General features: G+C 46.1%; 3 protein-coding genes across 3 annotated transcripts; 1 reads left to right on the top strand and 2 right to left on the bottom strand.

Annotated features, from left to right (window-relative positions):
- The first annotated feature begins 22,832 nt into the window (after window positions 1-22,832).
- LOC144100588 (uncharacterized) lies at window positions 22,833-26,587 on the top strand. The gene is made up of 3 exons (XM_077633485.1): window positions 22,833-23,091; window positions 23,166-23,366; window positions 25,611-26,587. Exons 2-3 carry the CDS (start codon window positions 23,191-23,193, stop codon window positions 25,768-25,770), a joined length of 336 nt encoding a protein of 111 aa, XP_077489611.1. The 5' UTR covers window positions 22,833-23,091; window positions 23,166-23,190; the 3' UTR covers window positions 25,771-26,587.
- A 173-nt stretch (window positions 26,588-26,760) lies between these two features.
- Window positions 26,761-30,924, bottom strand: LOC144102023 (uncharacterized). Its single transcript, XM_077635286.1, has 3 exons — window positions 29,447-30,924; window positions 29,226-29,374; window positions 26,761-27,217 (listed from the first exon to the last, which is right to left on the bottom strand). Exons 1-3 carry the CDS (start codon window positions 29,455-29,457, stop codon window positions 27,024-27,026), a joined length of 354 nt encoding a protein of 117 aa, XP_077491412.1. The 5' UTR covers window positions 29,458-30,924; the 3' UTR covers window positions 26,761-27,023.
- Window positions 30,925-30,970: 46 nt separating this feature from the next.
- On the bottom strand, window positions 30,971-32,319 carry LOC144100589 (uncharacterized). Its single transcript, XM_077633486.1, has 3 exons — window positions 31,988-32,319; window positions 31,757-31,904; window positions 30,971-31,350 (listed from the first exon to the last, which is right to left on the bottom strand). Exons 1-3 carry the CDS (start codon window positions 32,291-32,293, stop codon window positions 31,019-31,021), a joined length of 786 nt encoding a protein of 261 aa, XP_077489612.1. The 5' UTR covers window positions 32,294-32,319; the 3' UTR covers window positions 30,971-31,018.
- Window positions 32,320-71,742: the final 39,423 nt, after the last annotated feature.

The raw sequence follows: 71,742 nt of genomic DNA on the forward strand, positions 1-71,742 counted from the left end.
ATCGAGTCATTGACACTGCAGGCTTCCTTCGTAGCAACATAACATAGTGGACGAGTTGGTATTGCATCTTAAGGAACGAAAGACCGCAAATAAAACGAAGCAAAACATGTATCTCCGTTTCTGGTTCTTCGTTTTTGTTACGCTGTTTCGTTCATAATATGCTTCCTTTGTGTTTGTACAGTCTATAAGGCTTCATGTTTCGACGTAATTGGGAGCTTTCAATTTGAAATACAAGGCGTAAAAATTACAGCATGCTCCAAAGTGTGCCTCATGAAATAAAGGCTGGGAATGAATGCCGTCTTAATGCTATATGATAACATGTTCCAGAAACTAAAGATGTAAGAAGAAAATACAGCACCAACGTTTCCCTATGGTTTTAGGCGATTTTGCGCAGCTCGCTTGATTTAAAACAAAAACTCATGGAGGGAACCTTACTTCAGGTCTGAAAGGGAATGCACGTTCAATCTTCCCTCCCGATATTCCATTTCGCGGGCATTCGGTAGTCATTTCAATCTGAACGTGCAGTGTACCTCGTGGTTAACAAAGGTAATCCTGCATGTTATGGTGGATAATAGTCCCAGTGATAGCCATGTATTATGTGGCAAAGATATCATGGTCATAATAAAGAAATATGCGCTTTTACCGCGAAGTGCTCATTTGTACTATTATGGGTTTACAATTTAAAAGCAATTCTTGATATGCGCAGAACAAGGAAAGGCTGAGAATCGGCAATGGCGGTGTGCAACCGCTCTTCATGATTGCTAAACACCAATGCCAGCTTTCATCAGAGCTCAACCGAGGGCGCACTCGCCACTCGCCACGATCGTCAAGAAACAATCTTCGTTAGTCACTGTGTTTGTCACTGTGTCTGCCGACAAGGTTTCATATCATGTTTTAAGACATCAACAAGATGCTGGCGCTTTCAGAAAAAAACAATGTCTGCTATAAAAAAAAATATTCAACCAAGAACAATGCGGCGGCTGCGTTTTTATGGAGGAAAAACGCTAAGGCGCCCGTGTGCTGTGCGATGTCAGTGCACGTTAAAGATCTCCAGGTGGTCGAAATTATTCCGGAGCCCTCCACTACGGCACCTATTCTTCCTTTCTTCTTTCACTCCCTCCTTTATCCCTTCCCTTACGGCGCGGTTCAGGTGTCCAAAGATATATGAGACAGATACTGCGCCATTTCCTTTCCAAAAAAAAACCAATTATTATTAACAATGTGCTCTTCCAATCCCAGTCTCTGCAACATATTTCTAGGCAGGGGGAAGAGAAGGCGTTTACTTCGCAGCTGGAAAAATAGAATGCTGAAATAAGCCTAAAAGAAAGAATACGCTATTCTACAAACGAAGCAGCATTTGAAATCCTGGAATTTCTATGAGCAAGAGCCTTTTTATGGCGAAAACATTTTCTTTCCTGAATACTGAACTCAAGTTGCGTGATATTAAGAGGTGAATAAGTCCTTCTTAGAAATGAAAAATGAAAACTTGGGAGCCGCCTAAACTCCACTTTAAAGATATGAAGTGAAAAGTCCTTTGAGTTACCGTGGATCATCTTTGAGTATAACTTCCCAGACACGCTCATTGTCTACATTTATAAATCGCTTGATTCCTCACACTACTACTGGCGCAGTGGTACAGAGGTTGGTGGTCTGGCTGTTCCAGGTGAAGTAGGCTTTTCAAACACAGCATCCGGTGGGGCAAGATGAGAACTAGGTCGCTCGCCGGAAGCAACCCCTCGCCACGAATCATTATTTCAGCTGCCATCAGTCACGGTAGGCCGTTTGCTCACTATAGAAAGGTAAATTTTGACCACATCGCAAGGTCACGTGACCTGAGTGGCAGGTGCGAAGCCTGCAGAATACTGAGGCCAGATTTTCGGCGCAACTGAAGCTTTAACGCTCTCACGTGAAAAGTAAAACATAAAGAGCGTAATTTTATTTAAGAAACATAAGTGATCATTACTAACTTTATTGTTCTAATGCAGTTTCAAGCTCTCGTTATTCTCGAAGTTCCTCGCTAAGCGACTGTGACAGGAAATAACTGGGATAGAAAAGCGCTTTTCCGAAGAATCTGCAATTTCTAAAGTTAGGCTTTTCGAGGTAATTAAATGGTAATTAAAGTTCACATCAATTTTTACAGTCTATAACTCGCTTTCACTCTCGCCTCCTTGGTTCGACAAGCTTTTGGCATTTCTCGCAATTCACGCGCTTGCCGAGAACCTACAAAAACGTCTGATAAATCCCGTCACCCTGTGGCGCACATGCAACGTGACAATCCATGCTCAACCCGCGTTGTAGTGATCCCCTTCCTCGGTGCACCACTGCACCTTCGCGGGCAGCGCCAACGTTGATACGTGGCACGTGCGCCAAGTACTGACGCCATTTGATCGAAATCACTGTTCGCTCTCAGCATGCGCGCTCTCGTAGAATGTCGCTGGAAATGGCCCTAATTTTCTGATCCGTGGCACCGAAAGTAGACGCTTTTTCGAAATTCAAGAAACTGACACGAATATTGCATACGGTGGGCTACTCAGCTTTCAAAAAATAAAGAGCCTCATATTAGTTGGTGAAAACGCAGCCTATTTAATATTCAGTCTACCAGACTGCTACTTAGCACGTCTTAATTGAATTCTGATGTAATTAATCGCCGGAAGTGCTGTGGCGAAAAAAGATCCCTATAAATTAAATAGCACATTCTTAGAATTGTACAAAATCTTATATATTTTATTTCTGAGATATATCTAGTCACCGCAGTGGCAAAGTGGCCTTGTCGTTTAGTGCTGACCCCAAGGTATCGGTGATGTCTCGGTCGCGACGGCAGTGTTTCGATGTAGGGGAAAAACAAAAAATTGTCCGTGTGCTGGGTGGCGTCAGCACACGTTGCGGAACTCCAGGTCGTACAAATGTTATCAGTGCCCTCCACTACGGCCCCCATACAACCTACGTATCAGTACGGGACATTAATGCGAAATATTTATATTCGCTCATTTTTTTGCATTTTCGGAGACACATCGCCTGATCATCTCCATATTCGACCTACTTTGCTTAGATATGGGTACTACTTCCACTACACATCGTACCGCTGCATATCGTATATATATATATATATATTAATAAGGAACGTCTTGCAAAGCACAGCGTCGCCAACCACCAGCGGTACAGTCCAGGCATAGACCAGCGGCAGCCGTCAGTGCAGAGCACGGACGAGGGACGGAGCGTTCGGCGCTTCTCATCGTCTTCTTCGTTTAGCGCCAGTCTCTGAGGATTCCAAAGCCGAAGGCCAGTCTAACAATTCACCCCGGACGAAAGGGCGCCATCCTGGCGGCCTAGGGCGATGTGACGACGGCGGGGTCGTAGTATGGTTTGAGGCTGGTCGTGTGGACAATGGCGCTGCCTCGGCGACGATGATCAGGGGGTGGCGTAAGGGGTTCGATGAGGTAATTGACGAGGAATATCTGCTGAAGAATACGGTAGGGTCTCTGGTACTTGCTAACAAGTTTGGAGGAAAGAACCGGACCTGAAGATGGTACCCAGGGCCAGACCAAAGAGGCAGGACGGTAAGCGGGAGGAAGTGCAGGGGGATCACGGCTGCTTTTCCGCGTGCTGCTTGGCGTGAGAAGTGAAGGACAGGGCAAGCTGCTGGCATTCTTCGGCATAAGTTGCGGCTTGAGTAAGATTTGTAAATTCGGAAGCATCAGGGCGGTAAGGTAGAATGGCGTCCATTGTGAAAGAATGCTCACGGCCGTACAGGAGAAAGCACGGAGAGAATTCGGTGGGGCTTGAGCAGCGGAGTTATAAGCGTATGTGACAAAAGGGAAAACGCGGTCCCAGTTACAATGGTCGGAAGCAACATACATGGCCAGCATGTCGCCAAGGGTGCGGTTAAAACGCTCCACCATGCCATTTGTCTGGGGATTGTAGGTGGAGCTGGTGCGGTGAACGATGTGGCATTCCCGAAGGAGAGCTTCTACAACTTCGGAGAGGAAGGCCGGACCTCTATCACTGAGCAGCTCTTTGGGCGCACCATGGCGAAGAATGATGCGATAGAGAATGAAGGATGCAATGCTGTGGGCTGTAGCGGATGGTAATGGGGACGTTTCAGCGTAGCGTGTAAGGTGGTCGATGGCAACGATGATCCAGCGGTTCCCGGTTGATGTGCTGGGAAGAGGGCCGTAGACGTCGATGCCCACACGCTCGAAGGGCTGTGCTGGGCAAGGCAGCGGCTGCATAGGAGCGGCGGCTCGGCGAGGTGGATGTTTGCGTCGCTAGCATGCGGTGCAGGACTGAAAACTGGCGGACATAACGGGCCATCCCACGCCAGTAGTACCGCTGTCGTAGACGGGTGAAAATCTTCAAGAATCCGGCATATGAACACTGGGGATCATCGTGGCAGGAAGAGCAAATGGAGGAGTGCAGATGTGTCGGAATGACGAGAAGCCAATTGCGACCATCCGGGAGGTAGTTGCCGCGGTAAAGAAGCTCGTCTCGGATGGCGAAATGGTGGGACTGACGACGGAGAGCACGGGAAGGAGGCCGAGACGATTAGCCAGATAAGAGATCTAAGAGGCAAGTGATCCATGTGTTTTTGCGTTGCTCGAAAGCCATATCAGCGGACTCAAACGTCATAGAAGGCAGGGCGGATATACAAGGCAATGCCTCAGACGGTACAGGGGAATGCGACAGGGCATCAGCATCGGCATGTTCGCGCCCGGAACGATTGATAACGCGAGTGCCGTACTCTTGGAGTCGCAGAGCCCATCGCGCCAGTCGACCAGAGGGATATTTCAAAGAGGACAACCACCAGAGGGCGTTGTGATCGGTGACAACGTCAAAAGGACGTCCGTACAGGTAGGAGCGAAATATGACGATCGCCCAAAGGATGACTTAATACTCCTTCTCGGTGACAGAATAGTTGTCCTCAGCTTTTGTGAGTGACCGGCTAGCGTAAGCCACAACGTATTCGTCAAAGAAAGGACAGTGAAACTTAGCTTTGGACTACGTTCTCGCGTTTTAAATTTATGGCACTCTGATGGCCACATTGCTCTCACGCGATCATTGGTGCTGGGAAGCAGAAAATAATTATAATGCTACTGAAAAACACTGGTAAAAACGACAAGCGCTGGCGAGCGAAAACAAACGGTATATGTTGCGAAAATGCCTGAGCTGGTATTATTGTTTTTAGGGGCTTTTTCTGTTCGAGGACTGGCAGAGGAGGAAAACAAACGCAGCATGTTTTCTGTGGAACAGAAAACAGAAATGACTTCATCAACTGAAAGTATGTCATAAAAAGCGGAAGAAACACGTAGATCATGGAAACAAAAAGAAAATCGAATTAAGGGACGCTCACGGTTTGGAAGCAGGAAAAGAAAGTCAGTGTGAGAACTTTTATGGCACGCTGCTTCCTGAAACTTATTCTTCGGCATCGATGGAGAAAGAGCTTCCGCTGTCGGGCTTAACCTCGGGGAACGTCAAGCATAACTATGCGTAAAACTTATTCTACTCCCTGCTCTTGAGCTGAGTTAGCTACACATTACGAGATTTTTGTCTTATTCAAATTCAACCTTTATTGGTGGGCTCGGTAGCTGTGCTTCAGCGCAGGCTAAAAATCCGCTACTTTTCACAATGCAGGTTAGTAATAAGTTTTTCGTATTTGCTAAAAAAAACCAATAACTACTTTTTAATGCAGCTGCCGAGCCGTCAGTGCTGCTGTGTATAGCTTCCGAGTGTTCACGTGTCCTTCATTTTCTTTTACAATTCTCAGGCGATGTTGAAACTAACCCAGGCCCCGACCGTTGCGACAGCATACTTTCCGAGCTCCAGAAATTAACTACCGGACAAGCTACACTAACTTCTGATCTGCAGGACATTAAACACCAACTGAAGACTACCGAAACAGCCTTGACCGACTTAAACAAGCGCATGGACGCTCTAGAATCAAACTACGCCACACTTTCTACTCTCCGTTCTGAAATCGATGCCCTGAAAATTTTAAATACTGAACTTACCTGCAAGATCGACAAACTGGAAGCACGTATGGACGATGCAGAAAATCGGTCTCGCCGTAACAATCTAATATTTTACAATATTCCAGACACTAACCCCACTGAAACGTATGCAGAACCGGAAGAAACAGTCATTCGCCATTCCTCCACTCAACTTGGTTTCGCCATCGAACCCAACCTAATCGAGCGTGCTCACCACCTCGGACGCCACTCTACTGATCGCACGATCTACTATCGCAATCATCGTTAAATTCACCTCATCGAAAACTAAAGAGAGCATCCTTTTCTTAGGCAATAAGCTGAAAGGCACCAAGTACAGTATTGGCGAAGACTTTTCCCTTCCCGTTCGTAACGTCCGCAAACATCTTCTAGCCTTTGCTAAATCGGTATCCGATAAGTTCTCTTTGAACTTCAAAACATTACATACTGGCCCTAAACGCTACATATTCGATGAATCATCAGAAACAGTAAAAGAGGTAAAATACAAACCATCTCAGCTCCTTTCGACAGATCGTTCTAAGCATGTACACTAAGAAGCCCTTTCATTGTCAGCAAATTTTACTCACGTGCGCAGTTTCATTTCAAAGCGCGACATTGTTTTCCATATCGTCACTTCATCTGCTTGTAACGTACTAGCCTTGACAAAAACGTGGCTAAACAGCGATATTTCCGATAGGGAAGTGTTTGCGGACTTGCACAATTTCTGTGTTTTCCGCAAAGATCGCCCAGGTCGAAGGGGAGGAGGGGTACTGATTGCCACCGCTCGAGATCTATCATGCTCAGCCATTAACCTTTCATCATATATAGAAATATTATACGTTTTATGCCACGCTTCACCTAAATCAATTGTGATCGGTGTTTTCTACAGGCCTCTTAAGGGCACAGGGTAAGGTAAAACTAGAAAAAAAAATCGTTTTTTTTTTCTTTTAGAATTTTAGAAGTTCAATTCTTTCTACACATGTTCCATGATCGCACTTTCCTCAGAAAGCCATATTTACGGCTGAAAAACGCTTTTTCCGAAACCAAGTAGTGAGCGGCCACGCCCCCTTTCAGGATTAACGTCAATTTTTTCAACCAAAGAGTCCACCATCTGATTTCAAAACTTGTTTAAAATCAGCTACATATAAAAAATTGTCTGGCAACTATTGTACAGTTCCTCTTTTTTAGCCAAGACAATCCTGAGACGCTTTGCACGTTTTTTTCACGTTTCTGCAACCTTCATGCAGCTGCGTCCGAGTGCTATCCCTTTCGATCAGTATTGTAAATTGTGCCGGTGTTAGTTGCTGTTGATAAGTTGAGATGCCCAGGGCAAAGAAGGCCTTCGTCAGGCGTGAATTTCACGGCAACCGCTACGCTCATCGTGAAAAAGCAAAAGGATGTCCACGACCGAATGAGATCCCGAACGCCGAACGCGCCAGCTCCTCGACATCGAAGCTTTCAAGATTTTCTCTCTGCTTCCAGGAAGAGGATGTGCTACAGAGCAGCAGCCAATGTGCCTTAATGGACATGGACGGCATTTGTGCCGCAATTACACAGATTTGTGTGTGCAGAGAGTGCGGTGGAAGTGTTGAGCTCATGGAAATTGTGACAAAACGGGTAGGTGTTGCAAGCGTTTACAGTTTGAACTGTGTAGTGTGTTGTGCCGCACAACGATTTGAGACGTCGAAGAAAACTACTTCTGGCCTCTATGAAGCCAACCTCAGGTTAGTGTATGCCTTGAGGTCCATTGGTAAGGGAATGGCTGCAGGAAATATACTCTGTGCTATGCTAAACCTTCCTAAGCCGCCTACAAAGTTTGCGAAATACAATCAAGAGCTTCTAGGTCACATCGAAGCTGCTGCTCAGGAGTCGATGAAAAGGGCAGCTGACGAAGCTGTGCAGCTGAATGAGGGGGATAAAGACATCGCAGTTGCTCTTGATGGAAGCTGGCAGAAGCGAGGCCATATTTCCAATAACGGCATAGTCTCTGCGACCAGTGTAGACTCTGGGAAAGTGCTGGATGTGGAGGTTTTGTCTAAACGTTGTCCAAAGTGCAGCATCAAGGGTACAAACAGTGACCCCCTTCATAGAGAGGTGTGCCAAAGAAACTACCAAGGCACCAGCGGTGGAATGGAAGTCGCAGGAGCACTGAAAATTTTCGGCAGGAGTGAGGAGCTTCACGGCGTTCGATACGTCAAATACCTTGGGGATGGTGACAGCAAGGCTTTTATGGCTGTGAAGGCACAAATGCCATATGGTGATTCCGTTGAAATATCCAAGGTTGAGTGCATAGGGCACGTGCAAAAAAGGATGGGCACAAGGTTACGAAGGCTAAAAAAGGAAACAAAGCAGGAACTCTCTGATAAAAAGAGCCTTTCGGGCCGAGGCCGACTGACTGATGCAGTAATAGACAAGCTCCAGACGTACTATGGTTTGGCCATCAGAAGAAATGTAGGAAACCTGGATGAAATGCGAAAGGCCGTTTGGGCAACCTTCTTCCACTTATCGGCCACAGACGATGACCCATGCCATGGACTTTGCCCAAAGGGACCTGATACGTGGTGTGCCTTCAACAGAAGTCAGTCAGAGGGCAAGCCATTTTTCCACAAAGAGAGTTTTCCTGCAACTGTCTTGGAGGCTATCAAACCCATTTATAGGGAGCTATCAAAGGCTGAGCTCCTAGAGAAGTGCCTGCATGGGCGAACTCAAAATGCAAATGAGTCGTTCAACCATGTTGTTTGGGAACGCGCGCCAAAGAATGTGTTTGTTAGGCCTCGGACCCTACAGATGGCAACACTGGATGCTGTTCTTTCATTTAATGATGGTAGCATCGCACGGGCCAACGTTTTGAAGGTGTGTGGATTGAACCCAGGGAGCAACACCATCAAGTGGCTGAGGGAAGCTGACCATAAGCGCATGTACTTTGCGGACCGAGCAACACGACCGCTTACAAAAGAGGCCCGACAGTCAAAACGACAAGCCGAAAAGCGAAAAAATGACGGCGACAGTGACTACGAAGCAGGGGGCTATTAAACCAATTACTATGGAGGCGTTTCTGCGAATAAAAAATGGTTTTTCACATCTTTTTTCTTTTTACGCTCTATTATCTCAAAACAGCGTTTTTTCTTACAAAGGTACCATTATTTCCAATGCCTTTCAAGACAGACGGCTTATTTTTTTTTGCAATCATCTACATAAGTGTTGCCAACTACTGAACTAGAATTAAGCAATTTCACTGAGCAGTTATTCTGTTATGAATTTTGAAATGCGCAAAGAAAGGCCAGATTTGTGTACTACCGGAAAAAATTTTATTAAAAATCGAATTTTCAACACATTTCAAATATTCTAGTTCAGTAAAAAGAGCACAAAATTTGGCAAACAATGATATATGTATTATTAGGCTACTGTTAATAGTTAGTGAGAAACATGTACCTCAACATGGCCTAAAATGCATGGGAAGTATAGGGCTTACCCTGTGCCCTTAACTGCGCAGATTTCCCTCGAAAACTTAATAACGCATTGAATGAAATTAATGCTAAACACCCTAACACATGCACTGTCCTTTTCGAAGACTTCAATGTTCCGTGTATGGACTGCAATAATCTAACCGCTACAGGTAATAAGGATACTAATGCATTTCTAGATGTTTGCCTTAATTTTAGCCTCATTCAAGCTGTATCCGAGCCAACTCGTGTAACCTAAGACTGCGCTAATATTCTAGATATATTATTAACGGATACCACTGAATGCCTTCATTTCACCACGTATCTACCAGGCGTCAGCGATCACCACGTCATACATGCCGGCTTCACGATTAAACCATCTTTACGCGCAACAACTAAAAGAACTATCGGATTATACGATAAAGGAAACTATACAGCAATAAATAATGAACTTCGCGCATTTTTGCCAGGATTTCAATCTAACTTTCAACAAAGATCCATTCATGATAACTGGTCCTTGTTTAAGAGGAAAATCGACGATTTGGTCGGCAGGTTTGCTCTGAACATAAATATACGAACTAACCTTCAAAACCCATGGTTCACAAATACACTCAAGTGCCTTGAAAATAAAAGGAAGCGTCTCATCCGATCGGCCAAGTTGCTTCCTAGCCAGAACGCTTAGAGCAAATATTGCGCAGCTGAAAAAACGTAATTATCAAGTATTCGAGAAGCCAAGCGCACCTTTTTCAACTCCGATCTGCCTTAATTGTTGTCAAAAAACCCTCGTAGGTTCTGGCAAGTCATTAACCCCCAGCACACACGCACTATTTCCCTAACCGGTGGTCCGGGTGCAACTGTATGCTAAACAGAATGCACCAATATGTTCAACACAGCCTTTTCTTCCCTGTTTACTGATGAAACAGATCCGGCATTTCCTCCAAACGCCCCCGTTATTCAAGATACTATGCCTTCTCTTACATTTTCTACAGCAGGAATTTCGTCACTTCGTCACTTATGTAACACCCCTTTTTTGGGGCCTTTAAGGTAAAAAAATCAAATGAAATGAAATGAAATTGTATCTGTTCACTATTCAGTACTAGACTAATGTCACAAATGCTTCTAGGGTCAAGGTGTTTAGCTCAAAGGTTTTTCGGGTGAAAGCTTTTAGGTTCAAGACTTTACGTTATAGGTCCTTGTTATCTCAAGCTGTTATCTGATGCGTCCGTTGCAGAAATACTCCCCTACACGACACTCGTCGGCAACTAGCAGTACTATGTTTTCGGATGCTTCGACACGGACAAATTACTGTGCTTACAAACGCGCCAATTCATTCCTGCTCTCCTGCAGGTCTCGAGGAGGATGCCGTTTCTGGGTTGTCGTGGAAACAGGCTGCAAATGCGCTTGGTGAATCTCCGTGGAGATCAGGGCGGCTTCGATGTATTCTCGCACAAAGAGGCTCCATTCTGCCCAGCACGAAGAACAGGTCCAAGCGTGCCATCCGCGGCAGCCCGCGCAGCAACTCGGCAATTTGACGTTGGGGAGTATCCGGCTCTCTGGACAAATGTGGCTTCTCTGGGTGTCTGATGATGTCATAGCTGTTTAAAGAAGAGGCTTTACTTTCCGCTGATCGGCAGGAAATGTCCGGTCGTGCCATAGCGCGTTCGCAGAGGAGGAGAGATTTTGTCCACTCTTGGCGTTGGCTCGAACCGGCCGCTGATGTCCAGCGTTCTTTTGTTTTGTCTGTGCAAGTCAGCTTCTCTTCACATTGCCCAGGACATTGGTGCATCTTGTTGACAGTACAAGCGCTGATGAAACACGTACCAGTGCTAGGCACGATGTATATGAAAGTTTCGATACTGGAAATAGCGTCTAATGACATGAAAGACAGTTTAACTACTGCTATACCTATTAGAGAGCGAAAGTTGTGGTGTATCGGGCAAATAGACACGGCTTGACGTCTGTAACGTTGAGTGCGTTCCGCGCCCTGGACAGGCAGGGCTCTCAACCTGGAAGCTGGCAGTTAATGGTTGATCGAGACAGGTTTTTCCGACTGGTATTGTTGGCAGAACCTGAGGTCATCAAAGCTTATGTTGCATATGTCGTTAGCTGGAAGGTGTTAAATGGAGAAATAATTAATGAATGACTGATATTTCAGATAAGTACTGATATTTTGACCAGGAAAGAGCCGAAATCGAGGAGGCACTGAACGCTATCTTTTATTATAATTATCGACTATGGCTACTGGAAAAAATTTTCCGCATGGTCATAATATATTAATTTGTCAGGTTTTGCGATTCATTGCTGGCTTCTATAGTAAACATTAATTGCTGGCAGATCTCTAGCTTTTGCAAATTATAGTCCCAAAGCTCTATTGCAATGGGTAAACTCCGAGCAATATCTTGAAACGTTGTGGGTTTACTATGTTTCTGGCTTTGCGCCAAGTGAAAGAAGCAAATAACAATAAAAAAACAACTATCCACGACTAGGACTGAGACTTGAAGCGGCTCGAACATATCAACTTTGCTGGCGAGAGCTCTACGCTGTCGGCGCAGCCGAACACGACTCGTATTAACCTGAAAGACACACTCCCGCTGAGTAGAGCACATCATTGTCTTCATCCACTTCTGTCTGCGACTGAAAGACAGAGGCAAAGAATTCTCTGTCTACGTCATCGTCTGTACGGTTTATGCAATTCCGCTTTCGCACGGTAAGTTTAAAAACTTAGGCAAAATTATGTTTTTTTTGCAGATTACCGTCTTTTGTACCTCGCTTTATTTATACAGAGACACATGTATTTGTCATAAATGAAATTCATCGTCGTCATTATCACCAGCCTGACTATGGCCACTGCAGAGCAAAGGACTCTCCCATGCCTCTCCAATAACCCTCTCATTTGCTAGCTGTGGTCACTGTATCCCTGTAAACTGCCTAATCTCATAAAAAATCGATCAATGCCTGGATTGCGCTGAGGCGTGAAATATTCTTACTTCACTATTCTTGATGCCATTTCTCTCCTTCTCTAAATGCTTGTGCTAGTTTTATGCTGTGATCTAAATATCTTCGCACCCATTCTTTAAAGCAATTCAAGTTTTAGTCCCCTACGTCAATTCTGCGCTGCGAACGACCATAGACTGTTTCACAGTTCCAACAATACATGTTGGCGTCCAGACACTGAACAAGAAAAGACCAAGATTTTTCCGTCATTCCGTAACCTTACTTGAATTAACCACAATTACATTCGCGAAAAAAACTGTAACGCGGGGCATAACCGGAAAATCGGAACAGCTAACTGGGTACAATGCATTTATAATATACACGGGGACGAAAGCGCCCCGTTGCGTGCTTCCGCTGGAGTTTTCAACTTTCTGAACATATATGGCCGCTGTTAAATGGACTCCAGCCAGCAATGCTCAGCAGAACTTGTTAATGAAACTCTATCTTAAAAACGTTTCTAGAAACTGACCTGGCAGCGAACTACAAAGCTTCAAACACTCTAGCAGTGAAACAATGAAGCAGCCGCTAGTGCTCATGGATGGGGAACCTCTTCTCTCGAGACGTAATGAATGCGCTCGAGGCTAGATAGTGTGGTTACGCCGGCTGTACAACTTTTGTGGTAGGTCCAGAACTTGGTGTTTTTATAGTGTTGAGCACGACCCGAGTTTCCGTGTTGTATGAAAGTTGAAACTCTGATTCCTACTGCACCGGAATATAAGAGTCCTCAAGCGTTTCCTCGCTGATGGTTGGAGTTAATATCATGCAGGCGGGTGAGTAGTTTGCGAAAGCTTACATTTATTCTGGTGTAACGTTTCTGTTATTAGGCCAGGGTCAGACACGTACCGAAGAAGACGGTGGGGGGAGGAGACCGAGGCGGTGAGCCACCTCCAAAATCAAGACTCTCTGTCCCCCCCCCCCCCCCCCTAATGCTCTCATAACTAATTTTTTGCAATGATTTTGCTCGGCATGGGCTGACGAGCACAGCCCCCTGTTCCAAGATACTTGCTTGGCCGGGCCCCGAGAAAATATTGCCGCTATGTGCCCGGCTAGGGAAGAAAGAAACCGTTACCGTCATTACCGCGTCTAAAACGTCCCTTCATCTAGCGCGTACCCCAATTCTAAGGCGCACATATTCGATGCGCGGTTATACGTATGCATCCGATTATAAAGCGCACGCCGTTTCGCGGTTCAATTTTAATTCAGAAAGTGCACATTGTACTCGAATCATCACCGTATTTAAAAACATGCAGTGGCGATTCGGCCTCAAATAGAAAGTGGTCTGCCTGTAAGAATAGGCTTGCATGGCAAGATGTCTCAGGACTGCGGTTTTCTCAGCTGTGTCGAGCTCATTTATGCTTTTTTTGTTTTCTTTCCCAAGTGCGTCGTTAATGACTGATTACAGCGCGCGTGGTTTAATCTACCTATGACCAGGTAAGAAACGAAGGTGTAGTTATCATGAGAACAATAAAGCCGTTTCGGAACACAATAAGGTTTAGGGCTGATGTTGTTTTGAAGTGTACTAACAATTTTTGCTACCTTTTGCAAAGCACAAGCCACAGAAGTCAAAATGTAGAGTTTGGCAACTTTCTTCTCTCACTGTGTGAATTATTCTCAAAAACAAAGTTGGAAAGCTGGTCATGTATATCTGCTAAAGAACTTGCCATGAGAAAAAAAAATAGCATACCTAAATAACTTCCGTTCTTTGCCACAACGTTCAGATTTTGGCTTCATGATAAGGTTGACAGTTTACACATTACAATCCGTTGCTCTATTATTGTATCTTAGTCTAATTTCATGTTTGTATCTCTTTAACTTTTCAGTTTTTCTTGGCATTATTTATTCCAGCAGCATTACACTTGTCTTGAATTTTTCCCATTAGCATTATCACTGCGCTATGTTGTTGCGTTACCGTTGTTGTAAACCTTTCACATGAAGTCTTGTTGCGCTGAATAAATTTGTAACAATAACTATATGCTATCTTAACCTGCTGGGATCCATAAAACAATAAAAAATAAATATTTTAGGTGAACACAAAGATAGAAAACTGCTAAAGGTGTAAAACAGCTGTGTGTGCAGTAGTTGGGTCATCGAAAGTTAATCGATATCACATTGCACGCCAATAATCGCGTTTATTAACATTGCTGTCTTCATGCGGCAGTATGCCGAGAAGTTCTCAAGGTAAATAGTCAAGACAACAAGAAGCCTAGAAGGAGCATATGTGCAGCAGTTAGTGCTTATGAGGCCGTTCTTCTGAGGTGTTAAAAAAACATGGCGAAAGTTTTGGTTTTTAATAATTATTACCTTCCCGACTTTACTGAAACGCTTGTGTTCACGCCTATCATAACAGCCTCAAGAAGGAAGTGCACCATTTAAGGGCATACAAATTTTTCTGTTTCTAACAGTCGTCTCGAGGACGGCGCTCATAACATGATGTCGGCAAGCCGGTTTGCGCACTTGAACGTTTGTCTAAACTTTAGCGCCAAATATCAACCTTCTTGGAAGCGTAGATGGCCATTAGCCCGCGACCGAGTACACTGTAGCAGATCTCAACGGGCTGTAGCTTCCCAGCGTGGAAAAACAAAGGCTTCCACTCAGAGTTAATGCACTGCGGTAAGACCACTCTGACAACCTGGCTGTAGTAGGCACCATGAGCCTAACCGGGCCGTTTCTTTTAGAATGTGGCAGAAGCACTGGGTCGGCAACAGCTTGCTTCGCAGCAGGAAAACTTACCGATGCCACTTAAGACGACTTCTGCCCTTTGGAGGCAAAAACGATAATTGTTTAAATTATATTTGTCTTCTTTTCTAAGCACACGCCTACTCAATAGCATACTGTCGTAAGGCAAAGGAACCATTCTTTGATTATTCAAGAGGCAGCGATATAATTTCTCAAGCGAGATCACGGTATGCCAGGACGCAATGGAATACATAGAAATGTAACCAAGAAGATCTCATAAGTCCACTGTGTCGTTAATCTGTAGAAACAATTGAACTTACGTTAGTAAAATCTGCCAGAATTTGTCCACATGCCACTACAGGGAAAGTAACTCTCGTTGAGCTCTTATGGTTTAGAGATTTTTAAAGTAATGTGAATGATCCATAATATTAAAGCAGCGCTAAGCAACAAGGACGAAGAAAGAAGGGAACACACACACAGGCGCTGATCTTACAACTAAACTTTATTTGAAGTAAGCAGGTCAATTTATACACACACAAGAACTATGCACATGCGCATGGTCAAACACAGATGTACTCATTTAAAAATGCAAATAAAAACACACTTCATCAAAGGCTCATGCAGTTATCGCCGATATGCTATCCCCTGTGCAACAGGCTCAATTCCTTGGAGGTTAGGAATCCTGAAGGTGTGCTGACGCAACAGCTTGTCTTTCTTATGATATGGAAGGCCTCTGCTATCTCTCTTGTGCGCCGATCATTGTGCACAAACACTTCCGTGTCGACAAAAAACGGTGTGCATTTGCACGTGAAGCAATGCTTGGCTAGGTTAGTCTCTTTTTTCCCCAAGGAATTGGCGTGTTCCATGAGGCGTACATTAATACATCGGACATTAATAGGCCGGACTGGCCTATGTACATAGAACCACATGACAATGGGATCTGGTAGACAATGCCAGTTCTGCACTGGACATATTGATTGACGTGATTGATGTTACACACTTTCCTCTTTCTATGTCCTTCGATTTTTCTTTGTACTGCGGCCTCTACTTTACTTAGTTTATTAGCGGCTGAAAAAAGAACATTAACTCCGTATAGCCCCCCACTTTTTTAAACCGGTGCGACAGTTTGTGAACCTATGGCATGACGGTCACCCTCTTCCTTTCATTTTGACAAGACTGCACATCAGAGGTGCACTAAGAGGACTTCACCGCTTTTAATACTTTATCAGCACTTGACACAGTAACCAAGTCCGGGTATCCTGCTTCCCTGCACTTGCGCACTCGGGCTAGGAGACTGCTGCTCATCTGATGAGGACAAGATTTGTTTACTGCCATGCTTAAACAACTAGCAACAATTCCAGCTTTTACCACTTTTGAATGGAATGACTTATAGTTCAGTAGGGGCTTCTCGCTTCGGGGGGAATATTGCCAACACACATGGTCTAGTTCAAAAGTCAGTATTAAATCAAGAAATTGCAAACCATTTTGCTGGGGGACTTCATGCGTAAAACGTCAGTCCCGAGCCATTTTGTGTAAAAACACCGAGAACTCGTGACACATATTCAAGGTCCAGGGGCCTTCCAAACACCAGGAAATCATCCACGTAACGGAAAATGCGAATGACTGTTCTTCTAATTCACTCGACACTTGTCTATCAACGCGGCTCAGAAAGACGTCGCTCAGGATAGGGACTACCCTGGCACCTATGCACACACCCGACTTTTGCATAAGTACTTTGCCTTCCCACATAATATACGTGTTATTGAGGTAGAATGACAACTGTTCTAGAAAGGACGCAGTTCGAATACCACAGGAATTCCGGAAGAGGCATTCATCGTTGTCTTCAGTAATACATAGCTGGACGTACTTCATGAGTTGGATATGTGGAAGTGAATAGTACAAATCAATCACGTCCACGCTGAAGCCAGAGCAAGGACCGGGATCTTCATCCCTGAGGAACCTTGCAACAGTTTCCGAGTTGGGAACCATGAAAAGATCCACTACATTAAGTGCAGAGAGATGTCTGCACAGGTAAGTAGATACAACTAGCTGCCAAGAGTTTCGCTCTGAAACTATTGCTCTAAATAGAATATCGGGTTTGTAGGTTTTTTCCGCAAAAGCACTTCAAGCACTGAAAGCTCAGCTTCTTTAACCTTTTTCGCTAAATGTTCTAGACTGAGACTCTCCAGTAAGGCAACCGCCTTCCCCTTAGATCGTGCAGGAATTCTTTTAACACTTCTGACATTCTTTTGAAGTGCATCACCGGCTTTTTTGGCGAACTGCTCCTCAGACAGCAGAACAAAAAATCCTTCTTTATCCGACTGTACATCCCGCAGGTGATTTTCAGAAAAATATTTGACTAAAGAACGAAACTGATTTTGCTGCCCTTTCGAAATACCGCTGTTAGCAACCGCGTCAACGCATTCAGACTCACATCTTGGTCGAACTTCAGTTGGGGCTTTGAAGGAAACATCACGAGCCAATGCCAACTTTTCCACAGTTTTCATACATGGTTCTAGGCAAAACTTGGGTCCTAGACGTAAAGTCCTCTGTTGCTTCTGATCGACATCGATGTCACCTAAGACTAGAAGCTTTCTTTCTGCGACAAGATGTCTCTTGGGCTTTGGAAGAGATGGGCGAACCTTGTTCCACGGGAATTCGGTGAGCTGGTCAGTAGTCTTACACCATTCGCGAAAGACTCATTGGTTAAGGCGATGGTTTCCGCCGCCACATCTTGTCCGCAGCATGTCCTTGAAGAATCTCGCCTGACGCCACCATTCGCTTCTTAGGATTTTCCCAATGGCTTGCAATTTCATGATTTAAAACTGACTTTTGAACCAGACCATGTGTGTTGGCAATATTCCCCCCGAAGCGAGAAGACCCTACTGAACTATAAGTCGTTCCATTCAAAACTGGTAAAAACTGGAATTGTTACTAGTTGTTTAAGCATGACAGTAAACAAATCTTGTCCTCATCAAATGAGCAGCAGTCTCCTAGCCCAAGTGCGCAAGTGCAGGGAGGCAGGATACCCGGACTCGGTTACTGTGTCAAGTGCTGATAAAGTATTAAAAGCGTTGAAGTCCTCAGAGTGCACCTCTGATGTGCAGTTTTGTCAAAATGAAAGGAAGAGAGTGACCGTCATGCCATATGTTCACAAACTGTCCCACCGGTTTAAAAAGTGGGGGCTGAGTATAGTTAATGTTCTTTTTTCAGCCCCTAATAAACTAAGTAAAGTAGGGGCCGCAGTACAAAGAAAAATCGAAGGACATAGAAAGAGGAAAGTGTGTAACATGAATCACGTCAATCAATATGTCCACTGCAGGACTGGCACTGTCTACCAAATCCCATTGTCATGTGGTTCTACGTACATAGGCCAGTCGGCCGTTGTATTAATGTACGCCTCAAGGAACGCGCCAATTCCTTGGGAAAAAAAGAGACTAACCTAGCCAAGCATTGCTTCACGTGTAAATGCACACCGTATTTTATCGACACGGAAGCGTTGTTTGTGCACAATGATCGGCGCACAAGAGAGACCGCAGAGGCCTTCCACATCGTAAGACAAGCTGTTGCGTCAGCACACTTTCAGTAACCCTAACCTCCAAGGAAATGAGCCTGTTGCACAGGGGATAGCATATCGGCGATAACTGCACGAGCCTTTGATGCGGTGTGTTTTTATTTGCATTTTTAATGAGTACATCTGTGTTTGACCATGCGCATGTGCGTAGTTCTTGTGTACGTATAAATTGACCAGCTCACTTCAAATAAAATTTAGTTGTAAGATCAGCGCCTGTGTGTGTGTTCTCTTCTTTCTTCGTCCTTGTTGCTCAGCGCTGTTTTAATATTATGCAACATTTTCAACTCGCCCAATCTGCCGTTCTTCTACAATGTGAATGAATAGGTGGCACACTTTAGGAAAAGGCGTTTAGAAGATTTTCGGCGAGGAAGCAGAGCAGAGAAGTAAGAATACAAGTTCAGGATTAAAATCTGCTTAATTTGAAAAGGTTGTAGTGTTTGTAATTGAAGATATAAAAAGAAAAAGTACTGAACAGCTCCACTCCGCTAAAGTTGGTACAGCCATCCAGCTGTAAAATTCTTGTTGTGTGGCAGCGGGTAGGTGTCGTGGATGGTTTTGGTGCTCTGCGCTCGATATTTCTCGCATAGGCGCATATCACCTCGGTAACGAGATACAGCGATGAAGCCCGTGCGCTTGATGGCGGACGTGTAATGTCGATTTGTAGTATGTGGTCGAAATTACGTTTGGCGATAGCCAGGTAGTCACCAAATAAGTAGCGTGGTCGTGTTGTGGTTGGTGCGCCAAGCGTGAAATTGTGGTGCATCACCGTGTTCTTATGCAGATGAGTAAGTTTGCACGGCTTGGTCAACTCCGGAAATTCAGTGAGGTGTCTCGAAAGGGGAAGAAGGTATTAGGCTGGCCGCGGCTCAAATTAATGAGAGGCGATGCAAACGCTATCAGGAAATTACGCTGCATGCCGACGTCCAAGTTGAAGTACTACAGTAAATCTTAGACGATGATCAGGTGGACGACGCCAGTGATGACAATGCCCATTGAAGGTCGTGACAGAGTCTCAAGTCAAGGGTGAGGGAGCGAAGTTACTACGTCAGTGTTGAATAGCCGTTTGCTACGCATAGCTACCAAAATAGAGAAAGGCGGCTGGGACGTCGAGCGAGATCACATGCTGTTGTCAGTGATGTCGACTGGCGTTTTCTGACCAGGACCAAAGAGACGTGCTCTTCTTGGTACGATATCTGAACCGTCGGTGGTGCCAGCAGTGTGGCTGAGGCCTGCAGCTCCACGCTTGGCATGTGGGCGAAGGAAAGTAATCACGTCTGTGTCAACACATGAGGGCGCAATTCTTGAGAACGAAAACGTCGGACACGTGTCGAGGTTACTATCTAACTGCCATGCCATGTCACCGTCACCTGCTCTATTTTTTGGCAGTCTTCGTTCGACTGCTACAATATCTTTCTCCATCAGAATCATAGATTTCCTAACCTTTTTATACTTCCTTTATTCATTGACACACAACGCATATGAAGTCTAGACTGCGTTCTGTGGAAATTTCAATGGGGTTTGAACAGTGACTGAAGGATTATTTTTGATCAATCAATCGCTTCGAACAGGTGTGCTTCCTGCACGAGAAAACGACTTCCCTTCTCGTCCGAAAGTTTTATTTAATGATCTAGGACTGTGTCTAGATATGACCAGCATTTATGAACACATCAGCACTGAACGCCGCTGTCGCCTCGGCAGCAGTTCTTTAGCACCATCTGTGGATTTCTGGCGGCTGCTCTGCACGGCAAGTCGAAGGCAAGGGTCATGGCTGCAACTTAGGTCTGAGGATTAACTTTTTCCACTTTTTTAAACTGTGGAGCAAGATGAAAATGTGCAATCACAAAACAGCATGTTCACAGCCTAAACAGCTGCAGCTGCAGTGCTTGGCTTGGCTAACTCCTACGCGACTTGTGGCCTGAGCTTCCTGGGATAATAAACCTGCACGTTCTGACAAGGAGGGCTGCATGCATATTTGCTTTTTATGTCTCACAGGCACATCATAGCAACCAAACTGAAGAAGTAAGGTTTGTCCATTGAGCATTTTATTTCTTTTTGCAAAATAAATTGCTGCTCTGCGGAGATATTCCAAAGGTGCATATATTCGTGGTATATCAGAGCTAGAAGTCCCCACGCATCGAAACGATGCGCCCACGAGAAGGCCGATAGCTGAGAGTAACGTTAAACGGCTATGTTGGGAAAATCGTCGCGCATTCTCGAAAATGAAATTGAAGTTGAAGAGGATCTGATTCTAAGTCTTCACTTATTTTTCTTCCAAGAACGCGCTACTGGTGTCTCTGCAGCCCCATCACAAGCACACCAAAATACAAAGCTGCACAAGAACCGTATTGACTGCACTGAAATGCAGATTGGCATATCTGTGAATTCTAAAGATATTAGAATACGAGTTTTCATTCTTGTCTCAATGTTGTTTAATAGAGAAGGAATCATCTCAGTACGTGTTTCCATTTTCAGGCTTATGTGTAAGATTTCACGTAGGATTAGTTAAAATAGCTTTATTTTCTGAATAGAAAAACTCACGCGAAGACTTTGCAAAAGTAACCCTATGCGCATGCAAAGCGTACATCATGAGTATGCATGTCACATATGAAATTACCGTTCGATTTCCTTCCAACTTTATTTCCTGTATGTACTTCGGTTCAGTCTCTCAAGTAACACTGAAATCCAAAATCTGGCTTTAGGCGGAAGGTCTCAAAAAATGCAATTTAATGTTGCCTTGTTTCCACTGTGACTTGATCCGGTCTAGATTTCGCATTGCAGTAGCGAATGTATTCCACTGGTCGTCCCAGGCCTGCCCCGAATACTTTAAGTCGAGGCCACACATAGTCTGTGAAATTGAAAACTTCAGCTAAAACCATATTAAATGATTGATTTCAGGAGGAGCGTTCGAGACGTATGAAGAAGCTAGAATAGCCTTTCACTGACATCGTTTAGTCATTATGGCCATGATAGAAATTGCCTTCGTCATAACGTGATTGCTTTTCTATATCAGTGAAGCAATTTTGTTTTTATCTTGTCGTACTCACCTTTGTTTTTCTTTTTGACCTATGTTTTGTGCTCGGGGTAGAAATCTATTAATCGAGGAGATACGTAAAGCCAGTCGTAAAAATAATTATTTATATAAAAACTCAATAAAATGCGCTACGCCTACGTTAAGGGCTAGAGGCACATTGTTCTTGGGTGTCCGTTTTTTTTGGCATGAAAGAGTGCTAGGGGCCTAGTGATCTTGTAAATGAGGTAGCAAAGAAGCGATGCGCTGAGTTGGTAATTAAACTACAGTCTAGCGCGATTTGATGGTTATCGCGCGAGCGCCGACCGGCGTAGCGTTGGAGGGGCCTAACGGCCCGTTTTGGAGTAATGAAAGTCAAGATTTCTCATTCTTCTCTCTCTCGTTCTCTGTTCCGTGCCACAACCATCACTCCCGCGACGAAACTGCCACCCTTTCTCTTTATTCTAAGCTTTCCATTCTTTGCAATCGAGTGTGAACTTTGTTACCTCTTTATCTTATGACAAAATTGGTGAGAAAGCTTTGGTAAAGCTGATCCTTAGCACTGCATCATTTGAAAGACTTTCCGAGTTACAAAAAATATGTCATCACAACATGACCTCGTCATACTGTCGTTGTACACCGCTGAAATTTCGCAAAAGATTTTTGCATAAGGCTATAAATGCTCCTTCACGCGAAAGATGCAGGTTTGTAGCGTCCAATTCCAGATAATACCGAATAATATGTCGCGCCCAATACCATCACTGCCTGTTGGATGGAGCAAAAAAAGAAAATTACAAAGCTGCTTGCCTAGAAGGGAGTGCCGCCTGCTTAAAGGGGTCGTGAAGTGTTTTCCGAAAATTTTGGACGACGTGTATATTTGGAATTCTGACCCTTCATTCTATAGCGTACAGTGATTCGTTTCATCGTCCGGGTTGATCGAATAGCGAAAAAAAGTTAATTTCGATTTCCCGGCACGCGTCCTCCTCAACTCTACAGGAAACGTCATCATAAGTAGCCAATCCGAGGCTTCTGTCGCCGACACAACATGGCGGCTTAGCGAGGCCTGCTGGCCCATAGTTGACCGAGGTCAGAGCACTATATGCACTCAAAAGTGGCGTCAAAATGACGTCACGCTGCATCACGCGCAGAAGGTTATTTAAAAATGGCCGATCTTCCCGAGCTGCAGCGTCGCTTGCTGGAAAGGAGTCGGCTGTTGGGGTTTGAGCCGTACGGCGACACACCTTTGCGGGTGCCAGATCAGCCGTCGTCAGAGGACGACAGCGGTGGCAGTGACAATGGCTGCGAAGACTGAGCGTGCGGCCAGCAACTAGCGGTCGTAGCCCGCGGCACAACCGCTACTTGCGGAAGCCCCGACCGTGAGCCTCCCGAACCCGGTCGTGTCGGGAATACACACTGGTATGTCCGAATCTTGTTGCTTACGTTGAGCAGTTTTCGAGAGAGTGCAATCGCTAACCGAAGCATTCGAACAGGTGTTTCTGCGGGCGGTGCGTGTCGATGCCCACTGCACTCGAGAGCACCTGCTGCCGCGAGATCCCTGCAGCAACTGTGAAGCAGCCGTCCGGGTGCATCACGGAGCACCCCCACTTTTACACCCTGTGCCTCGACGAGGTGGTGCTTACGGTGGCACTGCAAATACTTTTGGATCATGGGCTACGTGTCGAGCACACAGGGTAAGAACAATGCTCAAAGGGAGACGCAGCATGAACAAGCGACCGCCTTTTTTTGCTCTTTTCTCACATGCGAAGCGCTGTCATCTAACGGGGAGCCAGTGCTCATCAAAGACTTCAACCTAGCGATAACTTCTGGGATGACATCGCTCCCTAGGAAAATGCGTAAATGCGCCGATGTGTTTGCACTAGGTGCCACGGTGTGTATACACATCGCGGCACGCGAGTGCGAACACAACATCGGTGGTCTTTTTTTCATATGCGTGGACGATCACGATGTTTTGCTACTCAGGCGGTAAAATATTCTCGAGTAAACGAGCAAGCAGATGAGATGTGTCTTCTGGCATGTGTGAACTTGGATAATGCAGTTGAAGATCATGCACATTGTTGTAAGGATGCTGGCCAGACACATTTCTGTTTTATTGGCTGAGTTTACATCTTTAACAGGTGCAGCACTAGAGAAGCCGATTGCAATGGAAAGGATTGTGAGAACTGCAGTAAAATCAGTACAAAACAATCAATCCTTTATTTCGCAGGAGACTGTACAAAATGGAATTTCATAGCAAAGTAACCTAGCCCCACTCACTGCCAGAACAATCACCATTCCAGCGCTGTCCTCATTGCCATCTTTTTTTGGCAACGTGCATTAGGTGGTAACATTCTATAGTGTGCCATACAAATCGTTTCAATTAAAAAGAATTTGCTGATAGACTTCATTGCATCCATCATCACTTCTACTAATGTGTGGATGCTTGTGCCACAGCATGGTGTATAAAATCCGCATCTTCAGCAGTCACACAGTAAACCTGTCTTAAACGTGTCGACACTGGCATCTTGCATGTGCTGACGGTGCAAGGCATACCTCTTTGAAACTCCCAGCTGTTCCGCAGCTCCACCCACCAGCTCTAAAGTTGTAAAGTGGTAGGGCCGACCAGCGTGACAGAAGAGGTGGTATCACAAAATCAAACAGAATTATTTAATTACACAAATAGCTTTGCATTGAACACCGCACAAAAAGTGCTTTGAGCCTTGCTTTTTGAGCCAGATGTGAACAACACTGCGAAACAGAATGTTCTCGTGCCACAGGTCGTTCTTATCGTAGATGACGGTTGCGCACAAGTGTGGACAGTGAATGCCTCATCAGAACCTGTTCTGATCCTGTTGGGGCTTAAACTCGCTTGATTTGATGCTTATGACATTCATACTATCAGATCCATATCTAAGTGTGAGCATTCCAGTCGAGCCACAGACTTCACCGTCAATATCGATCACATGATTAACAAGTCGCTTTTGTCGTCCAAACTGCTTGCATTACAGGCTGTTCTTAGCCAGTATGTGTCAGTGTTTGATTTTGCTCAGCCAGCCACTTCCTCTCCGCTGCCAATTTATGGCATGCAACACTATAGATTAACACTGGTACCGCTCTGCCCATCAGACAGAAGCCTTGGTGCGTGTCTAAGGCCGAATGGACTGGCCGAATGGCCGAATGGACTCACATAGCCTCCCTCAAATGCTGCCATCACAATGCTGTCTAAATTGCTTGAGGGCAAGCTTCAACTGACCTGGGGCGAAATGCTAAGCCGCGCTATAGTGCAGTGAGAAAATGACGACAGACTCGGTGGGCGCAAAAATGAGCTATGGTGCTCACCACTGACTGTTCAGTGACGTGCCCAATCCCCGCTTTGGCCTTGTAAATAAATGCTTTCCTGCTCTCGCAACTTCGTATGAATATTGTAACGAAGACAGGACCGGCACAGATCACAGTCTCAGCGAAGTCCAGCGCACAGCAGGGAACTCACAAGATGGCTGTCTGAACCACACACACACTTCGTCTTTGTCCACCGGCACACGCACACTTCGTCTTCATCGTCGGCGCGCTCCCATGAGCACGCGCCAATATAGTAGTTCAGCAACATTTGCCTGTGCTGCCTGTGGAGAACCGTGGCACCATGAATAAAAAGTTTCAATGCTGCCACGAAATTGCGGTCATGCCACTGTTGCATTTTTGTTGTCTACCATTCTCTGTCAGTAACTTCAAAATGTTGCAATAGAATTCAGAGTTCACAATGCTGCCAGGAAGAACACACAGTGACAATCACATGATTTAACTTGCAAACAATGACGTTGGAACTAACTGTACAGACACTGATAACATGATTAGCTTTCAGCATTGTAAAAGCCTGAAACTGAACTTTCATTTTGCTATGCTGAAAAAAATAGTGACTCTTGTTTTTCTCTTGTCAACAGGAGGTACCGCTACATCAGCTACAGCCAGCTTGCTCACTGGCTTTGGGGACGCCTGGGCAGACATCACCGGAAGGTCCTCCCTGCTTGTGCTGTATGCCAAATAAGGGAGAGATTTCCATCGGAAGGTTACACTGGTTTCCAGTATGCACAAGGGCTCTAGAAGTTTGTTCAGCAATGCTTGTGAACTTGCAGTCATGTCTTGTTAACATGGACACCTTGCTATAAGGACAATTTTCAAGGACTGATCCCCTCCAATTCCATTCTGCCTTGGCGATATAGAAACTCTCTGCGTAGACTATGGACAGCTTATTTGGAAACCAAAAGCAAAAAAAGATACATTTTGTCTCAGTTTTGCAAACATTGCTTTGGTCCTCTGGGACCTTGCTCATTAGGTATAATATGCAGTCGAAAATTGGTTGTTGGGGAAAGGAAATGGCGCAGTGTCTCATGTCTAGGTGTCCAACCATGCAGTAAGGGAACGGTTAGAGGAGGAACTGACAGAAGAAAGACAGAAAGAGGTGCCTTAGTGGCGGGCGCCAGAATAATTTGGCCACCTGGGGATCTTAAACGTGCACTGACATCACACAGCACACTGACGCCTTTTGTGTTTCACCTCCATCGAAATGCAGCCGCCACGGTCAGGTTCGAACAGGGGTACTCTGGCTGAGTAGCTGAGTTTTGACCTTCATTCGTTATTTTTGACCACTCATATTATAAATAATTTTTTCTGGGAACAAAAGTGTCCATATTAACCGCACATCACTGTATTATGCAACTCAAAAAGTATGGAAGAGGGGAATGCACCTTTGGGACAAGAGACTTCAAAGTGAGAAAAGTTTCGCTGCAGATGGGAGCATTTGAAAGAAGTAGCACCCCCTAGGTGTTCATTATTTTTGTGAAAGGGTTGCTTTTAAAAATCCTATACTTGTATCCATCCATTTCTGAATAATATTTTTATAAAGTTTCATCTGCATCCACTTTGTTATCATGTTATTTTTAATGTGCTGATGTTGCATACAAGGCATAGGTAGGGACAGATTGATTGCATTTTAGTACTCTATCCCAACCTATGCTTTTGAGAGATGGAGATTATTTCTTTTTTTTTGTCTGAGTGTGTGACGACCTACACTTCAACCTCTGCCATGCTTCATGGCAGACATCATGGAATCACAGCACTTATAGCCGGGGCAAAGAGAGGACACACAAACAGCTGCACAGTTTTGCATGTCCGCTCTGTGTCCTCGTATGCAAGCTTTGTGAATCTACGATGTCTGATCAAAAAACAATTAGCCCAGCAACACGCCCTGCATAAATTCATGCGTATTAACATGCGACCAGACTACAACTTGTTTTGAAAGTAATGGGCCTATCCTTCAACACTGATTTCGTAATTTTAGGGAATACGCACCTGTACTAGACAGTGGTGCTCCCCATGCTACTGGCAAACCTAGACCTTCTTGCTGCCACGAGTTCATTCTTAGAGGGCCTCGGGAAAGAGTGACTCATGGGGGGTGGGGCAGTCGAAAGGTTTTCCGCAAAAGCTGCCTTGAAAGACGGCCACTGTTCACAGCAATGGACTGTCTCCTTCAGAAGCAGGCCAACATAATCTGGAAAACAACAAGCGTGCATATAATAACATCAGCATTATTAATGCCAACATTGCTGACACTAACCAGTTATACAAAAAGAGCGTGCTGAAGCGTACTAAAGAGGGTATAGGAGATACTGCTTTGTTTATGCCCATACACACCCATATTTTAGGTTTTCTTGGAAACGCCTACAATAGAACTTGGTGGCTGAAATTGAATGCAACCTTTGTCCGTAATGTTCCGAGAATGAGTCCATTAAAAAAAATGCGTTTAACATTGAAAGCATTTGTGCAACACCCCTTCAGAATAGTCTCCCTTGCAGTCTATACACAGCTCCCAACGCTTCTTGAGGTCTTGGAAACAGTTGGAAAATGCCTCTTTTGGCAGGGCTGTCAGCTCCTTTGTCGTGGTGTCTTGAATGGCCTCCACGCTCCTAATTCAGTTACCTTTTAGGGCTCTCTTCACAGGAGGAAACAGGTAAAAATCGCATGGAGAGAGGCCAGGCGAGTATGGCAGATGGGGAAGTACAGTAATGCTGTGCTTAGCAAGAAATTTTATCACGCTGAGAGCAGTGTGCAGCCTTCCGTCATCGTGGAGAAGGCTCCATTGTCTAGGTGTCCATAAGTCGGGGCGACGGCGTCACAGTGCATCAGGCCTGTGTTGGAGCATGCGGATATAAAACTCCCAATTCACCGTCTGCCCTTGTGGAACGAACTGATGGTGTATGACACCTCTGGATCGAAAAAAGCTATCAGCATCGTCTTTGTTTTGTTCTTCTGTCGCTGCACCTTTCTCGACGCCGGAGAGCTTGTGGATCACCATTCGGCGCTCTGCCTCTTTGAGGATCGTATTGAAAACGCCATGTTTCGTTTTCAGCGATGATGCTGTCGACTAATGCAGCACCCTTCTCTGCCTCGGAGACCAAATCGGTGCTCACTGATGCCCACTTGTCCTTCTGGTCCTGTGTGAGGGAGTGTGGCACAAGTCTTGCATTCGGCTTTCATTTCCCCAAGTTTTCGTGCAAAATTTGGTGGCATGTTGTCTTACTAATGTCGAAAGCATCTGATAGCATGCAGACTGTAATGGTGCAGTCTTGCGGTACGATTTCCCTGATCCGAGCCACGTTGTTTTCAGTCCGTGAGGTTGAAGGGCGTCCCTGCCTTGTGTTGTCTTCCACCGATGTTCTCCCCGAAATGAACCTCTTGTGCCACTCGAAAACTTGCGCCCGCGAAAATGTCTAGTTGCTGTAAACGTCACGAAGGAGCTCATATGTCTGTGTGGCTGTCGTGCCAAGCTTCACTCAGAATTTAATGTTTGCACGCTTTTCGAGGTGGACGTCCATCTCCACATTTCGTCACAGTAGAATGCACAGACGACCAGTGACAACGTATTTTCCTACATGTAAATTGCTCAGGTTAGCTTGGAAAGATGGCACATACACACCAACATTTCCTTTCAGGAATCATTTCTAGAGAAGAAAATAAATCAGTCTCAAAACGTTACGGACAAAGGTTGTACTTTGATTGGTTGGATGAATATGCCACCAAAATGCTGGCCAAGCCTATATTCTAAATACAAAGTTGAAAGTTAGATGCTGGTACACGTGTGAAAGATTGTAGTAAAATTTTAATGTATATACATAAAGCGAGGCCTGTAATGTACTCTATATAGTAGCGTGGCCAATGGCCATTTTCAAGTTTGCTGTCATTGGGGGTTGTCTGGTCCCAGGCTGCATCAACCCACGATATTGTGTTGCACTGACACCACCAGGTGGCTTAGAGCAGTCATGCCCATATATGATGGATATCCTTAGGCACGCTGTGCTTGATAATATGGCTTCACAATGGTTTGGAGCATATAGATTCAAATATTAAAGAAAAGAATTTGTTGCCGATATTAGAAGTTACACTTCAGTTACTTCTGTTTTTGTTTTCTTAGCCCACATTTTGTTTTGTATCCCTTTGAGGTCTTGGACCTTAAAGAGTTTACAAAAAATTGTTTTTGTAATGCTAAGTAAACTGCTTACCATATGTAGGCTCCGCTTTCACGGGACAAGCAACGGCTGTACCCTTCCTTGCTTTTGGGTGCTTTATTTTCCATCTGGACAGTCCTTCAGCTGTGGTGGCCTGTCCTTTGCTGGCATTCTCATTGAAATGGAGTATTGCCAGTTGTGTTCTGAAAAACCCGACAAATAATTCGAGCAGGTCATCAGGTGTAAATTTTCGCATAATATCATTCACTACTTACCTTGCACGCATGCCCTCAGGTGAGAAGCATACAGACTTTGGTGCAAAGCCTATCAGTACACTGTGGAAAGCCTCCAAGCTGAAGGTGTGTGTACAGGGAGCCAGTTGCCTAATGTCTTTCAGGATACGAGGTGAGCTCACAACCTCTACAAACTTGTTGTGTGCAGTTGTCCCTGCATTGACAAATCAATTTCTCAGGAAAGCCTTCTCCGAAAAAGCCTTCTCCATCTTTTTAGGCGGGCATAACTTCCAATGACAACAACAAATAATTCTTTGGGCGACTGGATTACGCAACAGAGCCACAATTTTTTTTTCCATGTACTCGTGTCCAATAAACTTTTGATTGCGATAGTATGTGGACCCTCCAGAACACATGCCTCACAGACCAGATATTACATCAGCACATACAGATAGAACCTTGTGTCTTAAAACGAGAGGGGTTTTTGATGTTGACAGGCACATGGGCAGACCCAGGGTCTTCACCCGAGAGGGGGATCAGCTCATGAGAGGTTGTTCGATATTATAAGCAAGGTAGAGTGATCAAGTTTCTCAGTGCTTTGACTCCAAATGATGACTTACTGGATGACTTACTGCTTGAACTGAAGTAACTAATTGTGAAATATTGGTTCAGCAATTCTTCATTTTACAATGCACAACCTTTCTCCTACCTTGTCGATTGCAGGAAGCAGGTAGCCTCGTTGGTAATTGTAGAATGTTCGTGACGTGAACACCTGCACGTTCACATAGTTGAACATCCGGAGCACTGAGGTGGGACTGGTGCCAGCGAACAACATAGCTGCTGACATCAGCACGTTGCCCGCCGCCTTGCCATTGATCATCGGTTGGCTTGACCATGTCAGGAAGTGGTGGTTTGCACACAGTGTCTGTATTTGAAGCCAAGTCCCAGACACATGACTTACACTTTTGCAAGCGGCAAAGCACTTGCGGCACACTTGAAATAGTTCTTTCAGGCAACTTTCAAATATTATAAATTTTTTATCATCCTGTGGAAGGACTTCTTCAGTGCTGGAGTCAAGTCTGAAACAAAGTAAAGTGAGTTGCAATGGTTAAATAGTCATGTGATGCTGCCGAGATAACTGAAAGCTAGAATTTAACAGCATTAAAGAGCAGTAAATGTAATGGTTGCCCACACCGACACTGCGCCTTCTGTGTTGTAGTGCGCATTTTTCCATTCTGTGCATTTTTTTTTGCTTGTAATTAATGTTATGACAGGTTTGCAAAGCTTGCAAATTTTTTTGTCTCATTGATGCTGCATGAGCAGCTGCTTGTGCCATGGAATATTGCAAAAGCATTTCAATGGATCAAGAGCTGCTTTATGAATATTCATAGGGTGCGAAGTTGGCCAGCTGGAGAGAGGACATGTGCACCACCACAACGATATTATGCGAGCGCAGACAGTACGATACTCATACCTGCCCCTGCCCGAGAAAAGGGAGGACAACCTTATGTGCTCTTCTACCTACTAAATGACTGATTTGATTTTTAGTCACGTCATCATAATGGAACGGCATTCAGTGCACATGCTAAAGGGGTACGTATTAAGTCATAATTATTACCCCAAGAAGGTCTCGTTAAGTGATGGGAAAAACTCCGAGCTCTGCAGAGTGTTATGCTCCTCTTCACAGTCTGAGGCTTCGGATTCTATGGGGCTGGATGACTGTCGTGGAGCGAATGAGATGGGAGACGGTGCTCGACCATCAATTGGTAGTGAGGGGACTGTTTGGGAGGGAGGAGGTGGTAGAGGAGAAGAAACAGGTTGCATTGTGGAGGCTGGAGCTGTGCTTGTATTCGTGCAAGCTTCACAGTGTGCGCTGGTGGTCTGCCCGGCATCTGTCTGCACGTGGATATCCTTTCTCACGGAAATGTGGAGGTTCACCTGTGTATCTGAAAGTTAATGAAGAAAATGAAACTCATGCAATGCCAAGAGCTGTTTGTTTATACAATGTTAATATCACATAGTTATGGATTCCTCATTATCAACTAATAGGCATGCGAGTGGCAAACTTGGTATCAGTTATGCTGTCACTACCTGCATGTGAAATACGTGATGGCTTCCTTCGGAGGCCCAAAAAATTTTATACATTATTCCAGCACTTCCCCAGATTGGAACTGACAACACGAATGCCTCCTCCAGAATTTCTCAAGCATTCAGTGGTACCAGTGAACAATGAATGCATCAAACAGTGCTCCTTCCCTCTTCCTAAACCGCGAAAAAATTATTGCGACCCAATTTATTCTTGTGGAATGTGGGTAGAACACGAACGCACCACTGCTGCAAGGAAAATCTTACATCGTGTTCGCACATCACGGCCGTCAGTCTGGCAGGCAACAGTGAAGGTGTTTCTTGGGGTCTGTGTGCAGCTGTCAACCATTTGAGGCGAAGTTTGCGCCTCTTCGGCTGTCAAAATTGCTTCCACATCCTGCGGTTCGGGTAGTTCCTAAAAAAGGAAAAGCTGTTAGCAACCGAAAGAAAGGACAATAAACTGTAATAAAGTTCATCATTTTCGTCTCGCGAACTTACCTCGGACCTTCTCCGCTTTTTTGGCGGTGCGCCGGGCGAGAGGTTTTGCGTCGGTACGGCGTCTCGCTTGATGCGAGCATTCTTCAAATCCATACCGAGGCTTCGAAGGACATCCAGGTTCGTTTCGTAGTCGCCCGGTAGAAAGTGCTCGGAGCACACGTACCCGGTCTGACTGCCCATATCGCGGTTAATGGCTCGAAGCCACAGGGCTCTTCGCTGCGGGTCTCCGGGCAACTTGTGAAATCTAACATTGCTTCCATTCTGGTAAGTCGTGCGGCACTGTCTCACAAGGCACACAGTTGGCATGGCGTGCACTGAAACGCGGATAACACGCTGAAAACCACAGCCTGGATGGCACTGCCACGACACAAAGAGCAGCGAGCTACTGTAGCGTGCAGCCGGAGGCCTGGGTTGGATTGAGTTGTTTGGTCACAAACCGGCTGTTGGGATCGTGAAAACTCCGCGAGTCGTGTCGGACTGAACTCGACCCTTCCACTCCACCCGAAGGGTGCGTTGACAAGCAACCGCCTCCGCAAAATACACAATCATTCACGCTTTGGTTTCCGAAAACATTTGTTTTGCAGGTGAGAACAGAAGCGGGAGCCGGTTGACAACTCGTGTAGTCGCACCTCGCAGGGCGCGCCACGAGAGTTGACTCACTCGTATTGAGCGCATGTAAACGGAGAGTCGTCGAGTTTGGCCGGCCTTGCTCAACTCGATGCCCTGAAAGAACCATCCACTATCGAGTTCATGTAAACGAAAGACCCCACGGAGGACGGAGAAGCGTAACCAAAACCGAAACTGATCCCAGGTCAATGACTGATCTAGGATCACGTGCTGTTCTTTGCCGAGTAAAGTTCCGTGTGCAAATAATTGTCACACTTTTTTTCGCTTTCTAACTTTCATACTTATCTATTATTTTGGGGTAAACGAAACTGAAAGGTATATCAGTTTCTAAGCGTCTTAATGTGACGTAGTTGGGTAGTACTTCTGTCAGCCGCCGGGGTCGCATGGTCGTTTCACGAGCGCAAAAAGGCAACGATTTCCAACGGGCTTTATTAAATGCAGACTCAATATTGCGCTGAAATATTTCGGAATCGGCATGTACAACATTTATTGAATCGATGTAAATTACAACCGGGCGGCTTCATTTTCTTTTCACAACCCCTTTAAGGAACAGCAAAGAGAGTGTGAGAAGCTGGCCTGATACTTCCCCCGTTATGGCAGAGGATTCTGGGCCATGGCGCTGTTCCTGTTCTCGGTCGACACTCGCACGATAACCTTCAAATCTCGCTGCACTGTGCAACCGGTTTAGTACCACCAGCGCCGATCTCGGTCCCAGCTAGCTCTGAAGTGCAGCTAGACGTTATGGTCTAACGACCAATATGAACCACCACATTATTGATGATGTCAGCGTCACCGGCAGTCATTGGCTGTACCTATGCACAGCCACTGGGTTCGGGGACGTCAGGATCATTATAGCCAGTGCACCCTGCATATTGTCAGTCGATGTAGCTGGAAATTCCGAGTGACTCCTCGGACAACATCCAATTCATATTAAATTAGCTTCTACTCAATACCTCCAAATGTTTGTTGGTACAAGGCCCCAAAGACAAAGCCGTCTCGCTTGATTACTTTCAAATTTTGTTGTCTGTATTCTTTAAAAGATTCGACGAGAGCAGACTTTACTCGCAACTCACAGCCTGCAAAATTTCGCCAGAGAGTTTTATCTCGGAGTTTTATCTCGAATATTTTTCTGGTGAAAAATCTCGTTCACAGAGAGACGTGCCCTCCGTCTTTATCTGAAGGAGAGGGTTTGTGCTAGGTGTGGTGTTAACGGAGTATTAACGTTGGCTGGTTGATAGTTCATGGTACAGAAGTAGTATTCTCACACCTATCCTATATGAGGAGAGATGCAGCATACCTATCGATTACATTCTCAGTCGATATTTGGAGGGCTTTAGAACTTTAAGTTCATTTTATCTTTGTTAACTTTTAATTTTTAAATGGATCTTAAAACAAAGCATCCTGTTTTATTTTATGATTTAAAAAGAGAAATTTCGTCTTTTTCTCTCAGTTTTTTCTACTTTAAGCACGATTTCACTGAATATCAAGTTATATTACATGATTGCTTATTGAAATATTTCAAGTTAAAATATCAGTTCAGAATGAATTCTGAATTATAATTGATATTAGATAGCATTTTAAAATTTTCAGGAATAAAATTACGTTTAATTTCTGCTGACTTTTAAAAGGGGATGTTAATTTGAGAGCAATTATTTTCTTAATAATTTCTAAAATAGAAATAATATATAATATATATTTCATATAACAATATAATATATTCGATACAACTTATATAGAGAAGATAAATTTGTACAGACACAAATGTAAATTGCACAGAGAGCACACAACCAATTTGAAGGGAAGGGAGACGTTCACGGGGCCGCAGAGAGTAAGGCAGCGTATAAGATTAGGTCGATGTATAGGAAGATGTTGGTCTTATCCCGCCAAGGACGGAGAAAACATTGTCTTGCAGTGGCCGTGGCACAAGCCGGGACACTTTTATTGAGAATTCTTTTCATCAGGCCTACCACAATATTTGTCCCCCAGCGAGTTAGGATTATGATGGTGATAACTATTATGTTGACGCATATTATGGCTGTCATATTTAGCGAGGACGGACATGTTTTGCTGAGACTGTTCCCCACCACATGAGAATTCTGCCTCAGGATTGCATAAATGAAAATATGTTATGGGGAATACAAAGGCGTGGTAACTACCACGTAGACTTGTGCTGTATATCCTTCGCAGCGATGGCGTAGAGGTAGAACATCCGCCTCGCGTGCAAGAGGACCGGGGTTCAAATCCTGGTGCCGCGCAATTCTCCACCGGGTTAAAAAAAAAAAAATCCGCGTGTCGATGGAATTGCATAAAGAGGCCTGGAGTGCGGCCTTATCTCGGTGACCAGAACCGACAACGCACTCTCTCACCAGAGCAGGATTTGGCCACCCTGGTGTAGTACTTGGCCACAACCTTCTATGATCAAACCAATTAACCCTCGGCCCTCAGTCCCCAGCGGCTGCAGAGCAACTGACCACGGCGGCGGTCAGACCTGTGACGCAGCGGAGGGTGCTAAGAATCTCTGGCTCCGGACAGGCCGCCATTGGAATCTGAACCTGGCAACGTTTAACGCTAGAACTTGAGCTAGTGAGGCTAGACCAGCAGTGCTGTTCGAGGAACTAGCGGGAATTAAATGGGATGTGATAGGGCTTAGCGAAGTTAGGAGGACAGGTGAGGCGTATACAGTACTAAAGGACGGACACATACTGTGCTATCGCGGGTTAGAGGGTAGACGAGAACTAGGTGTGGGTTTCCTCATTAACAAGGATATAGCTGGCAACGCAGAGGAGCTCTACAGTATTAACGAGAGGGTAGCAGCTATAGTAATTAGGCTGAATAGGAGGTACAAGCTGAAAGTGGTGCAGGCCTACGCACCCACATCCAGCCATGATGACCAGACCGTTGAAAGCTTCTATGAGGACGTAGAATCAGCAATGAATAGAGTAAAATTCTACGTCCTCTATGAGGACGTAGAATCAGCAATGAATAGAGTAAAATCACAGTACACTGTACTGATGGGCGACTTCAATGCGAAGGTGGGCAAGAAGCAGGCTGACGACCACGCGGTAGGTGACTATGGGATAGGCTCTAGAAATAGCAGGGGAGAGTTATTAGTCGAATTCGCGGATAGAAATAATTTACGGATCATGAATACCTTCTTCCGCAAACGAGAAAACAGGAAGTGGACCTGGAAGAGCCCCAATGGTGAGATTGAAAATGAAATAGACTTCATACTATGCGCTAAACCTGGCATCATTCAGGATGTGGCCGTCCTCGGAAGGGTGCGTTGCAGCGACCATAGAATGGTAAGGTCTAGAATTAGCCTAGACTTGAAGAGGGAACGGAAGAAGCTAGCGAAGAAGAAGACCATTAACGAGTTAGCCGTAAGAGGGAAAGCACAGGAGTTTAGGATAGCGCTGCAAAACAGATACTCGGCTATAACTGAGGAAGATGATCTGGATGTTCATTCAATGCACGATAACCTGACATCAATAATTACGGAGTGCGCAGTAGAAGTAGGCGGTAGGACAGCTCGAAAAGATACCGGGAAGCTATCTCAGGTGACGAAAGATCTGATTAAGAAGCGCCAAAACATGAAGGCATCTAACACTACCGATAGAATAGAACTAACGGAGCTATCAAAGTTAATAAATAAGCGCAAGGTAGCCGACATAAGGAAGTTTAATATGGAGAGAATCGAGCATGCTCTAAAAAACGGAGGTAGCCTAAAAACAGTGAAGAGGAAACTAGGCATAGGTAAAAACCAGATGTATGCATTAAGAGACAAGCAGGGCAATGTCATTAGCAATATGGATAAGATAGTTAACGTAGCCGAAGAGTTTTACACAGACCTGTACAGTAGCCAATGTAATCAGAACGCTAATGAGAAAGACAGCAGTGCACAGCAATGCGTCATCCCGCCAGTAACGAAAGATGAAGTAAAGAAAGCCTTAGAAGCAATGAAAAGGTGAAAAGCAGCTGGGGAGGATCAGGTAACAGCAGATCTGTTGAAGGATGGAGGGGACATCGTGCTAGAAAAACTAGCCACCCTGTATACGCAATGCCTTATGACCTCGACTGTACCAGAAGCTTGGAAGAATGCAAACATTATCTTAATTCATAAGAAGGGAGACGCCAAGGACTTGAAAAATTACAGGCCGATCAGCTTACTATCCGTTGCCTACAAAGTATTTACTAAGGTAATCGCTAATAGAGTCAGGGCAACGTTAGACTTTAATCAACCAAATGATCAGGCAGGCTTTCGTAAAGGATATTCTACAATAGATCATATTCACACCATCAATCAGGTGATAGAGAAATGCGCAGAATATAACCAACCTCTATATATAGCTTTCATTGATTACGAGAAAGCATTCGACTCAGTGGAAACCTCAGCAGTCATACAGGCATTGCGTAATCAGGGGGTAGAAGAGCCTTATGTCAAAATACTGGAAGATATATATAGCAACTGCACAGCTACTATAGTCCTCCATAAAGTCAGCAATAAAATTCCAATAAGGAAGGGCGTCAGGCAAGGAGACACGATCTCGCCAATGCTGTTCACCGCATGTTTGCAGGAGGTATTTCGAGGCCTGAATTGGGAACAGTTGGGAATAATAAATGGAGAATACCTAAATAATCTGAGATTTGCTGATGACATTGCCTTGCTGAGTCACTCAGGAGGTGAACTGCAAATCATGATCAACGAGTTAGACAGGCAGAGCAGATCGATGGGTCTAAAAATTAACATGCAGAAAACCAAGGTAATGTTCAAAAGCCTAGCAAGGGAACAACAGTTCACAATTGGCAGCGAGAGCCTAGAAATTGTGCCGGAATACGTCTACTTAGGGCAGGTAATGACAGCTGATCCGGATCATGAGAGGGAGATAACTAGAAGGATAAGAATGGGCTGGAGCGCATATGGCAAATTCTCGCAGATCATGAGTGGCAGTTTACCAATTTCCCTCAAGAGGAAAGTGTACAACAGCATAATCTTACCGGTACTCACCTATGGGGCAGAAACGTGGAGGCTAACGAAGAGAGTTCAGCTTAAGTTAAGGACAACGCAGGGAGCCATGGAAAGAAAAATGATAGGTGTAACGTTAAGAGATCGGAAGCGGGCAGAGTGGGTGAGGGAACAAACACGGGTTAATGACATCCTAGTCGAAATCAAGAGAAAGAAATGGGCTTGGGCAGGGCATGTAATGCGAAGGCAAGATAACCGCTGGTCTTTAAGGGCAACGGAGTGGGTTCCAAGAGAAAGTAAGCGTAGCAGGGGGCGGCAGAAGGTTAGATGGGCGGATGAGATTAAGAAGTTTGCAGGCAAAGGGTGGATGCAGCTGGCAAAGGATAGGGTTAATTGGAGAGACATGGGAGAGGCCTTTGCCCTGCAGTGGGTGTAGTAGGGCTGATGATGATGATGATGATGATGAGACTTGTGCATGGGCCGCGGTGGTGTAGGGCCGCTACGGCTAGCTTAACTCAAAATTTTAGAAACAAAACCAGCATAAAGCAATCCGTCTCACGTATGCATAACGTTTTCCCGCACCGCCAGTTCCCAGAGGAGCTACCGCGGACAGTGACCGCTGCCCGTGACACATGGTGCGGCAATGCCCACAACGGATTCCTTCTTGCAGACTCCGACTAGATTATTTAGCACACCCAGGCTTCGTCATAGTGTAACAACCCGTCATGGTTCTCCAACGCTTTCCCGTCGGTCGTCGTATCATGCAGTCTTTCACTATTTAATTTTTAGGAAGGGTTCGCTGGGCCGGTGCTCATTTTTTGCAAAATGAAAGTCGTCGCACTAATTTGAATGCGTCATATCAGCCTGCTAGAAAAAATGCAGTTGAGAAGGACGGTTTCGTGTACTGGGTGCGCCATTTCAAAATCTGGAAGAAAATTCGTTCGAGGCGCTTAGATATCTCTTAACTGCAGGAAGGCGAAAGCCGTTTGCGACTCATTGCACTGATTTGAATTTGAGCGGTGACGTCACGCTGCGCATGCGCAGTTGCTGCTTGGCTGCGGATCACACCACCCGCCACAGTGGGCAGTTTGCTCACAGTCCAGTTGGCAGGTTGTGGTCACGTGACAAGATCACGTGACCTAGGATGTAACGGACAGAGAAGTTTACCTGACCTGAAAAGTAACGGGCGCACAAGGTCACGTGACCTTAAATGTAGCGGTCGGACGCGAGTATGAGCCGTTAAATGCTCTCACCTTAAACGAGTGATCTCTAATACCGCCTGAGCATTCACGGTGCGTCGACAGTTGACTGTGGTAGTCGGGTGCTTTTATAAATGGCATCTGCAGCGTGAGATTTCCACTCCTTCCTCCCTCAGGCCACGAGCCATGTGCCTCGGCAGTGATAAAAATGGGTTGGGCTGACAGAATAATTTAAGATGGCCAAATAACCGTCGCTCAGTTCATTTTTTATGCTCCAAGTTTGTCATGGTAGCCCAAGTCCAAAAATTTTGAATATTGTGAAACTGTTATGTACTTGGATTGAAATATAGAAGTTATTGAACTTAAAAGCTTTCTTTTACAGCATTTTCATCGCAACCATCAAGCAGTTAAGACAGCCATAGAAAACAACGGGAAAGATTTTCGCGATAGCAAAAGCGTTAGCGTATTACGAACAAAATTCCAAGCCTGCCGACGGGAGATCTGTGGATATACTGACTTTTATAACCAAATCTAATATTATATAAAGACTTTCGCTTATAAACTTCTCCCCGTTAAAAAATGACTTATTCCAGAATTGCTGTGTATGCAATGAACAAAAACATTGAAGCAACGAATTAAGCGATTTCAACACCTTACTTCAAAATCGTTTTGGAAGACGTGCTCAATTTATAATTCATACTGAAGTCCAGTTGCGGATTAGGGGCAGAGCTAAATAGAGACAAAACATTCTTCGCTGTACACGGATGGCTTAATTCGAGCCTCCTCTTGCAGCTGTTTTAAGCAATAGTGTACGCGAACTTTGTTCAGACATCACGGAGAAATACTGGGAAGAAAGGAATTTATTAGTTTGGCTTGTAGTTGTCGGAAGCGCATTAGTCAGCAATAATGATAGTTTTCCGGAGTGTAGGTGAAAATGATAAAGATGGTTTATGGATGGAAAAATGTGCTTTAGTTTTAGAACGCGCCCAATGCCAAGCGTTCGTGCTAATGAATTACATTATTGAATTCAGCGAAAACCACTCTGCGTCTTAAAATGCGATCAATATGAGATTGTAACAGGCATATTTTAGGAAAGCGCGAAGTTTCAAAACATACGTGGCTCTTCATCAAGGCGTGACTGTGAGTATCAGCTTTGTTTTCAGCAGACGTATAGTCGACCGCAGGGTCATTGATCTTTATTCTGGGCTGGTGAAAGAGGGAAGGGTTTCGTGGGTGCGATCAACGTTCCCGCGGGTCTGCTGAATGTGCCATGACTTGACCGGCCGCCTTCTGCCCGGGTTTGGCTCTGTTTCCGGCGAAATTCTTGCGTCCACGTTACATGTCTCGCAGTGGTCGGCCAGCGCGCTTAGCCTATAAGGACTTAATTCGCTCGATTGCTTACTTTAAGCAGGCTTTTCTCACGATTTTTCTCACGAGAAAAAGGTTATTTCAGAGATCTATTCCGGGTAGAGATGTACAATTTCAAGAAATTTTTACATGCTTAGAAAAAAAGTTTCAGAAAAATATGAAATTTTTAAAAAGGCCAAATACACACATCATTGAGCATATTTACTTTGTAATTCAAAATTAAGTTAAAACTTTAATACTTTTAGTCGAAACAAGAATTCTGCGAAGATTTCAGAAAAAGATTGTTATATACTGAAGCGAATCATATCGACGCAAAGCACTGCGTCGATTTGACCAACACATTTCCCATCTGGATTTACGCCCACTGCGGTGGCTCAGTGGTTATAGTGCTCGCCTGCTGACCCAAAAGGCGCGGGTTCGATCCGGCTGCGGCGGTCGAATTTTGATGGAGACAAAATTCTAGAGGCCTGTGTACTTTGCGATGTCACTGTACGTTAAAGAACGCCAGGTGGGCGAAATTTCCAGAACCCTTCAATACGGCATCCGTCATAGCCGCAGTGAAGGGCTCCAACCATTTCCACCAACCACTTCGAGTCATTGATAAATTCGCTCCAGCCCTACCATGAGCTTGCCGTCTGGGTTAGCTCAGTTGGTAGAGCGACTGTTCCGGTGTAGCGGTGATCCTTGGTGCGAGCACCGGACCGGGTTTCTTTCCCTCGGAAATTTCTGAGGAAGCTGTATAGATTTCCTTTGTAGCCGTATGGCTGCGCTCAGGTGGATGCCAATGAGTCATTGCTCGTTCATTACAAAGCATTGTATCAGTGTGTGTCATCGCTGCAGAAAAGGGAAATGCTCGCTTGTGCGCCTTCTTCCACGTTGAGATTTGAATGCACGTACTCATGTTTTTGCACGTTCGAACGAATTGAGTTATAAACAAATGCTTGCCTTCCACAGAGCATCAGAGAATCTCTCAGGGGGAATCATGAGGTGCGTGTCGGGTAAGTAGTTAATTATTTAAAGCCAAAAATGTACAACAAGTGGCGGGTCGGTGAAGAAGTGGTACAAAATGAAGTTGCTCCAGAAAAGTGGAGTCGCTCCACACGGAGCCAAGCGTGCCGCCAAGTTGTAAAAATTAATGTGGATATGCTCAACGAATCCAGGATATACAAAGCGAAAGATGTGGGCGTTCAGAGAGAAAGAGAAAAACTTTATTGTTAGAGAGGAAGTCGGGGCATGCCCTTGGGCCTCCGCACCACCCCAATGCACTTCATTGGCGTTGGCGTTGACCATGTTCCAGACAGTGATAGCTATGAGGAAAGGAAGGGCCCATAACTGGCTCCCTGCATATCTGGACGCCTCATTCGTGCTTTGATACATGTGGCGTTGGTGAGAGAGATGCGGCCTGACAGCGTCGTGACTGACATGCAGCACTGCAGCAATAGCTAGGCTGCCGCGTTCATTTGGTGATCAATCTCTTGCGATCAACCATTAACTGCATGCCACCTTCCAGGGTGGCCGGGAGGGTGGCCTGCCTATCCAGTGTGCGGAACGCAATCAAAGCAGGCTTTTGCAGTTGGACACCAACGCCACGTACATGAAAGCGAAATTGAGGTCTCCACTGACCAAAGGAGCCGGTTATGCGCCTTTCCTTTCGTGAAAATGAACGCTTTTGCATAGTTGCAAAAAGCTAATGAACTCTATGAACGCCGTAATCTCGCTTCCTTTGTTTGGTTTTGGAGCAAAGGAAACGGCACACTGTCTCACATATTTCGGTGGACACCCGAACCGCTCCGTATACACCTCCTGCATGTTTGTAAACAAACGAGGTGGCGCTGCAGTCGCTAGCGAGCTCGTGGTAGGCAAAAGGTCGGGGAGTGGCGTCGCGGTTAGGTGTTGAGCGCGGGTTTTCAAGGCTTGTAGGCGCGTTTCCAGTTTCTGCGAATCATAGCAATGGTCGATGCTTCCAACTTAGTAATTTGTTGAAGTACACGAGCTCGCGTTGGCCACGTTCGGCCTATAAAGAGGAATAGTTAGCCACTGTATTGTATATATGGTTAGTAGTAAACATGTAGAAAGCGTTCCTGCTGTTTATTTATGCGCTAGGCATTGAATAAAACAAGTTTTGACACTCTGCACTAGCCGGAATGATTTTACTTCGGGACAATAGTGAGGGGAAGTGCTGGCGTCGTTTCGTCGGAGCAGACATGCGCTCATCGTCTGCTGACATACGTACGTGTCGCGCTGTGCGAAAAGTGGGGACAGCGTCGTGTCCCTGGTCTCCTGTCTCGCTTAGCGCTGTTTTTACCCGCATGACAACGCACCAGCCAGGCCGACTTGTCCTCTTGTTAAGCTGGTCAATTTGGTGAAAAATTTTGATTTCTAGAATTATTTTTTTTTCCTAGCTCTGATGTCTAGTTTCGTGACGAAAAATTATAGCAAAATCTTCAGTACAAATTTATAAATTACGCTTTTTAGAAGTGTGGTCGTCAAAAATTGAGGTATTTTCTTTGATTTCAGTGCCGCATTTCTTTGACCAAAGCGAAAGCGAAGATGCCATAAACGAGGGAATAAACTTTAAGGTTCGTTTTGTGACCTCTCACATTTTCTGCGACTGGATCACTCACCTTCGTAATTCGCATGAAAATCAAATGATTCCATTTGTCGCAAACTATTCTTGAGACGTTAAGGAGCGTAATAAATCTCTAGATATTTTTCCCTAAACGTGCAGTACTGTGTTAGTTATTTCTTGTAAGAAACGTTTTCTTGTAACTATGCATGCATAAGTACTGATCATATAGAAAAAACTAATCGCGTCATCGTACAGAACAGGGCTTTATGTACATGCTGACATAAAAAAACTGCGCACTATCTACTCAATTATTTGAGACCTTGGGGGGACTTGGCGACGGTGTTAATTATAATTGCCCAAAACTGCATCAGGTATAGCTATAAATAAAAGGAATTACTGAAACTAGCGTAGGAATTTCATGTTTGCACCAAGTTTAGTTACATATCGCATGCAGGAATAACGAAAACACTTTTCATTGCCGCGTCCCCTCTCAATCTCGCCACGTGTCAAGTAGCACGCCTGCGGCTGCTTCTTTCCAAACAAGCTTCGCGATCATGTACTACCTCATGAAAAATGGCACATGCATGATGCAATGAAAAAGCATATGGCGTTTAGCACACTTAAGGTACGCTATTCTAAGCACACCAACGCGACCGCGCAAGATTCACATAACTTACCAGACTTCTTTCTACTCGAATGAAATAATTACGTCGTCATATCAAAAAACAGTGGTGGTGGTGGTAGTGGTTTTATTAAAAATAATAGTAAAAAGGAAGGAAAAGATTTTTGCTAGCCCCGGCACCTGCCATCGATACTGAAGCACCTGAGCTGGGGCAGCGGAAATAAAGGACAGCAGGCAGAATGGAGAAATGAAATGAAAGAGGTGAGGGGACAGGAATAGAGGACAGGGGGAGAAGTAATATGTACAAACTATTTACACAATAAGAAATGTGTCCAGGTTGTGCGCGTGATTAGTTCATATAAGAGGAATTAAATCACACACGCGCACAGCACTGTGTAGGTTACAACTGGAGTGGGGCGTCCAGTTATTAATCGTTCAAGGTAGAACTCGCGGAGCGTTCGGTCACTGCGTGTAACTACCTGACGGAGAACAGACGGGACGTCAAGCCCGTGTGTTCGAGGAATGCACAGAGGCTCACCAAAGTTCGCTCACGAGTGCGCGCACTGCCCTGCGGCCACAATAGCGTCTTGATGGAGTCTGGTAGAATGCCCTGCGCCCTATAGGCCGCGAGCATATCGCGACGAGCATCGGCGAACGCGGAGCAGCGAAGCAGCAGATGTTCTAGTGTTTCCACTGCACCGCATCCGTCACACACATCACTCGTCGCGATTCCGTGACGCACCCGTCGTTCCCCGGGCCACACGCAGCCAATGCGCGCGCGGAGGATCATTGCACGTTGCGACCGTGTAAGTGCGCGACAGCCGGTGACACTGTCGATGCGCTCACCTCCCGCGATGCGTGGGTCGGGGTGCTGCTTTCGGAGATGGTCGTGAATGGCCGCACGCACGTCCTCCAGCGCAAGGGGCAGATCGCTGGCAGGTAGTTGGTGTGCAGCGGTCGCGAGGTCGTCAAAAAAAAAACAGTTTCAAAAAACAGTTTCAAGTAAATATTAAATGTCATAAAACGCGCCATTAAAACATGGTATGCTATTAACAAAAAAACGCATTCCTTGGGGGCGAGGAAAAACGCTAAGGCGCTCGTGTGCTGTGCGATGTCAGTGCACGTTAAAGATCCCCAGGTGGTCGAAATTATTCCGGAGCCCTCCACTACGGCACCTACTTCTTCCTTTCTTCTTTCACTCCCTCTCTTGTCCCTTCCCTTACGGCGCGGTTCAGGTGTCCAACGATATATGAGACAGATACTGCGCCATTTCCTTTCCCCAAAAAACCAATTATTATTATTATTATTATTATTGGGGGCGAGTGAACCTGTCGGCGCCTCGTGCACTCCGGCTCAAGGGGATAAGTACGTGTGCAGCAGCATATGTCTTTTTTTTTCCTTGAGCAATTATCAGGCTACTATCCTGAAGTTCAGGTGAATGAACGCAGTAACTTGCATGCTATTAGGTGCATTGAGTGGCAGTGCCTATCGACCCCCAGACTTCGCGCTTTACTACCGTGGCCCAATAATAATAATAATAATAATTGGTTTTTGGGGAAAGGAAATGGCGCAGTATCTGTCTCATATATCTTTGGACACCTGAACCGCGCCGTAAGGGAAGAGATAAAGGAGGGAGTGAAAGAAGAAATGAAGAATAGGTGCCGTAGTGGAAGGCTCCGGAATAATTTCGACCACCTGGGGATCTTTAACGTGCACTGACATCGCACAGCACACGGGCGCCTTAGCGTTTTTCCTCCATAAAAGCGCAGCCGCCGCGGTCGGGTTCGAACCCGGGAACTCCGGATCAGTAGTCGAGCGCCCTAACCACTGAGCCACCGCGGCGGGGCGCCTGTTAGCCAGTTTCCGAATGCGGCATTTATGCGCGAGAAACCTGTCGAGGCAAATTTAATATTTTTTATGCTACTACGCGGATCCAGCAGTGACGCAGCTGGTCAATACATGCTGCTTCTGCAGTGCACAGACTTGAAGCAGCCGCCGGTAACTGCGGCAGCTGCGGTAGGCACGGGCAAGCGGAACCTGTTTTGCCTACCATGCGAAAGTCGCTGCTAACATCAGCGCCACCGCATCTTCGTGACGTCGCGGGGTGGAGGAGGTCCATAGGAAGAGATAAAGGAGGGAGGGAAAGAAGAAAGAGAAAATTGAAATTTGAAATTCGGATTTTGGGGGAAAAGTGCGGCGCTGTGCAGCGGTGGAACACCTGAGGCTCAATGCTACTAGTGGCACATGCGCAGTAGTTACTAGCAGCGAGCGAGAGAGATAAATATCCGGGGCGAGGCGCGCGTTGTGGCGTCCTGTGCCTCCTCAGAGCACCGCCACGGCGAAATCGCAAGTTCGTGGCCAGTAAAGCTTTCCCTGTTAAACTCGACATGGGAAATGATGGAACTTAATTTAGCCAGAGAGGGGAAAAAGGGGCGAGGGGGGCGTCAATGCTTACGTATTCCTCTAAAGCGGGTGCCGAATTAATATCCCTTTTTTCCCAACTTTCCTCGCAGAAATCAATCTGAAATCGCTTTACCTCTACATGACGTGGACATTCATCGTGACTGCCAAAGGACCCGACTGCATCGGTACTTGCCTGTGCTCCATTGCAATTTAGAACACGCGTATGCGCACCAGCAACGAGTGAAGCTTGCTTCAAAACAGATTGTGGCATTTTCTGCTAAAGTCACTCTGATTGATCATGTTAGACGTGGTTGTAAACATCACGTGCAGCTACAAACCAATCTTACTGGCATGCTAGACCTTACCACGCCGTGTTTGTGACAATAAAGCGCCTTTCATTGCTCCGCCCTTGATGGGTGCACTTGGGTAAGCGACCGCCATGGCGTTAGTAATATCAAATGAAAATTGGTTTCGAGGAAAAGAAATGACACAGTAAATGTCTCACATATCTCGGCGGGCAACGGAACCGCGCCGTAAGGAATACTATAGGAAAACTTTTATTGTCCCCCGGAAAGAGGGTAGCCAGAGGGCTACCCACCTATACTACGGCCGAAAGGCCTTGAACCTCGGCGGCGTCTTCGGGCAATCGGACGAGTTGTAGCTTAGTCGTCTTTCTTTCATCTTTATGCCTCGTCCACCCAGAGAGCCATAAGGATATCTCTGTAGCAAGTGGTCCAAGGTGGTGCTAAGCGGGCAGTTTGCGCATTTTTCTGAAAATTACCCCGGGTGCGACACTCCATCCATAGTGCTGGATTTGGAAAGGTGTAAGTTTGTAACCGGCGCTGGTTGATGGCTTGGCATCTGGTCAAATATATATTGGCTGGAGGAAGTCTAGCTCGTTGCAAACCACCGAGCTGTGTAATTGCCCTGTATCCCACCATGCGAGCCTTGTCTCTGAACACCACCTCGCTCGGGTTCACCTGGAAGGAAAAGCCTCGGGCGAACTGATGGGCTGCCTGATTGCCAGTCAGAGATGAATGTGCTGGTGCCAAGAATAGTGTAATTTTCTGGAATATTACATGGCGGCTTAAAATTGTATTCGCAAGGAGGTGGGGGAGAGAGACCCGGCCCTTGTTGAAATTTCATGTGGCAACTTTGGAGTCATTGGTGATGTACCTCGCTTCTGTGCCTACTCAAGCCAGTGCTTTGGCAGCTTCCACTGCAGTCTCTGGGTTACTCGAGAGAATGGAGGCATTATTTTGAGGAGTTCATTACTGACGACCGCGAGGTTCATCGTGTAGTTACCATATTCAGCAGCTTCATTTGTGACCACGCCCTCGTCTTTGTAAGAGCTGAAGCGTTTCTCGAGCGCTTTTGCCCATTTGGCATGGCGTGATTAATAGGATGCATATTCCTGGTTAGTGGCGGTACGATTATATCGTCCTGAATTTCTCCGAGCATGTCGACTTTGCCAGTTGTTCTAGTGTCACGACTAAGATGGAGTTCGTCTACAATGACTCTTTCCGTTGTGGTCCTTGCCAAGTGTTCGATTTGGGACGTTCTGTGTCCTTCCGTAATTTCTTCCAGGACATTGTGCATGCCGAAAGGGAAGCGATTAAGGAGGGCGTGAAATAAGAAAGAGGCGCCGCAGTGGAGGTCTCCGGAATAATTTCGACCACCTGGGGATCTTTAACGTGCACTGCAACATGCACTGATGCGAAGACCCTCCCACGTAACGTGGAGGTGTTTTGAGTGCCCGTGCACTGTGGGAATCCTCGAAACGAGGGCACCAACCTCTTAACCCGGGGTTCTTTAAACCGCGCTCTAGGCCGCCTCCCACCCAGGATACACGAACTGCGCGCGCTCACTTTCCGAGCGACAGTTTCCCTAGTTGAATTCTGTAATTATATACGCTGATGGAGCTGGCAGAGCGCCTCTTCAAACCGACGCAAGACCTACGCGTTGGAGGTTTCACGAAGTGTTTATATAGAGCTGTTTGTGGTTGTTGCAAGCGTTCCTAATTCCTGCGAGGATCATCACGGACAGCGTCGAGTAACAGCTGCTCACGGTGAATTTCTTGTGCGTCCATGAGCTGCATAGCACAGTAACAAGTGTCGCGTAGTGAACGTGATTGCGATCGGAGCGAGTGATTTTACATCAAGCCAGTGAAATGTGCACCTGCGAAAGCTCACGACGGACACCGTGCTTTCCGAATGCTGAAATGATCATGGCGTTACGCAGCTAGTCGCATTCGTTGCGATGGTTGCAGTGATCGCGACCACGCGACGTTATTTCTCCTACGTATCCATTACCATTTTGATCGCTATTCATGGGGGCACTGTGCTCCAGTTCAGCCGTGTGTGCGACGTGACATGATCTTGGCTGCACGGCCATCGGACTGTTTTCTTCGGCGACAAAAATAACGCCGCCATCCTTTTGCGTCTTGGTGATCCATTCAATAGATTTTGTGATTACGGGTGCTCGGGATACGAGTGGCCGGCGGCACTTTGTGACTTGTGTGAAAACATGGGTGTGCAGTGCAGATGTATCATCGGGGGCGTCATTTCTTTTTATTTCCTGCCCGCTGTGCGGACATTTGTCTGCAATAAATAGTTGCGCGATGAATGGTTGACTGAACACTTCCTCTAGCCATTTCGGTTTACGTTGTGACAACATGGCATTACGCGATTACGAACGAGAATCATTGCCGCATTTAAATCACTGCTAGTTCACAGTGTAGAATCTCTGATATGTGTTAACTCCTGAGTTTACTTTTCAATGAGCATTCCACTCTATGTTACGCAAAAAAAAAATGACTGTGGCAGCAGCATATGGAGTAAAAACTGTCCATAGAACAAGTTGGGCGTAACGAGTCTTGATGAATATATATATGTGTGTGTGTGTGTGTGTGTGTGTGTGTGTGTGTGTGTGTGTGTGTGTGTGTGTGTGTGTGTGTGTGTGTGTGTGTGTGTGTGTGTGTGTGTGTGTGTGCGTGCGTGTGTGCGTGTGCGTGCGTGCGTGCGTGCGTGTGCGTGCGTGCGTGTGTGTGTGTGTGTGTGTGTGTGTGTGTGTGTGTGTGTGTGTGTGTGTGTGTGTGTGTGTGTGTGTGTGTGTGTGTGTGTGTGTGTGTGTGTGTGTGTGTGTGTGTGTGTGTGTGTGTGTGTGTGTGTGTGTGTGTGTGTGTGTGTGTGTGTGTGTGTGTGTGTGTGTGTGTGTGTGTGTGTGTGTGTGTGTGTGTGTGTGTGTGTGTGTGTGTGTGTGTGTGTGTGTGTGTGTGTGTGTGTGTGTGTGTGTGTGTGTGTGTGTGTGTGTGTGTGTGTGTGTGTGTGTGTGTGTGTGTGTGTGTGTGTGTGTGTGTGTGTGTGTGTGTGTGTGTGTGTGTGTGTGTGTGTGTGTGTGTGTGGATATGCCGGCTGCGGGTAGGCATATGTGCGGTTATATATAAGCAAGCGATTCTGTTGTTTTAACTTTAAGCAGGCTATTCCATTTTGTGCAATGAGCAATACAATCCAGGATGCGAGTCGCCGAGCCCGGACAGTGTTTTTTACACTAGAAAGAGCTCTTTGGCAAAGAGAAAGTGTGTGAGCTGGATAGAAGTCGGTGTGCCTGGCAGTCCACAAGTTAGCATAACAGTCTCGGCAGACAGCGGGGCATGCATTGTAATGGCAATTCCAGTGTCCAAGAAAGGTATATGATTCAGGCAGCGTTAGATTTATCTGCCCAAATCCAATGATTTAAGTATTTCGCCTCTGCACATTAATGGGACAAGAACACACGCGACAATGGGCCGTACGCATTTTAACTCTGTTCACTGTGATCAGCAAGTTTCTATGTTAGCAAAGCGTAAGTGCACTTAAAAATGTTTTTTCCCCAGAAACACTTGTAATAGTTATAGTCCATATTAACGAGGACTGCACTAATGAGGATTGGCTGGATAAAAAAAAGTATTGTTTATTTTTTTTAGTTCTGATGATGACACCACTAATTTATCTGTGTTATTTTGAATACAAGACTAAAGAAGTACATTCATCTTGCAAATTATGAAGATGATTAGTAGGATGTGTTGTATGGCACAGAAGTTTGTTGGTTGAAGATTAGCGATTGGCTTTACCTGACACCACTTAAAACAGCAGACTGCAAAATGAGCCCTGTAGAGCTGGTAAAGGTATGTTAGGAACAAAGTCGATGGAAAACAGCACCACTGCACATCGTAGCAATTCTTGCTCTGTTGTCCTCGTCCATTAGCGCAGTTTCAACTGGCAAACTTACCAGACAGTACACTCGTGCCAAGTTTTGTGAAATTTGCAGCAAAGATCAGCAGGAGAGGAAGCACGGTGTACGCATATCTAGTGCATACTGTGCAGACAGCTTCCTGCCTCATCATAGCTTGGCCCCTCTATGTTTCTTACCCATCATTACCCAGCACCTATGGCCCTATTTATGCCATTGCCATGTGCTGCAAATCACCAAACACATTTCGTACTCTTTCCCTGCTATATTGTTTTGGCCCATTAGGTTGTTTCATTCAAATTGGAAAGCTTTTAGAAAACATTCCTGCAATAGCCAACTTGCTCTTGTTCACGACGTGCACTTTGACTGCAATATCCCCTTCGATTCTTTTTTCTTCGCTTTGAAAAAGCATGTGATTCGCTTATTTATGTATGGCTTTTTTTTGTCGTGCTTTAACTTGTATCCAATAGCTGTAAACTGGATCCATGCCAGCCGTCGGCAGCTTTCTCTTGCCAATTCTTAAGCATCCTGCCTTTTCCTGCAGTCTTGGATGTCCACCAAGGCATTGCCCTTGAGCCTCAGCTTTTTACTACCTACATTATGGCTTTGCCTTCAGTGTTTTGTTACATGCCTTCACTGGTGGCTACATTAAGGGGTCTGCCATCTTGTAATAAATATCCATGTTTTAGTTCTCCAAAACAACATTTTGCATGCTCTAGAATGGCCTGTTTGCTAAAGTTACTAGGAATGCAGTCATATTTTTTTGTTATTGCCAGCAAAGCTATTTGCTTACTTTTAAGGCCTTACCGAGAAAGGTATATTCACTGAATACTTGTTGGAACACTCAGCCATTCACATGGCTCGCAATGTAGCATGGTCTCACCTCATAGAGCTTATACGCCCTCCCACAACCTAGGATATCTACACCATAACATGTACTTAGTATCGCCGTCTTCCAAGTTAGTTGCGTTCATATCCCCTGTGGGGCATCACCTTGGTCATAGCGACGACACATGGCACAAACCGAACTTAACTAAAATCCTAGATTAAAGTTCAGACCTGAGCCCTTGTTTTATTTTCTCAGACTTTTGTTGAAGCTCCAGTTTCAGAGCATCAATGGTGAATTTTCAAATTTCTTCATGTCGTGCAGAAACTGCAGGGTTTTTAAACTCTTTACCGTCACATAACCAAGTAATCTGTTCCGACTCATGTTTCCTTCTGCGCCAGCCGCACTAGTACTGTTGTGCCTCAGTTAGCTCATGCCACGGCATTTCGATTGATTTTTGTTTTTGCCACTAAAGGCATTCTAGAATGGCCTTCAACCTCACGAGGATTACTAACCTCTTGTCCTTTCAGCTGGTCACTGCAGCAATCCACCCAGTAAATGATGATGTTCATCCACTGATTAAAGTGATTCCCCCAAGGCAGAGAATATTTGTAATAAGTGAGTAAATACTCATTAACCTCCACCCAAGTGCAGCCATAAGCCACAATGAAGAGCTGCAAAGCTTTCTTTTGTAGCCATATGGCTGTGCTTGGATGCCAATCGTTGATTACATCTACACAAAGCTGACCACTCAAGTATTGTCATTTAGTACTGTTTAGGTATAATAAATGTTAACGTAAATTGCTCTAATGATGTGCTTAGTCGCAGTCCGACGGAGTGTGGGCTCGATTACTGACGCACGCTTTATCGTTCTAGATTATCAAGAACAAGAATATGAAAGCCTTGGCTGCCTGCTGACGGATACATGAAGATTGCCTGGCCTCAGCTGCGTTCGACAGTTGCACTGTGGCGCTTCCGAGGAACCGACGGCAAGCCACGTGGGACGGCGACATGGGCGGCGTCAGGAGCCACGCTATTTAAGCTGCTACCGACGATAGGCGGATTGCAGTCCGACAGAGTGTGGGCTCGATTACTGACGCACGCTTTATCGTTCTAGGTAAGAGCTTTTCTTCTTGCTCGATAGACAGTACTTTTTACCACTTCGTCGGACTGCAGTTTGCTGATTGTCTCCTTGCTTTGTGCTTCAATGGCTTCGCCAGATGCTCAGTGCTTTGTGTGCTCGAAACCTGTGCAGCCTGACAATAGTATAAGTTGCAGTGAATGTAGCTGCTGGCTTCCCACCGGCAAATGCTCAGGTGTGAAAAAGAAAGTTTTGAAGACACTTGATACATCGAAGTCGGTGTGCTCAGCTTGCTTAACACTGAAGTCACAGGATTCACAGGAGTCTGATTCAGATAATGGCGGAATAAAGGATGAACCGACCAGGAGCCAGCTGCTGCGCGCTATCCGTGTGCTCAATAGTAAACTGTCCGAAATAAGTTTGCGTGTGGACAAAATTGACAAAAGTATTCACTATCAATCTGCAAAGAATGATTCTGTACTAGAGAAGATTGACAAACAAGGAAAAATCATTGAGGGCGTTGAAGCGTCAATTGACCTTCTTTCGTCAAACTACGAAGAAATTAAGAGATCGCTGGTCACCCAGAACACTCAAGTTGCAGAATTAAAAAAGCACTGTATTGAACAAGCTGGGAGTCTGGCGGAGAAATTCATTGTAATAAATGAACTAAGAGCCACAGTGAACAATCTGGAAGCCTACTCTCGCCGACAGAATATTGAGGTGCATGGAATTGAGAAGACTGACACCGAGGACCTTGTAGCTCAATTGAAGTCGCTTGCGAGTGAGTTGGAAATCCCAGAAAAAATAGATGAATGTATAGATGCTGTGCATAGACTGCCGGCCAGAGTTGGCAAAGTGTCAGTAATTCTTGTAAAATTCAAGTCGATGAGCTACCGTGAGCTCTGGCTCCGGAAGCGCTATGCACTGAGCGATGACAACATTTACATAAATGAGAACTTAACATCCTACACAAAGAAACTACTGTGGCTCGCTAAAAATGCTGCAAAGGCAAAGTCGTACAAATATGCTTGGGCAAAAAATGGACATGTTTTCGTGAGGAAAATGGAGGGCTCTGCTGTTTTTAAGATTAAAAATGAGGATGATATTAGCAAACTCCCATAACAATGAATGATCAGTTTGACTCGTTTGCTGAATGGAATGGACACAGAGATGGCTTCCTCACGACATCACGCTCAAAACCTATTTTAGACCTCGTACATGTAAATATTAGAAGCATTAGAAGGCATTGGGATTCTCTAAACGTCCACTTATTCAAGTCAATAAAAAATCTAGACGCCGTAATGTTAACCGAAATAAATGTAAATGAGCTCCAGTCTCATGGGTTTGTATTGCAGGGATTTCGGTCTTTCTCGCTCTCTCGGTCCTCTGGCAGAGGTGGCGAGGTCTTAGTGTTTGTTAGAAATTCGTGGTTTGTCGAGAAATTGACTTGTACATTCACGGCTGCAAAGGTTGTTGCACTTTCTGTTAGTAGCCACGCTGAGACATTTTTGCTTATCGCAGTTTATCGTCCACCTAGTTCTGACCTGCAACGATTTTTTACTGAGCTTTCCTGTTTCCTAAGCAAACATTCTCATTGTAATATTATACTAGCGGGGGATCTTAACATTAATATCCTGCAACCAAAGAAAAGTGGTGTGGAGGATTATCTTGATTTACTAGCAGGGTATGGCATTGATAATGTTATTCGTAGTTATACTCGGGAGGAATTTGCTAGTGCCTTGCTTACACAGTCTTGTATTGATCACATTGCTACGAGATGTCCAACATTAGATGCAATGGCTGCAGTGGTACGAGAAAACGTAGCTGATAATTATTTCCAGGCTCTTTGTATGACTAGTAATGAATATGAAACGCCGAAGCCACCTCTGCGTACAATAATCATTCTTGACGACCGACACGTAGACGACTTGATCCAGATCTTTGACTGGCAAAGCCTAACAATGCGTGATCACACAGAAGCATAGGACTTACTTGTTAAAAACTTCAATGAGATTTACTCTCGTTCCATGCGACGAGTGAAACAAAAAATTAGAAACCCTGAAAAGAAATGGATAACAAATGATGTCATAGCATTATCGTTTGAAAAAGTAAGCTATGGCAACTGTGTAAGTCTAATCCCTCTGACGTTGAGTTACGAAAGCAGTATCGTGCACTTAGGAATAAACTCACATCAAAGTTGAGATTAGAGAAGCGGCGGTTTTTCTCGGCTGAATTTGTAAAATATCGCGGTAATAGGAAAAGGACGTGGGGACTTCTTCATGACATTATGGGGAAAACAAAGAGCAGAAATCTAGATGATGAACTAACTCGTAGCTTTGGTAGCGAAAACAGTCGATCAACAGCGAACTCGTTCAGTGAGCAGTTCGCTACATCCGTGAAGGAATTAAAATCGCAGCCCCAGCTCCGTTTACACCGTATATAGGTCCAAGCATTCCAAACTCTGCTTCCTTACCGACACTGGGTGACACTGAGTTATGGGATACCATTAAGGTCCTCCCATTGAACAAACCTCCAGGATATGATAAGATCAGATTACGTGATCTAAAGAATAATTATAACAAGCTAAAAAGCGTGCTTTTGCATATTCTCAATGGTTGCTTTTCAACAGGAGATATACCGCAACGAATAAATATATCGGTTATACGACCAATCTATAAAACGGGGAAGAAATCTGATAAAAGAAACTACCGACCGATCGCAATATTGCCGAGTATTACTGTTTTAATGAGGAAAATTGTATATCGAAATATGGTGTCGTTCTGTGACCGACTTTCTATAATCAATAACACGCAGTATTGATTCAGGCGTAATATGAGCACTGTAGATCTTCTTGAAGATTGCTGCAATCACATTAACTTGCATATAGATAGAAACGAAGTTGTCCTTGGATTATTTTTAGACTTATCCAAAGCTTTTGACACTGTTGACCACGGGGTTTTGTTACAGAAACTAGACAGAATTGGATTTCGCGGGCCTTATCAGCTTTTTTTTCAATACCTACCTCTCCAATCGTGCTCAGGTTGTGAGAGTCAAAGATGACTTCAGCCATTTCAAACCAATTCTATATGGCGGGCCACAAGGTTCCGTTTTAAGACCTTTTCTTTTTAATATTTATGTCAATGATTTAACACATCTAGGTCTGAATTCATTACTCTACCAATACACTGATGACAAAGCGTTGCTTGTTTCGCACGAGTCATACAATAGGGCTGCAGAGCTGCTACAGTCGGATGTTAAACAAGTGTGCGACTGGTTTTCAGGTAATCAGATTTACATAAATAAGAAAAAAAACAACTTTGGTTTGTTTCAGAAACCCACATAAAAAAGTTATATTAAATGAATCTGTTATTTTGCATGGTAATGTTTGCTTTAGTTGCCAGTGTGTTCCTTTACCCTTCTTTGAAACAGTCAAATATCTGGGCATTCATTTTAACGCCACCATGACCTGGACAGCCCATGTTGAGCATCTCATCAAACGTCTCCGTGTAATTTCTATGCATCTGTACAGGATAAAATTCAATACTGCTGTCAGGCTGCGTCAACTGGTGTTTAAAGCCCTAGGGGAGTCCGTTTTATGGTATGGCGTCACTATTTATGGTTCGTGTGCATCGTCAAGAATCAGTCAAATCGATAGAATACTGAGCATAATTTCCGCTAACGTTTTGTATGGCACGTCAATGGAGACCCTTGAAAGTACCAAACGGATGCTCGTTGCTGATATGTTCTGCATTGATGATCTATTCACGCATGTAGTAATTACCAGAAACTATTTCTCAAATAAATTTAAACACCCTGAAAACAAGCTCAAGGTATTAAGAAAAATAAATCGGTTTAAACTTTCCAAGGTATATACTAATTACGGGAAAAGGTGCCGAATATTCTACATCCGATTTCATTTTAACCAGCTTCCAACTGAAATGCTATCATTACAATCCCTTAAAGAGGTAAAATTTAGAATAAAGTCCTGGCTTAATATGTCAAAAGCCCTGTAAGCTTGCTTTAAGAGAATGCTCTAAATACTCTGAGTTTGCCATCCCATGTGAATCTAGGTTGTTTAAGTTGTTTTTGAACCTGTGTAAATAAGTGTCTTAATTTGGCAGTGTGCATTAGTGATATTGTTCTTTTTTGTATTTAGAAATATTATGTGTCTTATTGCAATAAGCTTTGTTGTGTAGTATTTGTTTTGTTTCTACATACAGGAAACTATGTTTTTTCGTCGATACTGAGCCTGTACTTCGTTTGATTGCCGTGACCCAACCACAAGCGCACTTGCGCTTCCGCGGGCACACTTATTTCTACTTGTAATTGTGACAAATAAATAAATATGTATGTATGTATGTATGTATGTATGTATGTATGTATGTATGTATGTATGTAGGTATTTATGTATGTATGTATGTATGTATGTATGTATGTATGTATGTATGTATGTATGTATGTATGTATGTATGTATGTATGTATGTATGTATGTATGTATGTATGTATGTATGTATGTATGTATGTATGTATGTATGTATGTATGTATGTATAGTTTGCTCAGCTCGGCAAGACAATACAATGCTGTCCTACGCGTAAGAACTTTGGTTTGGTTTGGTTTATGGGGGTTGAACGTCCCAAAGCGACTCAGGCTATGAGAGACGCCGTAGTGAAGGGCTCGGAAAATTTTGACCACCTGGGGTTCTTCAACGTGCACTGACATCGCACAGCACACGGGCCTCTAGAATTTCGCCTCCATCGAAATTCAACCGCCGCGGCCGGGTGTAAGAACTTTCCTCAGAATCTATTTCAAGTTATATTGGGGCAGATTTACACAATAGTTTTGTCGGACTGCATACAGTTGCATTTTGCGCTAACTTGTAATCTGTGCACAAGCTAGGTCTAGCGAACTGAACCTGTGCACTGAAAAGCTAAGCATGCATTATTGTGCCTATCTGTGTCAGATGTTTCTTGATTTCTCTCTCTTATCGTCTCTTCAGCTAAGCAACACACCGCCTTCAAAAAATGGCTTAGTGACGATGCTACGAATGCATGTTTACGCATGTGACATTTATATATTCAGGATAGTGGTAACAGGGCTGTGGTTCATCTTTAACACAAAAGCCGGCAACTTCAATTTGCAACAAAGAGACACCAGTAAAGACAAATGTCATCACTGCTTATCTGTTTTTCTCGGAATTCTTCGGCCTAACTTCAAATTGGTCTTTTTCATGTTTCTGATGCCTATCCATGCCTCAATTAATTTCTTTCTTTGAAAACCGGACTGGCAGTGAAATAGGTATACTTTGCTGAAAATGTTGATAGTCGGCAACAAATAGCGTACTCTAAAATTCAACACATGTTGAGTGGCATAAACATCAGTTACCAGTAAGCAATGCTCAGTTTTGCTACCTATATTGGGAACTGGTCACCTTTACATTCAATCAGTCCACATTTTACTAATGAGTGAAAATAACTCTTAAACATTGCTTTAAAGTTGTATCAGAGAACATATGCATACATGCCTGTCACATACATAAATGGCTCAATTTTTATTTCATTTTATTGTGCGACATCATAGATCTCATACTGGAAATCAGAGTTTACAAATCCTGCTTGAGATGTTGGTGTTTGCTTGAGATTACCAGATTATAGGGTCATTGTATCCAGTTTTCCTGACTGTACAAAGTATTCTTTCTCAGGCTAAGCCAGGAGCCATTGCAATGTAACCCCTCCAAATTGGTTCTTACATTTCCTCTACCTGTAATCCACCTTACTGGCTCCCACATCTCATTATGTTTATAGTAATAGAAAGACATGTGTAGGCTTTTATGCAATACAAAGGCACCCACTTTGTTTTCCACTCACAGCGACATTTGAGAATGCTTTGAAGTTGCACAGAGTATATGCCAGCTTATTTTGTACAATGCAACAATGACATGGCCTTCAGCAGAACTACCCATACTAGTTTTCAATGTTGTAGTCTGACTTGTGCAACGGCAATATCAGCTCATGAAGGAATGCTAAAGGACTACCTGATGGCCCGCAATCACTGCGGAGAACAAAGCCTTGCACTACAGCCAAGTGATGCATGTCTAAGCCCCTTTGCAGCCGCACAGTGCTATTTCTATTTTGGCTTTAATAATAGACTGAAAAACAACAAAAATAGGTCACTATTGTTACATTGTCACTGTTTTTTAAAATGTAGAAGTGCTTAAATTAGAACTGATTTTACCTCTTCCAAACAGATGGAAAAGTCATGATTTGTCAAGTGCATTCGCATTTGTGTTTGACAGCAGTGTGCTAAAATGTGAATTTTTAATGCATACACAATTCAGAGACACATGCACACACAACATATTGACACCGCCCATTCATCGTTGTCGTTCTACTAGAACCACGAGAGCGCGGAATGCGCGCGCGAGCTGGCCTTAGAAAAAGAAGGCGAAGTGTCTGGCTGCGAATGCTCCGCTTTTGGGACTGCTACTGACGTCCGCTGCAGTCACCTACTTTGACGTATCCAACAGCTGTACCACCCGTGACATCTGCTGGAGGGCGCTGGGTAACGCATTCCATGGCTCGGACTCCCCCAGCAAGCAGGGATTCAAGTCCTCGAGGGTCATCTGCCATCGAGGTGACGCCTGTACACCACGGCAGCCGCCGGCTCCAAAGCCTTCAACCCGAGTTTGGGCTTCTGGAGTCTCGCTCAACCCAAGCGGTTCGTTCAGCGCCATCGTCGACGACCGTCCAGCCCGAAATAGGCATGCAGACGACGATTAGTTCACCTTCTGTTGTGCTGCAGCAGCCTCGGGAGCCACCGATCTTCCAAGATTCTCCAGGCGAAGACCCGGAAGACTGGCTGGAGAAATTTGAACGCGTGGCCCGGTACAACAGATGGGCGGAAGACTCCAAGCTTCAACACGTGTTCTTTTCGCTGGAGGGCGCAGCTCGTACGTGGTTCGAGAACCGGGAGTCGTCCATAACGACGTGGAACGTATTTAAAGACCAGTTCCTGAAGGATTTCACCACGGTGATTCGAAGAGAACGGGCCGATCTGCTCCTTCAGTCCCGAACCCAGCTACCAAATGAAAGCATACTGGTATACTTCGAAGAGATGGCAAAGTTATTTCGTCGAGCTGACCCGGACATGACAGAGCAGAAGAAACTCCGGTACCTTATGTGAGGTGTCAAGGAGCAAATCTTTGCCGGACTGGTTCGCAATCCACCGAGCACGGTCGCGGAGTTTCTGTCGGAGGCAACCACCATGGAAAAGACACTCGATATGCGGTTGCGGCAATACGAGCGTCAACCTTTGGCTATGACTGCGGCAACCACGGACATCAGTAACACCCACATGCTTCGCGAAACCGTACGAGCTATCGTTCGCGAGGAGCTCCAGAAGCTGTTCCCGGCTACGCCGCCTGCGCCAACGGTTACTGCTCTATCCGAGGTTATTCGGGAAGAGGTGCAACAGGCGCTTACAACACCAGCTCCCTTTCAGCCGTCCACAGCCCCACCGCAAATGACATACGCCGCTGTTGCTCGTCGCGCACAACCGCCGCCGACTCGTCTTCAGGAAACCCCGGCCTCTTTTCGGCCGCCACAACCTGCTCGTCCTGCTCCATCCTATCCCCGTAAAAGTGACATCTGGCGCACTCCCAACTACCGTCCTCTCTGCTATCACTGCGGTGAGCCGGGCCACCTGTACCGCAACTGCAGGTATCGTCAGATGGGCCTGCCGGGGTTCCCTGCAGATGCACCACGTCCGCAGCCTGGGCAGCGACCCAGAGAAATCAACGATTATCTGGCCGAATCTGCCAGTGGGACCCGCAGGTCGCCATCCCCACGTCGTCGGTCTTACAGTGACTTTCCTCGGGGAAGGTCCCCAAGCCCCCGCCAGGAAAACTAAAAGCAGCAACCTTTGAGGGGGAGGTTGCTCACCGACGAAATGTAACAGACTCTCCTACGCCGCAACTAGGTGGCCACCCGATGCCACGACCGAATGCCGTCCAACACCGTGAAACGCCGACTCGACGGGAATGCCACCTGACGTATCGAAATGAACCCGCGCCGCACCGCAGCCGTGACCGAACACCGCGCCGTACCGCTCACACGCCGTCTACGACAGCAAACCTGAGCATTTCCCTCGACGGAACAGACGTCACTGCACTCGTCGACACAGGGGCGGATTACTCTATCCTCAGTGGAAATTTCGCCGCCACTCTGAAAAAGGTCACCACTCCGTGGATGGGCCCACAGATTCGTACAGCCGGGGGTCACTTAGTTACACCGACCGGGACTTGCACATCAAGAGTAGCAGTTCAAGGCGCAACCTACCTGGCAACGTTCGTTACACTCGAACATTGTTCACGTGACGTTATTCTCGGGATGGATTTCTTGACCGAGAATGGAGCGGTCATCGACCTCCAGTCAAAGGCCGTGTGTTTCTCCACAGAGAACGCAATACACAGAGATCCAGACCATCCGACCGCACTTTGCATCCTGGATGACCGCGTCACCATCCCACCTCGTTCGAGTATTATGGTTTCTGTCGGCGCCAAGACTGTGCGGAATTTCGAAGGAGTCGCGGAAGGCAACCAGATCTTGCTTTTTGCCAGGAGCCTTGCTGTCGCCAGAGGAGTCGTTAATCTCGTCGACGGAGAAACAGAAGTGCTGATAACCAATTTCGGTGGTACACACCAACATCTGAACGTGGGAACCGTTGTGGCTCACGTTGATGTCATTGCCCATGTCAGCAGCACACCCAGTATTTCCACAATGTCGTTGTCGCAAGAGCAGAGCCCAGTCAATGGTTTCACGTTCGACGTCAATCCAGCACTCTCCCCGACGCAGAAACAACAAGTTAAAGATCTTCTTCTGCGCTACGGCGACATCTTTTCGGTATCATCGTGTGTTAGACGAACTCACCTAGCGAAGCATCGCATTATTACGGACGATAACGTGCACCCTCTCCGACAGTCCCCCTACCGAGTGTCTCCCGCTGAACGCGACGCTATTGGCCGCCAAGTCAAGGAAATGCTCCGCGACGACGTAATTCGTCCTTCCCGGAGTCCCTGGGCAGCGCCAGTCGTCCTTGTGAAGAAGAAAGACGGAACATTGCGGTTCTGTGTAGACTACCGTCGCTTAAACAAAATCACCAAAAAGGATGTCTATCCTCTCCCCCGGATCGACGACGCTCTGGATCGCCTTTGTAGCGCTAAATACTTTTCTTCGATGGACCTCAAGTCAGGTTACTGGCAAATTGAGGTCGATGAGCGGGACCGTGAAAAAACAGCTTTTATTACTCCAGATGGCCTGTATGAATTTACGGCCATGCCCTTTGGACTGTGCTCTGCACCGGCAACTTTCCAACGCCTCATGGATACCGTCCTTGCCGATTTATAATGGCAGACGTGTCTCGTCTATCTTGACGATGTTGTCGTCTTCGCCCCGACTTTCCAGGAGCATCTTCACCGCCTCGAATTGGTCCTACAAGCAATAAGGTCTTCTGGACTCACGCTCAAAAATGAGAAATGCCACTTTGCGTATACAGAGCTGAAGTTCTTAGGGCACGTTGTGAATCAAGCCGGTGTTCAGCCTGATCCTGAAAAAACAACAGCTATTGCCCATTTTCCGCTGCCGCAAGACCTGAAAGCTGTCCGCCGTTTTCTTGGATTGTGCGCGTATTACCGTCGCTTCGTGAAAGATTTTGCTCGCATTGCCGAGCCGCTGACGCGCCTAACAAGGTCGGACACACCTTTCACATGGGAAGCAGCGCAAGAAAATGCATTCCGCAGCCTTCAAAGCCTCCTGCAGGCGCCTCCCGTTCTGGCTCACTTCGACGTAAACGCCGACACGGAGCTCCATACTGATGCCAGCAACATCGGCTTAGGTGCTGTCCTGGTCCAGATCCAAGCAGGTCAAGAACGGGTCATCGCTTACGCAAGTCGATGTTTGTCACCAGCCGAATCAAACTATTCCGCTAGCGAGAAAGAATGCCTTGCCATTGTATGGGCCACTTCGAAATTCCGACCGTACCTTTACGGCAAAAATTTTAAGGTGGTGACCGATCATCATGCCTTATGCTGGCTCGCAAGCCTTAAAGACCCGTCCGCTCGCCTCGTCCGATGGAGTCTGCGGCTCCAGGAATACGACATGACTGTCGTGTACAAATCCGCGCGCAAGCACTCTGACGCCGATTGTCTGTCCCGCGCCCCAGTAGATCCTTCTACCGACGCCTGTAATGATGACGACATCTTACTGACTGCTCTCAGCGCCTCCTGCCTCGCTGACCAACAATGCGCCGACCTCGAACTTCGAGACGTAATGGAATTTCTCAACGGCAGCAACACGACCGCCCCACGCGCTTTCAGGCGCGTGTTGCCATCCTTATGCATCCGCAATGGTCTTCTGGTCAAGAAAATTTCGCTCCAAACAATTCGCAATGCCTAATCGTCGTACCACCTAGCCTGCGCAATGAAATCCTCCAAGCCTTCCATGACGAACCCACTTCTGGACATTTGGGCATAGCCCGTACGCTAGCCCGAATCCAAGAGAATTACTACTGGCCTCGTCTCCGTGCTGATGTCACTCACTACGTCAGAACGTGCCGAGCCTGTCAGCGTCGCAAGGTACCGTCAACCAAACAAGCTGGGTTCTTGATGCCCATTAGACCACCCACAAGGCCCTTCCAACGAATAGGAATGGACATGCTGGGTCCGTTCCCACGTTCGAACTCTGGCAACAAATGGATAATTGTCGCGAAGGACTACCTTACCCGCTATGCAGAAACGTCAGCTCTATCCAGTGGCGCCGCTTTAGAAGTCGCTAAGTTCTTCGTGCATCAGATCGTACTCCGCCATGGGGCACCTGAAGTGCTGATCACTGACAAAGGCCCTGCGTTCATGGCTGAGCTGCTGCAGGAGATCTTGGTTTACAGTCATACCGACCACCGCCGAACAACGTCGTACCACCCTCAAACGAACGGGTTGACTGAAAGACTGAACCGAACCCTTTCTGACATGATTTCCATGTACGTCGATATTGAACACAAAACGTGGGACGAAGTGCTTCCTTATGTCACCTTCGCCTACAATACGGCCATGCAAGAAACAACGCAGATGTCCCCATTCCAACTCGTCTACGGCCGTGCAGTGACGACGATGCTCGACGCAATGTTACCACATCTGGACGACTCTAGCCTTCACACTGATACCTACACGTTCCTGGAACGCGCCGAAGCTGCTCGCCAACTGGCCAAAGTTCGAATTCAGGACCAACAACTTCGAGATGCAGATCGCTACAATCGGCGCCACGAGAGCGCGGAATGCGCGCGCGAGCTGGCCTTAGAAAAAGAAGCCGAAGTGTCTGGCTGCGAACGCTCCGCTTTTGGGACTGCTACTGACGTCCACTGCAGTCACCTACTTTGACGTATCCAACAGCTGTACCACCCGTGACAATATATATTGAATAGATAAGCATGTCTTTTGCATTAACAGTCAGCTGAGTGTGGGTAGTTGGGGGAAAGGTTGTTTACATATTAAAATGACAACAACTGTGCAAATGCTTAGTAAAGGGTGCAAGTGCAATTATTTTTTTCTCTGTCAGCAGTGCAAAAACACTGCAGTGTGCAATTTTTAATTAGTGGATAAAACATTTAAGTATGTAATCTTAACTATTTGAAAATGTGATTATCCCGGTAATAATTACGCTCGGTTGATAGCAGCCTGTACTGTGGCCTGACCCTATCGACAATTTCTCAATAAGAATGGCGGCGTTGTCCTGAAATCCTGAGGGTAGCCTAACTTTCATAGGGGGCAGCCTTCTGTTATTTTGGCAAATCGTCGACCGTTGTGAAAACATCGCGATCGAACGAGGAGTTCGCGATCGCGATATGACGCGTTTTTGGGCCTCTCGGATATAAATGGTCCACATGTGGTTTCCCACACATATCACAGCCGGCCACGACTGTACCTTCGACGAAAATCCTGCGGCAGAAACAAAAAACGTTGACGGAACGAATGGCTCGACTACGCCGCAGTTAATACAGGCTATTCCTCCTGCATGATATCTGCGTGTTTTGCTATAAGTATGCATGCCTGTACCGCCGCACGCGATTACACGACAGGCACTGCCAATCGGCGCGCCAATCGAAATGCTGGGACTATCCGCCTCGCTCGCAAGCGCCTAAGTGATCGAACAACACATTTCCGCCCCACGTCCGCCTGGAGGCCGAAAATTGGCGGCCCGTTCGCCAAGCGGGCCTGGCGGAAGCCGCTCCAAAACGATCGCACGACGGCCCTTAAGGTAAGCGCACGAAGGTGGTCGTGTTGTTGCGACTGAAGGAAAAATGGCGCACGGGCCTGCTCACTGGATCAAGCTGAGGCACAATCGCTGCCACGTGCATGCAGTGGTAGCGCTAAGAGATGAGTGAGTAAAAGAATGAAAGACAGGACGCACGTCGCAATTCGTCATCCGAAACGATGACGAAGGTTTAGCAACATATACAGCCGGCGACAGGGAGCCCTCGCCACATATGTGAGAGCCCGGAGATACTGGCCCCGTAGAGCCAGGAAGTGACCTCCTCCACTAATCTCTGACTGACTGATGTTGCTGAGAGGAAAAATGAAAAGGAAAGAACATGGGCCTGCCTACTGGCTCAAGCCGAGCCGCGCTCGCTGCCGCGTGCTGAAAGTAGGAGAGTTAAAGGATAGGAGTGAAAAGGTAGAAAGAAAAGGCGCCACGCGCTAATAGGCCCATAGGCCGCCGGCCGATCCCGGAGGCAGTGCAAAACCGGGCCGACCCGTGCAAGAGTCCTTCAATTCGAGTACTCCTCCATATTTTAAAAATAAGTTTCATATCTTGTGTCCAAGGACCCGCTGAATATATTAAATCAGATCCATTAGATCCGAATTCCGCTACAGCCTACTTTAAGAAGGAGTAATCTCTACACGCCACACGCTCTTATATTGCGAACGGCGCGCCACGCAATTTCCAGCAGTTAGGAGTGTGCCGTCGGCTCCGCGTACGCAGCATTGGCAAGGCGCAGCGAGTCACGTGGCATGGCGTCGGGGTCAAGCCTCCGCTCGTCCTTGTTTGAAGGTTAAACTTCAGAGACACATGACCTCCACCTTCGTAAACGAGGAGTAGAGCTTTTGCTTTAAAGCTACCCCTAAAAAGGGCACTTCATAGCTGATTACTTGTGACAAAGCGACAGCATAGCCGCCTCTCGTAAACACCCATGCCGTAGACAGCCATAGTGTGCCACGCATTTTAGTTCGAAGTCCCCTCACCTCTTTCATTTCAATTCTCCATTCTGCCTGCTATCCTTTATTTCCGCTGCCCCAGCTCAGGTGCTTCAGTATCGATGGCAGATGCCGGGGCTAGCAAAAATCTTTTCCTTCCTTTTTACTATTATTTTTAATAAAACCACTACCACCACCAAAACACTCCTAGCCGCACTCTTCGGTTCCCAGCAGTGTGTGTCTGAAGCCTCTGATTTGCATGTGCAAAGTGTAACACCTCAGTAGCGCTGCGAGTAGGCGGTAGCGTAAATTGAAAAAAAATGAAAATTGGTTTTTGTTGAAACTAAATGCCGCTGTATCTGTCTCACATATCGGCGGGCACCTGAACCACGCCGTAAGGGAAGAGATAAAGGAGAGACTGAGAGAAGAAAGGAAAAAAGAGGTGCCGTATATAGTGGCGTCTGCCTGCAAAAATGAGGAAATTATGCGTCTTTCCTTTTATCCAAACCAAAGAAAGTTTAAGTATGATTGTTTTAGCAAAATTGGTTTTGAGTAAAGGAAATGGAATAGACTTGATTTTGAGGAAAAGAAAGGCGCATGACTTGCGTCTAGGGTCAAACGAACTGCGCCGTAAGGAAAAGGAGGTAGTAGACGAAGAAAGAGGCGCCTTAGTGGAGGGCGCCCGAAAAATTCTGATGGAATTTAGGATAGTATAGGAAAACTTTGGAAACCTCAGCAGTCATACAGGCATTGCGTAATCAGGGGGTAGAAGAGCCTTATGTCAAAATACTGGAAGATATATATAGCAACTGCACAGCTACTATAGTCCTCCATAAAGTCAGCAATAAAATTCCAATAAGGAAGGGCGTCAGGCAAGGAGACACGATCTCGCCAATGCTGTTCACCGCATGTTTGCATTAGGTATTTCGAAGCCTGAATTGGGAACAGTTGGGAATAAGAATAAATGGAGAATACCTAAATAATCTGCGATTTGCTGATGACATTGCCTTGCTGAGTCACTCAGGAGGTGAACTGCAAATCATGATCAACGAGTTAGACAGGCAGAGCAGATCGATGGGTCTAAAAATTAACATGCAGAAAACCAAGGTAATGTTCAACAGCCTAGCAAGGGAACAACAGTTCACAATTGGCAGCGAAAGCCTAGAAATTGTGCCGGAATACGTCTACTTAGGGCAGGTAGTGACAGCTGATCCAGATCATGAGAGGGAGATAACTAGAAGGATAAGAATGGGCTGGAGCGCATATGGCAAATTCTCGCAGATCATGAGTGGCAGTTTACCAATTTCCCTCAAGAGGAAAGTGTACAACAGCATAATCTTACCGGTACTCACCTACGGGGCAGAAACGTGGAGGCTAACGAAAAGAGTTCCGCTTAGGTTAAGGACAACGCAGCGAGCCATGGAAAGAAAAATGATAGGTGTAACGTTAAGAGATCGGAAGCGGGCAGAGTGGGTGAGGGAACAAACACGGGTTAATGACATCCTAGTCGAAATCAAGAGAAAGAAATGGGCTTGGGCAGGGCATGTAATGCGAAGGCAAGATAACCGCTGGTCCTTAAGGGTAACGGAGTGGGTTCCAAGAGAAAGTAAGCGTAGCAGGGGGCGGCAGAAGGTTAGGTGGGCGGATGAGATTAAGAAGTTTGCAGGCAAAGGGTGGATGCAGCTGGCAAAGGATAGGGTTAATTGGAGAGGCATGGGAGAGGCCTTTGCCCTGCAGTGGGTGTAGTAAGCCTGATGATGATGATGATGAGGAAAACTTTTATGTCCAACAGAATGATGGTAGCCAGAGGGCTTCCAGCCTAGACGACGGTCGAAACGTTTTTGCTCTCGGAAGCGGCTTCGGCCAGTCGGACGAGTTGTAGCTGAGTCGCGGGGTCGCAGATCAGTAGTGTCTTCCACTGGTATTTTGGGTTGATACCTCGTCCCTCACGAGTGGGGGGGGGGGGGGGGGGGGAGGAATGGGGACATTCCCATAGTCAGTCTGTTTATTTTTACGTTTAGGTTTCCGGTTTTGGCGTTTAGGGTTATGGGCCCCGCCGCGGTGGCTCAGTGGTTAGGGCGCTCGGCTACTGATCCGGAGCTCCCGGATTCGAACCCGACCGCGGCGGCTGTGTTATTATGGAGCCAAAACGCTAAGGCGCCCGTGTGCCGTGTGATGTCAGTGCACGTTAAAGATCCGCAGGTGGTCGAAATTATTCCGGAGCCCTCCACTACGGCACCTCTTCCTTCCTTTCTTCTTTCACTCCTTTCCTTATCCCTTCCCTTACGGTGCCGTTCAGGTGTCCAACGATATATGAGACAGATACTCCGCCATTTACTTTCTCCCAAAAGAACAATTATTAACCGGGGAGAAACCACGTGACAGCTCTGACGTCACACAGCCGCCTATGAAACCAACCGCTCAGATCTGTTTTGGCGTTCGGGTTATCGGCGTTTATTGTATTCATTGGCGTTGTCATTTAGCCGCCGAAGAAACCAACCGCTCACCTCTGTTTCGGCGTTTCTGGTTATCGGCGTTCATTGTGTTCATTGGCGTTGGCGTTGACAACGCTCTAGACTAAGAGGATTTTGAGGAAAGGAAGAAGCATAACTGGCTCCGTGAGGCAGTGGACGCCTCAATCGCCCTTTGAAGTACGTGGCGGTGGTGAGAGGGAGAGGTGGGCTGCATGCATCAGCGTTGACAACGTTGTAAGAGACTCGCGGTACTGCTTCAATAGCCCGCAGCGTTCATTGGGTGAGCAGCCGCTCGCGATCAAGCATTAACTGCAACCTGCCATTGTGGCAGGATGGGTGCGCTGCCTGTCCAACGTGCGGAACGCACTGAACGTTAGAGACGCTAAGCCGCTTCTACTTGCCCGATACACCACAGCTTTCGCTCTCTAACCAAATTCATCAGTAGAAAAAACCGCAGCTTTTTAACGCGACAGCGTTAAGAAGTTCGTGTCAGAGAAAAGCCAGTGTCGTCGGCGTAGGCCGTGAGCGAAAAATCTCCCTTCCTCCTCCTCGCAACGTATTTTCCTTCCCTTACGGCACGGTCCGGTTGTCGAGCGAGAAATGTGACAGGAGTCATTTCCTTTCTTTAAAACCAATTATCATTTCATTGTCTTTCCCTTACGGCCCGGTTCGGGTGTCCACAGAGTTATATTAGACACGCGTCCTCTCCTTAAATTTTCCAACGGACCACGCGTCGCGCCGAACGGGCGATGGCGTTCCGTGGACTGCCTGGCAGTGCTGCAACACTGCTTAAGCTTAAGCGTCCTCCATTTTTTTTTCATCTTTGTCCGAATAGAAACTACATATTTTTTAACAGTTTGATGCAACGACTAAAAGAACATCGCCTGTTACATAAACAATTTGATGCAACGATTAGAAGGGAACGCGGCTCGTGACAGCGAGGGCCATTTGTTTTACGCTGGAGATTTAGTTGCAAAGCAATAAATGATCTTTCCAAGATTTGTGCGCCGACAGCGAAGGCGTGCTGGCGCGGATAGTCGTTCAATCGGCTCTTTTCGCATTTCTGGTCGACTTCTCTCCACTTCCCAGTTTACCCATGGAGGGCTGATTCTTCTGTACATTCTTGCGCCATTTTAAGAGAAGCCTTTTTAAGAGAAGGTATTAATGTGAAATCTGTAGTGTACCTTTTTCTACGTTCGCGATATGTTTAGATGATTGGCCTGCTACACTCGCCGTAGTCATGTACAGACGGGTTTTGATTAATAATAATAATTTTAATAATAATAACTATCTTTTGTGGAAGGAAATGGCGCAGTATACATCTCACATAACGTTGGACACCTTCACCACGCCGTAAGGGAAGGGATAAAGGAGGGATAATAATAATAATTGGATTTTGGGGAAAGGAAATGACGCAGTATCTGTCTCATACATCGGCGGACACCTGAACCGCGCCGTAAGGGAAGGGATAAAAGAGGGAGCGAAAGAAGAAAGGAAGGAAGAGGTGCCGTAGTGGAGGGCTCCGGAATAATTTCGACCACCTGGGGATCTTTAACGTGCGCTGACATCGCACAGCACACGGGCGCCTTAGCGTTTTTCCTCCATAAAAACGCAGCCGCCGCGGTCGGGTTCGAACCCGGGAACTCCGGATCAGTAGTCGAGCGCCCTAACCACTGAGCCACCGCGGCGGGGCTAAAGGAGGGAGGGAAAGGGAGGGAAAGAATAGATTTGGTTTTGGAGTGTAAATAAACTTTCCTTTAATTTGTCTGACTGTTCCGCGCAAAGACTGTGATTTGTTTATTATCTCTCCTGAGGGTATATATACCTGTGAAATTTCCCCTCCCTGTTGACGCAGAGAGGCATGATTCTTTCCTTTTGTACAGTGCTGCTGTGTTTTAGCAAAACTTCTTATTGTCAGACGGTTAATGCGCATTCTGTGTAGGTCACCAGCCAGTGTCACCCGTCCTCCGTATGTATGGGCTCTTTTTGATTGTTTAGGTCCTTTCTGTGGCGTAGTATAGTTTCCTTTATGTAGTTTACCTCGATACCCGCTAAAACCTGACCTTGCGCGTGCATCTTCAGCGACAGTTTAGGCGGAAACGCAGTGGAAGCCGCGGGTGCGAAGCGCCAGTGAGCTTGTTACACATGCTACTCACAGGCCTCACACGAGACACGTCTGGAACCAGGGGAGAGCGGCTAGAAGTGCTTTAGCACACAAAAAGTAGCTGTGGTTCAACCCGGCTGAACCAAAGACGAGCGAAAGCTCTGTTCAGGTAAGGACACGAAAGTGATGGTGTTGTTGCGAATTTAGGAAAAATGGAAAGGAAAACGCACGACCCTGCCCACTGGATCAAGCTGAGCCACAATCGCTTCCACGTGCATACAGTGGTAGAGTTAAGAGATGCTAGAGTGAAAGAATGTGACAGGACGCGCGTCGCTACTCGCCATCCACAACGATGAAGGCGGTTTAGCAGCAGATACACCCGGCGACAGGGAGTACTCGCCACATATGTGAGAGCCCTTTGATTACGGCCCCGTAGAGCTAGGCGGTGACCTCCCCCACCAATATCTGACTGACTGACTGATGTTGCTGACAGCAAGGAGAAGGAATGTGCACGGGCCTAGTAGTAGTAGAAAACATTTATTCCAAAAAGGTAGGATAGAGAGTAATAATAATAATAATTGGGTTTTTTAGGGAAAGGAAATGGCGCAGTATCTGTCTCTATATCGGCAGACATCTGAACCGCGCCGTAAGGGAAGGGACAAGCCCCGCCGCGGTGGCTCAGTGGTTAGGGCGCTCGACTACTGATCCGGAGTTCCCGGGTTCGAACCCGACCACGGCGGCTGCGTCTTTATGGAGGAAAAACGCTAAGGCGCCCGTGTGCTGTGCGATGTCAGTGCATGCTAAAGATCCCCAGGATAGAGAGGCGGAAATACAGATTTTGGTGGAGTCCTTATTTCAGGACCCCAATGTCCACCGCAGTTGCTCTTGCTTAGGATATCAGCTTTCGCTGCGTCGCCAAGTTAGAGCTGAGCAGGGAAGACTCCCATTGTTCCTCGGAGTGATGTTCGTCTAGTTCGGGGGGCTTGGGACCGAAGCAGCCCCACGTTACAGGGTATGCAGTTGGAGTTCCGCCGCACCAGGGGCAGATTCCGTCATATCTATCGGGGAAGATGATATAGCATTTGTGTAGGTTAGAAAAGGTGTTCGTCGGTAGTTGTCGCCAGTCCCTCACCTGTGCCGCCGTTAGCTTACTGTGTGGTGGGGGATAGACTTGCCTTTGTGAAGGAGGCGCTCGCCGTACGTAGAGGGGAGAGGGGTGAGGTCGGGGAGGTTAGTCGCTCGGTTAGTATATCCTCCAGCTTCTCTCGAGCCCCTCGTGCCCAGGAGTCCAAGTGATTTGGTGCTTGCATGTCGAATTTTGAACTTGTGGGATAGTCAGAATGGGAGCGACGGAATGTGGAAGTCTGCCAGACAAGAAGAGCCGACACGCCGACCGGGAGTCGGAAACAATTTTTAGCTCATATCCTGTGGCATCGCCGTGCTGAATGGCGAGGCCAAATGCAGCAGTTTCTGCTACTATGGGAGAGCAGTTTCGTAGGGAGGCGCTGGCGATTTCCTTGAAATTGGCGGCCAAGACGACTGCCACCGCGTTTGTAGAACCGGGGTACATGGCTGCGTCGACGTATACAGCATTTCGTGCCTGTTGGTGTGTGCGGCGCAGGTAGTCCACTCGCGCCTTTCATCGTCCCTTTTGTGAGTCCGAGTGCATGCTCTTCGGGAGTGGAGCTACATACACGCGAGTTCGCAGTGTTTGATTTAGGTCTCGGTGGTCCTCGACGGCGCGTATGTCAGCCGGGGAACCCACTCTTTCCATGATTGTGCGTCCAGCCTTGGTGGTGAGGAGGCGTTCCTTTCGCGATGTTAGGACGGATTCTCGAATTTGTTCTATTGTGTTGGTCAGTACCAGGTCCGTGTACATCGGGAGGCCTAACGCATGTTTGCAGGCGGTACGGATGATGGCGTCCGCTTTGTCTCGCTCATTCCCCAGAAGTGGTAGGAATGGGAGACCGTATGACAGGCGGCTCATAACTAGAGTCTGTATCAGTCGAATTGTATCCTCCTCTCTCATGCCTTTTCGGTTGCGGGT

Source organism: Amblyomma americanum, chromosome 8 (assembly GCF_052857255.1).
Source record: "Amblyomma americanum isolate KBUSLIRL-KWMA chromosome 8, ASM5285725v1, whole genome shotgun sequence".
NCBI classification, from domain to species: Eukaryota; Metazoa; Arthropoda; class Arachnida; order Ixodida; family Ixodidae; genus Amblyomma; species Amblyomma americanum.

Coding starts and splice junctions, on each gene's coding strand:
- LOC144100588 (XM_077633485.1), top strand. CDS start 23,191: ATGCCCACTGCACTCGAGAGCACCTGCTGCCGCGAGATCCCTGCAGCA. Junction 23,367..25,610: donor CTACGTGTCGAGCACACAGG/GTAAGAACAATG, acceptor TCTTGTCAACAG/GAGGTACCGCTACATCAGCT.
- LOC144102023 (XM_077635286.1), bottom strand. Junction 27,218..29,225: donor GAAAGCGGAGCCTACATATG/GTAAGCAGTTTA, acceptor GTTGTTTTCCAG/ATTATGTTGGCCTGCTTCTG.
- LOC144100589 (XM_077633486.1), bottom strand. CDS start 32,293: ATGCCAACTGTGTGCCTTGTGAGACAGTGCCGCACGACTTACCAGAAT. Junction 31,905..31,987: donor AAAAGCGGAGAAGGTCCGAG/GTAAGTTCGCGA, acceptor TTCCTTTTTTAG/GAACTACCCGAACCGCAGGA. Junction 31,351..31,756: donor CCGTGATGTGCGAACACGAT/GTAAGATTTTCC, acceptor ATTAACTTTCAG/ATACACAGGTGAACCTCCAC.